Source organism: Bactrocera neohumeralis, unplaced genomic scaffold, assembly GCF_024586455.1.
Source record: "Bactrocera neohumeralis isolate Rockhampton unplaced genomic scaffold, APGP_CSIRO_Bneo_wtdbg2-racon-allhic-juicebox.fasta_v2 cluster10, whole genome shotgun sequence".
Lineage (NCBI taxonomy): Eukaryota > Metazoa > Arthropoda > Insecta > Diptera > Tephritidae > Bactrocera > Bactrocera neohumeralis.
The window spans coordinates 18,416,953-18,489,041 of NW_026089623.1; the positions used below are offsets into that span (position 1 = coordinate 18,416,953).

The 72,089-nt window shown below is 38.6% G+C and overlaps 2 protein-coding genes and 1 long non-coding RNA gene across 3 annotated transcripts; all 3 read right to left on the bottom strand.

The window, feature by feature from the left end:
* Nucleotides 1-31,750: 31,750 nt before the first annotated feature.
* LOC126765567 (uncharacterized) lies at nt 31,751-33,374 on the bottom strand. The gene is made up of 3 exons (XM_050483174.1): nt 33,251-33,374; nt 32,350-33,138; nt 31,751-31,773 (listed from the first exon to the last, which is right to left on the bottom strand). Exons 1-3 carry the CDS (start codon nt 33,372-33,374, stop codon nt 31,751-31,753), a joined length of 936 nt encoding a protein of 311 aa, XP_050339131.1.
* A 1,432-nt stretch (nt 33,375-34,806) lies between these two features.
* Nucleotides 34,807-36,320, bottom strand: LOC126765342 (uncharacterized). The gene is made up of 2 exons (XM_050483068.1): nt 35,459-36,320; nt 34,807-35,379 (listed from the first exon to the last, which is right to left on the bottom strand). The coding sequence occupies exon 1, from the start codon at nt 36,298-36,300 to the stop codon at nt 35,626-35,628; it is 675 nt and encodes a 224-aa protein (XP_050339025.1). The 5' UTR covers nt 36,301-36,320; the 3' UTR covers nt 34,807-35,379; nt 35,459-35,625.
* A 13,414-nt stretch (nt 36,321-49,734) lies between these two features.
* On the bottom strand, nt 49,735-53,987 carry LOC126765482 (uncharacterized). The gene is made up of 2 exons (XR_007668450.1): nt 53,839-53,987; nt 49,735-50,692 (listed from the first exon to the last, which is right to left on the bottom strand). It is a non-coding gene; the product is annotated as an uncharacterized LOC126765482 (long non-coding RNA).
* Between the last annotated feature and the right edge of the window lie 18,102 nt (nt 53,988-72,089).

The window sequence follows — 72,089 nt, forward strand, 5'->3', positions numbered from 1 at the left end:
CTCGTTGCCGTCTCCTTTTGCGCACGCTCCTTGATTCCACTTTCGTGAAACCACCCTCCTCTCCGAAGTCGATCCTGCTCGAGGGGGTTGTGGGGGCGGCGTTCGCGCGGTACCCAGTGGTCGCGATGGACGCACTACGTTGAGTACCGCTGCAAGAGGGCATGTCGTCGTCGTCACGCGCGTGCTCCTCAAAGAGTGCTCGCTCTTCCGGCGACAGAGCATCCAGGAAGCCAAACTTTCGTCTAGCCCCCGGGCCACTCTTGCTTGCGGTGCTTGTGCAGCCGTGCACTGTTGTTGTTGATGCTGCTGATTCGGTTGTTGTCTTTGTTGCTGTTGTTGAGTTTTGTTTGTTGTTGTTGTTTTTATTGTTGTTCGTCTTTTTCGTACGACCGTTTGGCCCGTGGTGTGGGCCCCCCGGTCTATTCTTATTGAAGGGGAAACTAAAAGGTCCGCCGCGCCAGAGCCCCTTGACGCGGTAAGGTCACCGTTACTTCCCAAGGCGGCCCGTGTTGGGAAGGCTCCGTTCGAATACAGCCGAATTTACCTCCTGGCTGCAAATCATCCAATGGGCACGGGAGTCGCATAACACCCTGCAGCCTCTGCCAGCCCCCAGGAGAGATGCTGTGTAGCATCGCCCCTGATGGTTGGGAGATGCCGTACTGTGTTGCAGTTTAAGCCCCTGCACCGCGACAAGGTGCCTACCATTCGCAGATCTTACCTATCTGTCTATGCCTTGCCTACAAGCGTCTTTTGGCGATGATTTCAAACCTTAAATTGAATATATTTCTGAAATGTATGGGAAGGAAAAAGTGACAACCTCGGAAATATAAGTATTAAAAAATATTAGAATAAAATAGACAACATAGTTTATATGTCGAATTTCAAGTCTAGAAATTGTTCAAAGAAAATATTTAATATTCTTCTGATTTTTGTGTACAGTCAATCCCGGTTATGTAGTACTCCGCTTAAATGAAAATCAAATCTCTCCCTTATCACTCTTAACAGCCTGTATTATATCTTGCTGCATCTCACAATTTGTTTTTTTGAAATACCTAGAAATTACTGTTTTAAGTTCGACTCATTCAAGTATCCGCACTCACTTATGTACCATATTATATTTTTATTTTTAACTAACTACAAATATCTGTATCTTTAAATGTGGCACATAACCAGGATTGAGTGTATTTGTCAAAGAATATAAAAAATATTTTGTAATTCTGAAATATTCTTACGCAGCTGCGTCGATATGTATGCAAGCTCACGCACAAACATACATATTTACGCTGGTTTCTTGGTGGAGCTGTACAGCGGCAAGGGAAGCGGTGACAAACGGCGGCCATTCGTTTATTTTTTTGGGCACAGCTCATTGGTTGTCCGTGACAACGGAGTTTTTGTATGAAACAATGGTTGTATATATTTACATACAAAGTTGTGTGTAGACAAAAGTACAAACATTATGCGAATGATTGTTTCAAATTTGTTTACATGAACACAAAATTACATATGTATGTACATATGTGAATATGTGAACTTAATGCGTACGGTTTTTTAAAATCTGTTTACATGCACACATAATTATAGGCATATGACTTTTAGGATTTTATCAAAACGGGATTTTATCAAAAAAATTTTTATCATTACGGGTATCTGTTTATATGTACATATAATTACAACCATATGCGAATGTGTGCATCGGCTTGGTCTTCAAAATGTTATCAAAACCTCTAATGCCCAATAAACATGTATGTATGTGTATATATTTATTTAGGTAATAATGGAAATATGACTTTATTATAAATTCCAACAGATTTAATGGAATTTATCATTAAATAGGTCAAATTTTGTTTGCTAATTTGGCAGTAAATTGTTCACGCGCATATACATATGTACATAGATAAGTATATAAGTACATATGAGCTTTGTTATCAAATATATGGAGAATATCTATAAATGATATCCATAGTCGTTTGCGCATTGCAAATACGCGAATCTGTAGGCGTACATTTGTAAGCATTGGAATTAGCATCACTTTTCTCATTTAACAATGAAAATGCTCAATTCTGCTATTTTCGACCCCTTCATGTTAAATATTGGTGAAATCCGCTAATAATATTTTTGTGGTGAAATTCACCAACCCCTCCAAAAAGAGGAACGTGATGACAATCGGCACACCATGAATCTTCTCTATAAATGTACGTTCTCTGCAACATATACAATGTTTCCGTCCCATGGTCCCAATGCCTAGTGTTTTTATTTTTTAATACGCTTCACTTGCATGTTTTCTTGAAACTTTCTTCAGTGGTACTAAAACTTGAAATACATATTTGTGCGACACTGTAAGAAAGCAATCAAAAGATTTATGAAAAGTTCGAATTTCCGGGTGACTTTGTACCGCAGATATCGGCCAATATGTGGGTTATCCCAATAAAATATATAGTAGCAGTATATTTTTGTGCCCAAGATAAATAAATTTGAGAGAAAACTTGACCTTGCCCCAATATAACCAATATCAGAACTTTGAACATCCGGTTGACTTTACTCTATATGACTGGTTTTACACCTTAAAGTGTTTCCCTGGCTTTGATTCCTGCAAGTTGCAATAGTATAAAATGTTCCGTTACACCCGAACTTATCCCTTCCTTACTTATTTTTTGTGTATTCCGTCATTGTCCATGTTTTGTTTTATAAATAAATACAGAAGTGTAAAAAGCCGATGTCTCTTATACTATGTTCGGAACGACAATGAATATATGTTTTCGAGGGAAAAACTGGTTTTCACCCTAATACTATGTTCGGACCGACATTGAAAACATTTTGAAAACACATTTGTGGGTTGTGGAATCTAAATCGTTCGGACAATGTGTGTTTTCGATGAGTTTTCACTAACAACCATCAATAGGGGGACTCTCTTGCTCTTGCAAAATTGCACGATGACACAAAATGCAAAAATCCTACACCGAAATATGCAAGGTCAAGAGAGCACCCATTGCAGAACCTAGTGATGTATGACGCCACGAAAATAAACATGGGTTTTGGTCTGACATATTTTACAGCCATTGCAAATAATTTTCTGCGTGTCTTTGTTCTGGAAGGGAATCCCCCTAATATGGCAATATCAAGTGACAGCTGTATTTGTATATGGAATGTAAACAAATATCAAGTGACAATTTAGGGCCGGCAAAATATGTCTTCCAATAAAATCGATTAAACTAGAGCAGGCACCGATTATAATGAGTGGAATGTAAGTTTTCAAGTAGTTTTCAGTGAAAACTGGTTTTGATTGATATTGAAAAATGGAAAAGCAAAAATACAAAAAAAAAAAAGAAATTTGTTGATTGATATTGGAGAAGCTCTACTCATTGAATTGTGGCAAAACAAAATTAGTGCTCTTCGCGGGGCCAATATTAAGGAATCCAAAACGTGCCATTCTCGTTGCTGAAAATGTGAACAAACAACTAAATTTGTGAGTTGTTAGTGGAAACTCAACGAAAACACATATTGTAGGTCTGAACGACTTAGATTCTACAACCCACAAATGTGTTTTCAATGTCGGTCCGAACATAGTATTACAGCGAAAAGTAAGTAGATTTCAAAGAGAAAACTATTGACACAAACGATTGTATCTTTTTAAATTCGACTATACGTATATAATTTTATAGCTCTATATGACGTACTTAACCAGTCATTTATCGCACTTTATGTAAGTAGTTTTTAACAAAATCGAAGTATATCGAAGTATGGGGAGTGGGCGGGGCTATCATCCGATTTCACACACGATGTCGTAAGACGTGTCGGAACGATTTGTCATTTGCAAATTTGTATGATACAGCTTGAATAGGTTGAAAGATAAATATTATATATAAAACCTATCATTGTATGTAATATTTATTTAAGGGAGTGTTCAAAAAGGAGCACATCTTTGGTTGATGAAAATTTATTTACTTATCGACATTAACGTTGTTGCCTTGAGAATAGCCGCTACTCGATACTTTTTATTATTATTTTTGGAAACAGGAAGAAGTTAAGTTCATCCATGTATGGCGAATCGTTACAGTATGGTTTTTGGGTAAGAAATCATGAAAAAGCAACGAAGTGTGTGTTTGAAACAAGAGAAAATCGTCAAGCTCATAAAAACACTTCTGCAGAAAGTTTTTTTCAAAGATGAGAATATGTATGTATATTAATTTAATAAAACAACTAACAATCGGTCCCTCCAAGCAGATAAACTTTTTTATTTTAGTGTACAGATTTATGAATTTTCTCTTCATTTTTTGTATATTTGGTCACCACACCGCACAATTTATATATGTACGTGTTTTTTATTTATTTTCTGAGATGCTTTTTTAAGGGCACCCGTTGAGTAGACACTTAAAGCCGAGCGGAAAGCTGATTGATTTTAAGCTCCGCAGAGTGGATCCCTTCAACTTTTCGTCGAATAATTAATGTTTCGAAATATTTTTATACAATCGCAATATGTTTCTACAGAGTATAATAGTTTTATTATCATAATGGTTGTTTCTATCACTTGTAACTAATCGAGATATTCACATATAGAAAACTATCTGTCGATACATGGGATAACTAACTAGAGAGATAGATATAGGATTATGAATATATAATTGATCCGGATGACGAGAAAAGCGATAACTAAGCACTAAATTAAGATTTAAAACTGTAATTTTTGCAGACGATCGCAGTAGCAAAGTGCACCTGGAAATAAAAATTTTTGAAAAAGTTGGCGTGATTCTGCCTTCTAATAAGTTTAATGTACATATCTTGCAAAAAACTAGAGATACAACAACCAAATTCTCTGAGCGCAAATATTGTAAGAACTCCTACCGACAGTATGAAAATGAATGAAATAAGAATATGACGCCACTCACTCCCCATATAACGGTGCTGTTCAAAACTACTAGAAGCTCGATAAAACAATGACTAAAAACGCCAGAGACACTAAAGTTTAGATGGCGAGATGGCTTTATGGTTAGTGTTAGTGTTAAAATTGGACGATGGGTGTGTTACCGGCTACTTTTTAGTGAAATCATATATTTCGGCACTCGCTTGACCGATTTCGATTAAATTTAGTACGTAGCATTCTTTTTATATTCCTATGTCACGATGCGAAAATGGGCGAAATCAGACCACAATCACGCCTTCTTCTGTTTTTCCTTCAGAAACAAAGTGGTGTAGTTCTGAAAAAAATGTTTTTTAGGTAAAAAATGATAGCTTTTTAAAATTGACAATTTTTAACTAATTGTGGGTGTCGGTGAATGAAATAAACACACGTATCCACTAAAACTATTTATTTATTTAAAAATTGTTCAGAAATATTGTACATTATAGGTTATCCGTACAGCAATGGGCACAATTCCGATTTCTTTGGCGCCGCGATTTGAAGGTATCGTTGGAACTACTACTTAAAAAATATGTACTATTATAGGTACCGCAAACGCTTAGTTTACGAGATATTCGACCTTAAAGTTCAAAAATTCCCAAAATTCCAACATTTCAACAAGCTATTTTACCACATTTAACACACTTTACTCACATGTTTCACTTCAAATTAATTTAATTAAACTATAAACTTTTAAATAAATCCATATTTTACACTTTTAACAGTTTTTTTACCTAAGAAATCTTTATTTTAAAAATTACATTTTACACTCGTAGTGAGCATCATGTGTGTGCGAAAAATTACGACGAAATGGAGCGCAGCCATGTGATAATAAGGAAATTTGCTGAAATGTCATTTTTCCCAAAAATTCCTCTATCCATTCATGTGGATATGTTCTTTATTTAATTTAATAAACAAATAAGTTAATAATATTATTAATATTATTATTGTCACCTAATATACAAAACAACGTATTATTAAAAATAAATGGAAAGCGTTGACAGATATAATAACCAAAAATTAACTATTTTATAACGAAAACTCAAATTTTGTTTCAAAATCAGTGCAAGATAACCAAAAAATATAACCACTTTTTAACGAAACTCAATATTTTTTTTGTTTTAACGCAGAAAGGAGTACTATGCGGAAGTACTACGGTCACCCCGGGTATTCGCTCGACCAGGGTTATTTTTTTAAAGCGCGGCCGAAGGCAGAAAGGAGTACTTCGCGAAAGTACTTCAGTCACATAAATCTCATATTACACATATACATATGTAGAAAGTATTTTTTTATAGTTAATATAGAAAAAAGAATCACGCGATAAACCAAACAAAGAAAAATTGTTAAAAATCCTACATATTTGCTGTTTAAGATGTGGCAAGGCTCGTTTTCCTCATAAATGTAAACAATCTAACCTTTTCAACGATGAGTGTGCTAAGTGATTTATAAATTAATAAATTTAGGTAAAATATAGCAAAATAAAAGTGAAATGTGAACTTATTTCAATGTTTAGAGTGTATATTTAAATATACAGAGTGAAAAACGTGAAAAAATTTAGTGAAACATAGAGAAATACCATGTGTTATTAGTGCAAATTTTTGAACTTTTAATCGTGAATATTTTAAAAAATAAAAGTTATTTTTATATTATTTTTGGATATTTCTTCTCTGGAGAAGCTCCCCTATCCGCACATACCCATTTATACGGAAATTCGGTTTTTTTTACCCTTCCGCCAAGGTAATCGGAATCGTGCCCAGCTATGTTTTGCAATCGTTATACCGCGAGTATTTAGAGAAAAGTGTTTTAATAAAAGTAATTTTGGCTTCTGATGCTAAATTCAACTCCTAGAGATGCCATATCAAAAACAAAAAGAAAAAATAAGCAATCGTCTGATTCTATAACGCTGGCGACTTTTATTTTAACCGCGACCCCGAATGGCAATATTTATTGAACGTTTATTATGCAAATTGACGTATTGTGGGTTTTCGATATTGTCGCGAATTGTAAAATTGCAAATGAAATGAAATTAAAATTGCAAAATAAATTTAAATTAAATCTAACCGCCGCACAATCAAAAAGATTGTAGATCAATGTAAATGCAAAGGGTATTCTTGGAACCCAGTTTCAATTTGAAGTCGATCGGTCAATTTCTCGTTGAGTTATGATGGCAGCAATTTTGAAAAATAACATTTCGAGAAAAACGCGTTTAAAGTTTCAATGATCCGATTTATACCTGCAATCGGTCGCTCTTTAGAGTGCTGCCAATCAAAAACTATTCGAGATACAACCTTACCGCTTTCACAAGATATTTTTGAAAAAATTAAAAAAGTAACGAAAAGGCAAAAAAAAAATCGGTTTCGAAGTGGTGTAGATTAGATTAGGTTAGATTAATAAATGAGGAATGCATCGCGACCTTGAGTCCATTGTGCCATCTCCTAAATCACAAGGACTCACATAGCCCCAGTATATTGATAAAGTCCAATATTTTGCTGGGTGCTAGTGAGGCGATGTGATCCCTATTCGGAAACATGAATCCAATGGCCTTAATCCTGCGTTTATAGACTGCTGTGCAGTCGATTAGCAGGTGTTCTGGTGTTCCATGAATAAGCCCATGTTATGTAAATGCTTATTCAGCTTGCAGTGGCCGGGGTGCGACCAGTAGCCTGAGTTTGTCCCTAGGGAGGTTGACTGCAAACTTAAACCTGCTGTGGTTGTAGACATTGCCCACTTGATCGAATCCGCAGTATATAATTTCCTTGAGATTATCCTATCCGAGCGAGATGGCTTGTATTCGACCATCTGTAGACACTGGTCATCCCGAATTGTTTCTGGGAAGTGCGCCCGCAGAAGCGCCGTAGCTCTTTCTTCTGCGCTGGTCGTAAATGTCCCGTCGCTTCTTTTGATTGCTAGTACTGTGTCATTCTTGTCTCTTGCCAGTGCTTTGTGCAGCCTAACTGCTTCTGGTGTGGAGGTGACATTTTCACAGAATCTCCTATCAGCTTGCCTGCCTTGCAGACCTAATCTTTTCATTATATAAGGTTAGGTTGTCCCTATATTCCGCCCAGACCCTCGTTCGTTTCGCTTTTATAAACAGCGTCCGTACCTTTTTCCTGAGATCTATCAGTTTTCTTGACCAACAGGGACAGTTGCGCCTGTCTCGGATAGAGGAGGTTCTCCAGATCAAGAATATACTATATATAGTTATAGCCGCAGTAAACCAATAGTTTTCGAGATATATGCGTTTAAAGTTGAAAATTACCACTATTTGAGTTACGTATTTTTTCGATTAAAAAATAATTTTACACTAATATTTTTAATTTTTATCTTCACTAACACGTAGGTACATAATTCATTTGTACACACTTTTTTTTACATTACATAGTGCAAAAATAGTTTTATTTCAATATTAAACTTTTCGTGCAAATCTATTTATTTAACAACAACTGAACCCTAGGACAGAATTCTAAAGACGACCCATCTACTGTGTCAGAAACTCTGAAATGCGAAAGAAGTCAATATTGTTTCTGACTACTACGCAAGTTCCAGGTCTCTCACTAGAGAGATCCCAGATTACTTTGTTAGAATCTGTCTTGAGGCCTCTAACCTCCCCTCTGTAGACCCAAGGCTCTTAGATCAGCAGGATACCCATTTTATCTGAAGTGAATCTGCTCGCTATGACTGCCGAGGCTGCCGCCGCGTGGTGCAGGTTCACCTGGACAACTTCCACGTTGACGGCCACTAAATTATTGGTTCGATGAGGGGCAAATCCTCATCCCTGCCGTCGTCGGCGATGACATTCATCGAGGTTCCTAGCCCCTCGAGGAGATCCTGCGTGGAGAGTAGCTCCCCTCCTTGAGCGCAAGGTCTCTCGTCGGGGACTTCCGAATCCGCAACAGTCGCAACCTGTTTCGCTTTATTGTCGCTGGGTTGAGTAGTAACCTTATTTACCTGCACCTTATTCGCTTCCTTGCTCCCGGTGGCCGTTGTAGGCTTGTATGTGTATGGCCTCAGGACCACCGTGCTAAGCCTATAGTATAGGCGGAAGCTTGCGGACATGTTTGTACTACTCCAGGCCGAGATACTGAGGCCCAAGAAATTGCTATTCGAACTTCTTAATTGGGAAGAAGTCGCTGCCCAGCTGGTTGATGCTCCCCTAAAAGTGAATGCTGACATCCTCCCCGTCCACGAAATGCAATGGACGCGAAAAGGACTGGGGCGAGTAGGTTCTTGCGGCATTTGTTACAGTGGCCATATAAAGGAGCGCAAATTCGGTATGAGATTCGTGGTGGGAGTGAGATTCCTTCGCCGTGTACCAGAGATAAAGAGATGTCCAACTCCTCTCTCACTGGAACTCTTATAAAAAATGTAAAACAATGAAAATTAAATAAATTTGTGAAATTTAAAGGTATTTGATGAAACGTTTTGTAATTTGTAGCATCATAGTATTATTGTCAATAGAAAATGATTAAAAACATTTAATGATTGAGAGCTAACAAGCTTAAATCGTTTTTTTGGGTATTGAAAGGTCAAAGTCAGTTGTTCTAATATACTTTAAAAATATTAAAATAGTTTCCCCATATAATAAATAACCACTATATAGTAATTTTTATTCGTAATAAATGTTGGGTGTTTTAATTTAAATGCCTAAAAATTATTATTTTGCTCAATCTGGCCATAATGGAAAATGTTATAAAAAACGCTAATTTAGAACGCTTTCACACTGGAATAAGTTGGTTATCCCTTTATTCCTGCCGTAAAGTGGATAAACGTCTAGCCACAATCCACATCAAAGCGAAGTTCTTCAACATATCGCTGATTTGAGTTCACACCTTGTTCGAAGAGAAAGACGATGTGACCAAGGTGCATTTTATGAGCGCTTGGATCACACCTGTGGGAGCTGTCCCCGTGCTTGGCAACTTCAACCCCAGAGTGGAAGATATTTTTGGCAAAACGGTCGGTAAAATCAGACTCCAAGTGGAAAAATCTCCAAATGAGTTGAGGCTGATCAACTTCGCCGTGGCCCGAAATATGGTTATGTGTAGTACAAGATTCCAGCATAGAAAAATTCATCAAGCCGCCTGGCTGTCTCCACCAACCAAAAATCAAATCAATCAAGTTGTGATGGACGGAAGACACGTCTGCAGTGTTTTAGACGTGCGTACTCTCTGAGGTCCTAACATCGACTCGGACAACATTCTTGTTGCAGCCAAGATTCGCACCCGTCTCTGTGCAGCAAAAACGCACGTCAACAAACATAAGGAAGGTTCGCGTCGAGCAGCTGCAATCACAACAAACAAGCGAACGATTTTCTAATCGGCTTGCACTCCTGCTCTCTGAGAGCATTCATCAACAGCTCGGTATAAGGGAACTGTGGGACGGCATTTCAAGCACCTTACGTACAGCTGCAACCGAACTCATTGGTTTTCGGAAAATGCAAAAGGACAGCTGGTACGATGAGGAGTGCCGTGACGCAGCGGAGAGAAAACAGATTGCCTACCTCGCAACATTACGATCGACCACAATACATGCGGAATTGGATAGATACCGAGAGTTGAAGAGGAAAGGGAGACACACATGCAGACAGAAAAATAGAGAAGAAGAAATGTGTGAGTATGAAGAGCTTGAAAACCTCGCCGACAAGGTTAATACTCAAAAATGCTTCAAAAAGAAGCGGCGACTGTAAAAATGGCACTGTTAGCATAACACCAGGTGAAGGCGAACCCGACTATCCAATCGATGACGATGGAGCAGATGTTCCATTGCCCGACCATGAAGAAGTTCGAAGAGCAATTGCCCATCTGAAGAACAACAAAGCGGCGGGCGCCGATGGGTTGCCGGCCGAGCTATTTAAATACGGCGGCGAAAAACTGCATTCCTCAGCTTCTTTGTAAAATATGGTCGAACGAAAGCATGCCCAATGATTGGAACTTAAGTGTGCTCTGTCCAATCCACAGGAAGGGAGACCCCACAATCTGCGCCAACTACCGTGACATAAGTCTTTTAAATACTCCATCGAGCGTAGTGTGCGAAAGAGTAAAGCTCAAGGAGAGCGAAAGAGAATCGACAAGGAGCTGCCTTTATGCCGCGATGTCTGAATTTGGTATCCCCGCAAAACTAATACGGCTGTGTAAACTGACGTTGAGCAATACCAAAAGCTCCGTCAGGATCGGCAAGGACCTCTCCGAGCCGTTCGACACCAAACGTGGTTTCAGATAAGGCGACTCTCTGTCGTGGGACTTCTTCAATCTGCTCTTAGAGAAAATAATTCGAGCTGCAGAACTAAATAGAGAAGTTACCGCCTTTTATAAGAGTGTACAACTGTTGGCGTACGATGATGATATCGATATCATTGAACTCAAACAACAGCGCCGTTAGTTCTTCCTCCAGGTGGGACGAAGAAGCGAAGCAAATGGGTCTCGTAGTGAACGAGTGCAAGACGAAATATCTGGCGTCATCAAACATTGCAACTAGGCTCCCATGTCACTGTTGACAATCATAATTTCGAAGTTGAAGATAATTTTATTTATCTTGGAACCCGCGTCAACACCAATAATAACACCCCGAAATCCAACGCAGACTATCTCTTGCCAACAGGTGCTACTTCGCACTAAGTAGGCAATTGAGAAGAAAAGTCCTCTCTCTAAGAAGAAAAACAATACTGCTGTTCTGCTATATGGTGCATGGTGTATGGAATACACAATTGAAATTCAGAGAGAATCCTCTCTTCTGACAATAATAACTTTTTGTATCCAAAATAGGTTGATGTAGGCCTCCATACATCTTATATAATGACTTTCGAACTTCAAGGTGACTTTATACTGGATTTATCGGCAAATATTTGAGCTATCTCATTAGAGAACGTGTTTTATTCATAACAGCATATCTTTGTACCTTAAATAGATAAAATTGGGCGAAAACTTGACTTGACTTAGCCCTATATAAATATTATCAGTATTTTCGAACTTCCGGCTGACTTTGCTCCATATGATTGGTGATCGTACGTGAGGTACCTCTTGACGACTAAATCGTTGGGTTCAACATTTCGTTGGGGATATTTCCATTTGTATCATTTGCGCAGTTCCTTAAGGTGTTCTTCCTTCCTTCCTTTCCTTTCCTTTCCTTCCTTTCCTTTTAATCGGCACCTTTGCTTTGCGTATCCAAAATTGTGCTCGTTAACGCCGAAGAACTAGCTGATTTCTGCCGTTTAATGTTGCAAAATGTGTGAATTCAGTTATTACGTTTGACATACTACTATAAGGTAGTAAGATAAGGTGAGACTCATTTTATTATAGCGCTGCAGAATTTATTAATCTTTCATCACTACGCATAACTCCTTCAGGGTTAATGAACGTATTGAAAGTCAATAACGAACTTGTGTATTTGATTTTTCCTGGTCAAGGCATCATATTCTTCTCGTGACCCACACCCCAGGGATGTGCGCGATGTTTGTTGCTCGCCACGTAGAAAACATTGTCAATGAAAAGAAAAACCAGCTTCGGTTGAGAGATCCGTCTTTTTATAACGACCACTGCAAACATATTAAAGAGAACGATTTAAGAGCATGCCCCTGTATTGTTCAGTTCCCTAATTGGGAAGGTGCTGGTTGACGTCCTCGTTAACGTAAAGGTTGAATAGATCCTTTTGGAATTTAGTACAGTGGTCGTATAAGGAGCGCGTATTTGGTGGATTAACATCTAGCCCCGTTCCGCAACAAGGCGAGGTTATTTAACATATCGCTGATTTCACGCCCCTACGGAAGAGAAGGACGATGTGATCAAAGACTCCTTCTATAAGCGCTTGGAGTGCACCTATGAGAGCTGCCGCCGCCATGATGCTATATCCTGCTTGGCGACTTTAACGCCAGGATGGACAAAGAAAGTATCTCTGGCACAATGGTCGGTAAATTCAGCTTCCATGATGAAACTTACCCAAATAGATTTAGGCTGATCTCTGATATTTGTAGTACTAGATTCCAGCATAGGATAATTCTTCAAGCTACCTAGCTGTCTCCCGATCGAAAAACCACCAACCAGTTCGATCATGTTGTGATAGACGAAAGACACGTCTCTAGTGTGTGTGATGTGTGTACGCTCCGAGGTTGACTCGGACAATTATTTTGTTGCAGCTAAGATACGTATCAGTCTCTGTGCAGAAAAAAAGCATATCAACAAATACAATGAATTTTACGTCGAGAAGCTGAAATCACAGTAGATAGCCGAACGGTTCTACTCGACTTGCATTTCTGCTTTCTACGGGCACTCATCAGCAACTGGGTATAAGCGAATTGTGGGACGGCATTTTAAGCTCTTTTTGTAATGCAAAAGAACAGCTGGTACGATGGGAAGTGCCGTGTAGCAGTGGAGGGAAAGCAAACTATCTACTTCGCAACGTTTCAATCGACCACAAAATGTAACGGATGAGATAGATACCGTGAGTTAATGTAGGAAACGGGACGAATTTGCAGGCAAAAAATGGAGAGATCAAAATGTGTGAGTACGAAGAGCTTGGCAAGCTGGCCGACAAGGGTATTGCTCGAAAATTCTACCGTACTCTTATATAACCCCTAGAGGTGATCTAGTGACTGATGTTCAGAGCATACTAAAATTACGGCCACTTCTCCCGCCTGCTGAATGGCAGTGAAAGCATAACACCTTGATAAGGTGAACCAGATTCCCCACTCGGTGACGATGGAACTGATTGACTGTAAACTGACTTTGAGCAATACCAAAAGCTCCGACAGGATCGGGAGGACCTTGATATGAAACGAGGTTTCAGACAAGCCGATTCCCTTTCGTGCGACTTCTTCAATTCGAGCTGCAGAACTAAATGGGGAAGTTACCGCCTTTTATAAGAGTGTACAACTGCTGGCGTACGATGATGATATCGATATCATTGACCTCAAACAACAGCGCTCTTAGTTCTTTCTCCAGGTGGGACGAAGAAGCGAAGCAAATGGGTCTCGTAGTGATCGAGGGCAAGACGAAATATCTCGTGTCATCAAACAAAGAGAAAATTTATGGTGCTTTGCGCATTGGCCACGGCGAACACCCCATATGATGGAACGATGAGCTGTATGAATATCGCATTCGATGGAACGATGAACTGTATGTGATATGCGAAGACATTGACATAGTTCAGCGAATTAAGAGACAGCGGCTACGCTGCCTAGGTCATGTCGTCCGAATGGACGAAAACTTTGACTGTTTTCGACGCAGTACATGTCGTGGGAAGCAGAGGAAGAGGAAGACCTCCACTCCGTTGAAAAGAACAGGTGAAGAAGTTCCAAGGTTCGCTTGGAATCTCCAATTGGCGCCACATAGAAAAAAGGAGAAACGACTGGTGCGCTGTTGTTAATTCGGCTATAACCGCGTAAGTGGTGTCTCCGCATTAAAGAAGAAGAAGAGTACCCCAGAGTCGTTAAAATTAAGCACCGATATAGTCCCAAATCCAACAAAATCTGTTCAAGCCCCTAGCTGACAGATATGTGGACCCCAGTGCCTATAATTGACTTTTGACCGAAAATATCGGCCAATGTTTGAGATATATAATTGAAATTCAGGGGAAGAATTTCGGTTTCCTGGGTGACTTAAGCTGCATATATCGTCTAATATAGATACATAGTTATCTCAATACAAATTTTAAATTGTGTTTTACATATAACAGTGCACTTTTGTGCCTAAAATAAATAAATTTGAGCAAAAATTTTAATTGCCTCCCATATAACTATGTATGTATATAGTATATGTGTATATAAAATTGCTTGCATTTCGATTCTCTAGTTTGACACCTTAAAGTATTTCCCTGGCTTTGATTCTTACAAGTTGTAAGAGTGTAAAATGTTCGTTTGCACTCTAACTTAGCCCTTCCCTACTTGTTATGCTCTTGCAACCTGTTGCTGTTGGCATTGAAGAATTTGTTGCCAAATTTAATTGAAGTTACGATCTTAACTGCTTATTCAAAAGGAGAAGTTTTATGATACCGTGTATCCCTATGATTCCAACTGATATGCGATTTCAATTCAAACGATTACAATTAAATTTAAAATTAGCTGATAATTAATAAAATATTTTTTTGTTTAAATAAATGAATTTGATGGTAAAATTTTTATTTATATAAATTTTTATGTAGGGAAGCGTACTGGGCCGCTAGTATAGCTATATATTTTTCATCAACAGGTAAACAATTCCAACCCGTATTTCGACATGATAGCTGCGTATCGAATTGAATTGTGCAAACGATCGTTTGGTAGAAAATTAACTATGGATCAGTTTGCTGAGAAAATCAACGCTGTATCGGTTACAATTTGAATAGTATTTGCAATGATGACAACGCTGAAAGTGTTTAAAAAGTTTTCGTCGAACAATATGCTAAATGTACATATGTATATGAAATAAATGCTGCGTTGCAGTTCTATGGCTCGGACTTGAACTATCGACGTTTGGCCTTGTTATGTGACGTAAAGACAGCTTGCGGCAGTTGCCAGTTGCTTATCGGCACTTAAAACACAAATTAGATTTTCCATCTGAAAGTACTTTGTTACAGACTGGCCCCTTTTCTTAGGTAGCACCCAAAGCAGCATAGAGATTAGAAATAGGGGATCCTTCTCGAACAAAAGTTCGTGTCGGTTTAATGTGATGAAATGGCATTTGCAGTATGATAGGAAATTCGATGGCGTTATAGGTGTTGAGGATGATGGTGATGAAAATCGCACTTAAAGATTAGCGACAATTGCAATGGCCATAATGGTGCAAGGTATAGGTGGAGAGCCTTGATCCTACCTATTAGCTAATTTTTTCGTTAATGGTTCTTGCAAAGGGGATGTCTTCAAGAAATACATTCTTGAAGCTATTACCCAACCCATTTACGTTTTTTTTTAATTTTAATGGCAAGGAAATATATTTTTTTACGATAGCCGACATTTAATAAATAGTAGTCGTAACTGCTTACAAAATTTAAAAAATACGTTTTTCTTTAAAAATTGTCGCATATGTTGGTCGGATATTTTTCACTTTTATAAAACTGTTCCCTTAGTCGAGTTATCGATGTGCGTATAAATTAACCAATGCTCATACTTATCTAAATTCTTCTTCTTTACTGTCGTTGAAACCGCTTACGCGGTTATAGCCAAGTTAACAACAGCGTGCCAGTCGTTTGTTCTTTTCGCAAGGTGGCGCCAATTGGAGATTCCGAGTGAAGCAAGGTCTTTCTTCACTTGGTTCTTCCCCTTCCTCTGCTTCCCCCGCAGGTCCTGTGTCGAATACTTTCAGAGCTGGAGTGTTTTCGTTCATTCGGACGACATGACCTAGCCAGCGTAGCCGCTGTCTTTTAATTTATATCTCATAAAGTTTATCCATAAATCTTTCGCAGAACTTTTCTCTCGAAAAATCGCAACGTCGAATAATCAGATGTTGTCATCGTCCATGCCTCTGCACCATAATGGAAATAAAATGAGTGAATTATAGAGTTTTGTTTTTGTTCGTTGAGAGAGGACTTTACTTCTCAATTGTCTACTTATTCCGAAGTAGCACCTGTTGGCAAGAGATATCCTGCGTTGGATTTCGAGGCTGACGTTATTGCTGGTGTTGATGCTGGTTCCTAAATAGATGAAATTATCTACAAACTTGAAGTTATGACTGTCAACAGTTACGTGGGTGCCTAGGCGCGAGTGCGACGACTGTTCGTTTGATGACAAGAGATACTTCGTTTTGCCCTCGTTCACCACCAGGCCTCTTTACTTCGCTGCCTTATCCATTCTGGAGAAAGCAGAACAAACGGCGCAGTTGATAGGGCCATTGATGTCAATATCATCAGCATACGCCAGCAGCTGTACACTCTTATAGAAGATTGTACCTCCTCGATTCAGTTGTACAGTTCGAATTATTTTCTCCACAAGAAGGTTGAAGAAGTCACACGAAAGAGAGTCGCTTTGTCTGAAACCTCGTTTGGTACCAAACGGCTCGGAGAGAGTTCTTCCCGATCCTGACGGAGATTTTAACCCTTGGCTTTTACAAGAGTGCTCAGGTCTTGAAACCTTCTATTAGTCGCAGTATTTTTTCATAGATTTTTCAAGCATTACCCCTGTCGGCAAGCTTGTTAAGCTCTTCATACGCACGCATTTCGGTCTCTCCTTTTTCTGTCTGCAAATGCGTCTCGCTTCCCTCTTCAACTCTCGGTATCTATCCCATCCGGCACGTGTTGTGGTCGATCGTAAAGTTGCGAGGTAGGCAGTCTGTTTTCTCTCCGCGGAGTGCCGTGACTCTTCATCGTACCAGCTGTTTTTTTGAATTTTCCGAAAACCAATGGTTTTGGTTGCAGCTGTACTCAAGGTGCTTGAAATGACGTCCCACAGTTCCCTTATACCGAGTTGTTGACGAGTGCTCTCAGAGAGCAGGAGACGTTCATCCACCGTAGTAAATGATAGTACTCGGCGACGGAGTCTCTCTTCCACCATGAATCCCACACCAAACTTGCGCTCCTTTATATGGCCACTATAGTAAATGCCACATGGACCATAAAGACGGTAAAGGGACCGGGCATTCCAGGTGCATGCCATTAAATCGTTATCCTTAGTGATCCTTTGCCATGGTCGTCATCAAAAGGGGGGTCTCTTATCCGAGGCTGGTTGTTATTTTTCATTGGGAGTGTTTTTTACGTGGCGGGTCCCAAACCCAGCGCATAACCCTATTCAGGGGATGCTCCGCCTTCAAACGGATGTTCTTTGGCTACCCAGAGGATACTTGGCCAAAGACCGAGAATCGTGAGCTGCTTGAGTCATATGTAAAAGAATCGTTTCTGGCCATTCCCAAGTGAATGGCGATCAGAGAACTTTCCTCACTTGCGTGAACTTCTACACATAACTCCATCCTGAGCTACATCTAGAAATATTGCTGACCAGTACTCCCTGTTCTCGAATGTTTCTTTATTTAATTAGTAACTCTATTTACCAGCTCTATTGTGCCATGTTTCGCAAGAAATCCGAATTGATGCGTTGGTATATTATTATTTTCGTGGAGGAAAGGGGACATTTTAAAAAGACAAGATAAAAGACTGATTGGTATGTATAAAGACGGCTGTATTAATTCTTTCCCAGCTTTATCTATCGAGATAATCTGCGACTTCTTCTATGAAATTGGATAGTATCGAAACCAAGAAATGCATTGAAGAGCAAAGGCAGCACCTCTACAGCAATAATTGGTAACTCAATTAGCATTTTTAGGGTTATATTATCATGTCCCGACAACTTTTTTGAATTAAGCTCCTTTATGATTCCAATAATTTCAGAAGGTGAAGTTTGAAAAGACTCGAGCGACTCTTTAGCTGTGTTGGGAAAGATTGACAGCTTAAAGTTGTTCTTTGGCAAATTTGGTTGAAATACCTCTTTTAGGTTATTTGCAAAACAATTAGCTTTTCCTCATCACTTTGAGCCTAATTTCCAAGTCTCGTATAGCCATGTTTGTGCCAGTTGGTGGCTTCATGAACTTTTGGGCTTTCCAAAGGGAATTTTTGCTTGTTTGAATTTGGACACAGCTTCTTCATATACATTTCGGTGTTGAATTCTTCCTCACGTTTAAGCGCTATTTTTAATTTAAATACGGCAGAATTTAATTGAACCTGAGTGGAAGGGGTCCGATTTATCTGCCAGTCTCGTCTTGCACGCCTTTTTTCATTTACAGCTTTTTCTATTTTTCTATTAGTGATTTTTCTGAGTCAAGCGGCTTATAGTTTTTGCTTGGTGTTGCTAAGACAGCTGAGCTCGTTATTAAATCACTGAGCTTTCTTATGCTTTCGTCAACATTTCTTCCTGCATTTATTTTGTACTTAACACTAATGTGGCTACTCACGTATTTTTTTTTATTTTAACCAATTCGTTTTATAGGATGTTAGACCCACTTTTGGATCAACGAATATGAGTTGTTCACATAACTTTATTAGTACAGTAGAGTGATCAGAAGATAGACCAGTACATGTATCAGCTCTCATGTGCTGTCGTCCTCTCGGATTAATTAGTCGTGAGCCCCAATACATGTGTTTTGCATTGTAATCTCCACCTGCTAGAAATCTATGACCTAGCGTTCCGAAAAACTCTTTAAATTGGTTGTCTGTAATTTTAAACCGAGGTGGACAGTATATAGCCGTCAAGTTTAAGTCCCCGCAGCGATTTTTTATATATATTGTTGTAGCTTGTAACTGCGCTGTACCATGAGATTCTAATGCGTGGTAATTTAATCATTTTTTAACCAACACTGCTGTTCCACCATGTGCCTTTCTATCTGGGTGATTTGTAACATAGATTCTAAATCCCGGTATAAAGAAAGTTTTTATTCGTAAGATGAGTTTCTGACAAAAGCAAAACATCTATATTATTTTCATCAAGAAATCTAATAGGCTCCAATTTATGTTGGTTAACATCGTTAGCATTCCATATAAAAATATTCAATAAACTGATTTTTTACTTAAAAAAGTTTGCAACATTTGATTTTATGATTTAATTATCTCTTGAATCATATTTTGCATTGTAGATATAAATTGTGCCATACATTGGGTAAGGTTGAAAACCATAGTTTCAACGCTTCCATTTGGTTGGTTTTGGGACAATTGCATTTGTGCAGTGTTGCCTTTCACCGCAATTTGCATAGCTCCCTTATGTAGCATTATTTTTAACCCTAGAAGGGTACTGTAAGTAAAATTTACTCACATACGGAATAGATTTATTCGTAAATCAGCAGGTTGGCCACACTGAAAGTCAAGCCACTAGCAGTGCTTGTCCCACGCTGTCATAAGTCGCTGCCGCAAGCATTGAATGGTGTTGTTTGATTTATCGCGCTTGTGGACAATTTAAAAACAAAGTTAGTGAGTAAAATTTACTTATCGGTACCCTTTACGTACTAAATTGTGTGAGTCAAATTTACTCATCAGTACCCTTTACGTGAGTTATATTTACTTATCAGTAACTTTCTAAGTGTATAAAAAATATATTTTGTGCTGCATTGTGACAATTATGTTTTTCTCTTGTAATATATTACCGTAAAGAAAACTATAGAGCATATAAATGGCAGGTCACGGGCTATCAGAAAAAAAATATTTTGGATGCAATACTTGAACTAGAATCTGAGGAAGAAGACAATTTGGAGTTGGAGCTTTGTAACTTTGATGAGGATTCTTGGGACAGTGTTGCAGATCCGGAATATCAACCAGAAACGGAGGAATTAAATGATGTCGAAGAAAATTTGATACACGGAATCATAAATGCAGAAGAAGCTGAAACAGAAGAAAGGGAGGAAACACCTGGAAGCAGCAAACGTAAAAAACAGAAACTTGGTGAAGGGAGAAGAAATTAAAGATCAGCTGCTCAAGAAATTCGTGAAACGGAAGAGGTAATTACAATTATTACACCTAGTCCCAACAATCTGATCGGAAAAGATGGAAATTTTATTTGGAGTAAGGAACCTGTTGCTGCGCTAGGTCAAAAAACTCCCTCCATAAATATTGTTCACATTCGCCCTGGCCCAACAGCAAATGCAAAAAATTTATTGTGTCCTTCCAGCTGCTTCAAACTATTTTTTACCGCAGACATATTGGAAGAGATTTTGGTTTATACAAATAAAGAAATAAACATTGAAAGGAAGGACTATAACGATAAAACTCACGCGGTTTTGTCAAATTTGGAAGTGGACGAACTTGAAGCATTTCTTGGTTTGTTAGTCTTGTCCGCTGCTCTCAAAGATAATCACTTGGCAACACATATGTTTGACACTACCTACTGTGGGGAAAGGTACAAGGCAACCAATGATGAGAGAAGGTTCAAATTTATCCTAAATTGTCTAAGATTCGATGACAAAAAACAAGAACTGCTAGAAGAGAAATGACCAAACTAGCTCCAGTTTCTTCTTTTTGGGACAAACTTCTAAAGAATTGCAGGGCCAACTATAAACCTGGAAGCTATATAACCATTGATGAGCAACTAGTTGGATTTAGAGGCAAATGTCCATTTAGGATGTATATTCCCTCTAAACCGAACAAGTATGGGATCAAAATTGTCATGTCTTGTGATAGCGGAACAGAGTACATATATGTTGGATGCCATTGTTTACCTTGGAAAAGGAAGTGTACCTCCTGCAATGGCTGCAGGTGAATATTATGTTGTTGAACTGCTGAAAAATGTAAAGGGCACCAATCGAAATGTCATGATAGACAATTGGTTTACGAGTGTACCACTCATTCAACGTCTCCGTCATGAATACAAAATAACAACTGTTGGCACAATAAAAAAAATAAACCACAATTGCCTGTTGAAGCTACAGATATAAAGTTTTAAAAACGAACCGCTTCCACTTCATTGTTTATATTTCATGAGGATTTGACAGTTGTATCATACAAGCCCAATAATAATAAACTTGTATTATTGGCGTCTAGTATGCACCGTACGGGTAGTATTCATGAGACCACTGGAAAACCTGAAATGTATGCATGTGTACAACTCAACAAAGGAGGAGTTGACAGTTTTGATCTGATGTGCCAAAACATTAACCATGGCAGGAAAACCTGAAGGTGGCCTCTAGCATTTTTCAAAAATATGATGAACATAGCTGCAATAAACGCATACATCGTTTTGCGCACAACATGTGCCATGGGCAAAAGCCAGAATCCCGACTTAATTTTATGTTATCTCTACACAAGGAGTTAACGGAAGAATTTCAAAGGAAAAGATTAGCTACTAATGCAAACATGAGTCTGGCGTTGAAAAAATCCATTTCAAGTATTGTAGGCACAAGTCAAGAGGCCCATAGTGCCGGAGAAGATGAAAAGGGGCCAAGAAAGTACTGTAATTTTTGTAGTTATACCAAACGTAGATACACCACAACTTACTGCAATTGTGGATTAGCTATTTGCGGTGAACATGCCCAAAAAAAGTGCCCTAAATGTGCTTGAAAAATTTGTATGCATTCATAATCGTCAAAAATTAATAATAAAGTATTATTTTTGCTTACTTTATATATTTTAATAAAAAACTACACTTATATTATATGCTGGCTTTCAATTTTTTTTCATTTATAAAATAAATCAGATAATAACGTAAAAATTTTGAAGTGAGTAAAATTTACTCATCGGTACCTATAAGCGCCTCCAATTTAACCGTACCCTTCTAGGGTTAATAGTACCCGGTTTGGAAACATGGACAGGGATTTCAATATTTTCGCTAGAAGGAATATGTATCATTTGATTACGACGTGCTTGAATTCCGACAGACAATTTCCTTTTTAAGTCTTTATATACAGGGCACCCCCTATACTTTGCAGTGTGATTTCAACACAATTAATACATTTTTTATTTAATTCCCCTTTCTTATGAGTACATTTTGATGTATGTATGATGTAAATCACCACACACTACACAGACATTGCGTGCAATATGATTTCGTGTTTCCATACTCTTGACAGTTTGTGCATTGTACTGGACCATTTCTTTTGTGTGGTTCCTCAACGGAAACTCTGCGATGGAGCTGGATGATTTTGAGCTCTTGAGTTGGTAAGAGTAGGAATTTTTGTTATTGTTTGACATGTATTTTACAACATCCATGAAACTTTTTTAGTGCATGTTTGAATTTTTGCTTCACCTAAGTTACCTTTTTTCAAGGACACAATGTGAAAATTGTTTGTGCATATTATATTGCTTAGTTTTGAGACAAGCGCATTTGAGCTCCGCTCACGCAAATAGATTTTAGGGGGTTTGGCATTCACGACTGTGGTGGTACCCTTTGCATCGTCGTTAGGCTCTCTTCTCAGTAAGGCAAATCTGTTGCCATGTAGGATTTCTGGCTTTTTAACATTTGGCGTGCCTGGTTGAAATTTTTTGGTATTGGCCACTGATTTAACTTGACTTAATTTGCTATTTGCGTTAATGTAGCGATCAATACCAGTCTGAACAGACGGTCCTTTTTTGCTTGGTACATTCTCACTTTGTATTTTGTTTTCCTTCGCTATACGGGTGCTTGCTGGAACCTGCATACCGGTTGTTGTCACCGCATTTGTTGTTGCCCGATTGCTGTTTTCTGCTGCTTCTTCTGACTGCACTTGCCTAGCTTCCCTTTCAGCTGATCGCTTCGATGACTCATCATCGCCGTTATATTTGTTTTTGCCAGGAGTTGCTTTTGTTGGCTCGAAAAAACTGACAAAGCTGCCATTTAAAGAATGCCTACGCCCTTGCTGGTGAGGCTGAGCAGCATACATATTTGTTTGTTTGATTTTTGTTCCTTTTTTGTTTCTTTTTATTAATAATAATTTGTGAGCACTATTTTCTATTTACTTGTTTTCAATTTATTATATTTTTTTCTTTTTGCTTGTTTGCTTTTTCTAAACACAGAATTCACGGAGCGAATTAAAAACAAGTCCGTGCACCTTGAACACTCTCTGGCATTTGCCAATATATAGCGAATTTCTGTTTTTTATCTTTGAAACGAACGGCGATTGGTGCCTGCTTCCCTTGAAAGTTTTTTCTAAAAATCATCATATGTGTATAGTATTTACATATGTATGAGCATATATACTACATATCGACGCAAATTTTTACCAGGCTCGGAAAACATTTTTAAATATTTAAATTAGCATGATTTATGTTGCCACTTTTGTGTGTTTTGTGGGGTTGATATTTTTCGCTTCCAGAAGGAACATCCGGTAATTTTTCGATTTATGATATTTAGCTATTGCCGATGTCGTGAAAAGACACATGTGGCTAATGACATGCTCGGGGAGATGTAATGGTATCTGCTTTTGTGAATGAATTGAATTTTCTTGTTTAAAATGCGCTTGCGTTAGTTAAAGGAATATTTTTTTCTTGCTACGCCGACGTACGTGCTGTTCATTGGTTTTTTTACGACTAACTGCCATTCCCAAATAAAAGCGGCAGCGGCATATTACTGTCAAAAAATCCTCATGCTCATAGATTTTGTATTCCGCATACCAAAATAAATGCTGAGTGTTGTAAAACTTCGTTTTACCAGCGCGTAAAGAAGCAAAGTTGGCTGCAGAAAATGAAGAAATTGTAATATTTCTGAAAAATATTTTAAACATTTCTTAATGCGCGATGTACAGTTGGATACAAGTATGATTAATAAATTAAATTGTTTTGCATTTCATTACTTTTGTGTCAATTTTAGTGAGAATTTTACGTAAAGTTGCCAGCTTTGTTTACGGATATCGCGTCGGCGTTATCGCTGAGCAGTAAAAAATGCGCCTATCATTTTTACTTAAATGTGCATAGTTTTTATACTCGTGCAACCAGTTGCTACATAGTATTATAACGGTTTTACGCATCACATAAAACTAATCGAGATAGATATAGGTCACGATAACGAGAAAAGTTGAAATTCGGTTGGCTGTTTGTCTGTCCGTCCGCGCAAGTTGTAACAAAATTAGATATATTGATGAAATGGTATGTAGGTTCCTTAGTACGAAAAAAATTTCGAGTCCGTAGATAGGTGTAATTGGATCACTGCCACGCACACAAATGAGCATTAACCGGAAACCTATAAAGTGCCATAACTAAGCACTAAATTAAGATATAAAGTTGTAATTTGGCACAGAGGATCACAAGGGTCACCCGCGTGCAAAAATTTCTGAAAAAGTGGGCGTGGCCCCGCCCCTTAACACGTTTAATGTAAATATTTCCTATACCGTTTAAGCTACAACAACACCTCCCATATTACAGACTTGTTAAAAACTGCTAAAAGCGCAATAAATCAATAACTTAATACGTTAAAGATATTAAATTTTACCACCGAGATGGTATGAGAGAGGTTTATGGAAGCTGTTGTCAAAATTGGAAGATAGGCGTGACACCGCCCACTTTTTGGTGTAATCCTATATCTCGGATCTCTGAAACCGACCAACCAATTTCGACAAAATTTAGTACGTGACATTCTCCTTACATTCTTTCATTCATATTGTGAAAATAAAAAAGGAAAGCTGAGCTATTTCCTCAGCTTGTGGTTCCAGCGACATCAAATACTATAAGAGAAGTCGGAAGAAATCAAACAGAAACGAAAATCTCACGACCTCCTCCAATAATGATATTGGGTGATTGTAAATACCAAAAAATATATAAAATTACGAATGATGAGACAAAAAAAGCATTTACCATTAAGCTTTTAAATAATAATACATACAAAATCAATACATCAGACTCTGATGATTATAGAAAGTTAACTTTGCCTACACAGAATTTACCGTGGTTTTCTTATGAAAATAAGCAATCTCGTCCAATTAAGGTAAAGGTTAAAAATTTACATCACTCAAACGAGCCAGAGGCTATAATACCAGACCTCCACAAGAAGGGTTTCAAAGCCATAAACGCAGTCAACAAACTGAAGTGGAAAACGAAAGAGCCGTTAGATATGTTTCTTCTTACTTTCGATGCAAAAGAAAATATAAATAACATATATGCAATAAAAACCATATTGCATTCAGTTGCTGCCATTGAGGCCGTAAAGCAGTCAAAGCTCATACCACAATGCAAATTGTGTCAATCATATTGACATACTCAAAACTATTGTGGTAAGCAAGCAAGATGTGTGAAGTGTGCGGGAAAGCATAAGACTATAGAGTGTCAAAAACCTAATCACAATCGACCAAAATGTTGTAACTGTGGTGAGGCTCATCCTGCTAACTACAGAGGATGCGTAGTTGCGAAAGAACTGCAAAAGATTCGTGACCAAAGAACTGGTACAAAGAAAAACGATCCACGTCCTACAAGAAGGTTTGTAAAAGATACCAAAAGCCTCCCAAAAATCGCAATACGCCAACCAATGGCTGAAAATAAAGTTTCAACAGCAAATGAGCTAACTTATTCGCAAGTTGTAAAAGAGAACACTTGTTCAAATGATGCTAGCATTCTTTAACAAATCTTAGAAAAGCTTACAAAACAAAATGAGTTTACCATTGCACTTGAGAAGAGGCTTCAGAAGCTTGAAAAAGCAGTACAAAAAAATAAATAAATATGAAAAAATTCTTAAAAATTATGCTTTGGAACGCAAACGGCCTTACTAAACACCAAAATGAGCAAGAAACAATACTCACTACTGAAAAAATTGACGTATGCTTAATATCTGAGACTCATTTTAGCAAGCAAACTTACATAAAATTCAGAAACTTCGAAATATATCATGAAATACAACTTACATAAAATTCAGAAACTTCGAAATATATCATGCAATACATCCGAACAATTGTGCACGCGGAGGAGCTGCTATTATAATAAAAAGCAACATAAAACACCACGAAGAAAACAGCATACGAGTATCTACAGATGAATTTCAAGCAATAACGGTCACGATAGATAGTGACAACAACTTGTCCCTTACAGCAGTTTACAGTCCCCCAAAACATCAAATAAAATGTCATAGCTATCTAGAACTGATCAATAGCCATAAAAACCGATTTATAATGGGTGGGATTATAACGCGAAACATACTCACTGGGGCTCGAGGATTATAACCACAAAGGGCAGAGAGTTATTGAAAGCTCTTCAATTGTCTGGGTGCAGTATCATGTCTACTGGAACACCAACTTATTGGCCAACAGATCCACTTAAAACACCAGATCTTATTGATTTTTTTATTACAAAACATATTTCCTCAAATTATATGTGCATAGAAAGCGGTTTAGATATGACCTCTGACCATTCACCAGTATATTTAACACTACATGAAAGTGTTGTTATTAAGGAACCTCCACTTTCGCTAACAAATAAAATTACTGACTGGGAATACTTTAAGCAAATTCTATCCATTGTTGATAGTCACGTAAAAATAAGTTGTAATTCCGAGCTAGATAACGAAATCATGAATTTGACAAATACAATTCAATATGCAGCCTGGAGTAGCACACCAACTAAAAGAAACGTCACAGCAGGTCATAAGTATACCAAAGAAATTAAAGAAATGGTAGCAGAAAAACGCCGATTACGCCGAAAGTGGCAACAAACAAGATCTCCATCCGACAAAAGTTGTCTTAACAAATTGTGTAAAAAATTTACCAATAAGATTAAGGCATTTAAAAATATAACCCTAAGCTATTATCTGAAAAGTTTATCTAACGACCAAAGGAATGATTATTCACTTTGGAAGTGTACAAAAAAATTTCTCGACCCGTAACTCAGCATCATCCAATCAGGAAAGCAGACCAGACATGGGCCAACAGCGATATCGAGAAAGCAAATATTTTTTCGGCATACCTTGAAGGTGTCTTCAAACCATATGACACATCCAATGCAGCAGAAATGGAAACTCATACTTACGAGAATTATACCGAAATTCCTCTAATAACTAACGATGAGGTATGTGAAGAAATAAAAAAAAAACTGAAGTCTAAGAAATCGCCTGGGTTTGATCTTATTACCAGTGAGATATTAAAACAGCTTCCTCACAACGTTATATGTAAAATTACTGCCATAATGAATGCTACCATAAATCTTCAATACGTTTCCATTTATTGGAAAACTGCAGAGGTGATTATGTTCAATAAACCTGGTAAGCCAGCGCATGAAATTACTTCGTATCGGCCCATATCTCTCCTGCCAATACTCTCAAAACTATTGGAAAAACTGCTTGCTGTGCGTATTAACAACATAATTGAAGAGAGGAAGCTGATACCAGCGCATCAGTTTGGCTTTCGAAAAAATCACTCCCCTATTGACCAAGTACATAGAATAACTCGAGTTATTGAAAATGACTTCGAAGACAAAAAAGTTTACTCGGCCGTTTTTCTCGAGGTGTCTAAAGCCTTTGATAAAGTTTGCCATGGCGGGCTCTTAAACAAAATTAAAATGCTTTTACCAAAAACATATTACAATATTTTAAAATCATACCTTTCGGACCGTTTTTTTCGAATTAAACATGAAGATATGTACTCTGATTTAAAGGAAATAAAGGCTGGTGTTCCTAAGGGTAGTGTGTTAGGACCCATCCTTTACCTACTCTTTACGTGTGATCTACCACATGACGACAATTGCAGATGATACTGCGGTTCTGTCTGTCGGCAAAACACAAACTGCATCAATTGCAAGATTGCAAGAACATTGAAACAAAATATTTGAATGGACAGCTAAATGGCGAATAAAATTATACGAGACTAAATCAGTACAGATTGATTTCACATACAACAATACTAGATATATGCCTCTGTACTTAAACGGTGTGCAAATACCATATCATAATACCGCGAAATACATACCAAGGCATGACCCTGGACACAAAACTTAGATGGAGTGCACATGTCAAAAAGAAAAAAGAAGAATTAGAAATAAAATTCAGAAACTTGTATTGGCTATTGGGTAGAAACTCTGCATTATCCACATATAACAAAATTCTAGTCTACAAGCAGGTGTTCAGACCAGTTTGGACTTATGGGGCTGCTCAAGCCCTAGCATTGTTGCACAAATCCAGCGATTTCAAATCAAAGTTTTAAGAGGCGCCGTCAATGCGCCTTGGTATGTTCGCAGTCACGATCTTGAACGCGATCTCGGAATTGACTCAGTTGCGGCATCAATTAAAAAATGTCCAAACTGCCCATGCATCCCGAAAAATGCACTGTTTGGTGTGGTTTGTACGCTGGTGGAATCATTGGACCGTATTTTTTCAAAGATGCTGTTGGACGCAACGTTACGGTGAATGGCGATCGCTATCGTTCGATGCTAACAAACTTTTTGTTGCCAAAAATGGAAGAACTGAACTTGGTTGACATGTGGTTTCAACAAGATGGCGCTACATGCCACACAGCTCGCGATTCTATGGCCATTTTGAGGGAGAACTTCGGAGAACAATTCATCTCAAGAAATGGACCCGTAAGTTGGCCACCAAGATCATGCGATTTAACGCCTTTAGACTATTTTTTGTGGGGCTACGTCAAGTCTAAAGTCTACAGAAATAAGCCAGCAACTATTCCAGCTTTGGAAGACAACATTTCCGAAGAAATTCGGGCTATTCCGGCCGAAATGCTCGAAAAAGTTGCCCAAAATTGGACTTTCCGAATGGACCACCTAAGACGCAGCCGCGGTCAACATTTAAATGAAATTATCTTCAAAAAGTAAATGTCATGAACCAATCTAACGTTTCAAATAAAGAACCGATGATATTTTGCAAATTTTATGCGTTTTTTTTTTAAAAAAAGTTATCAAGCTCTTAAAAAATCACCCGATAGTTACAATGGCATTGAAATAAAAAAAAAAAAATATTGTGAAAATGGATGAAATCGAACAACGGCGTGGTTGTTGTAACTAGTTAACATAAAATAAACTAACGAACAATACTTCCGAACGACGAATACTTCCCATATAGCACAATTTTAAATTTCACTTATTTCGTTCAGTTTCCAGTACACAAATCAAGAAGTAGTTCATATAACGAGATAAAACTTTGCACGAATAATGTCTTAACCCTCATCGAGACCTTCGGGTCTGGCCAGGCATATTTTGTTCTTAAATGTTACTTAAATATATTTACACCCCTATTCTGTGCACTTGACAAATAAGTAAAATATTGAAAATTAACTCAAATATTTATCAAGCACGAAATATTTTGGTATTCTGTGCCAATCTTGATAAAAGTAAAAGCTTCAATTCGCAAAGCTTTTCCCCACACGTGTGGTGAACAAAATAATGTAAATAGAAACAGCTGATTTCTATTCAAATTATATTGATAGCAATTTGCGTGCAGTCAATTGCTCCTATGGTGCTTTTTATTTCAAATTTTCTAAAAAATCTGGAATATATATCAATTAAATTACCTTAAATTAGTATATTATTATTTGTGTTACAATAATACTTTTTTAATACGTTTTTATAAAAGTTTCTTCCTCTTTTGAACTGGGAAACTTTATTTTTCCTCCCTTCACCTTCACAATAAGTTTTGCTATAGCCCGTACACTTCTCGAAAGGTACGACTGACTCATGGGCAAGTTGACGTTGTTACCTACACATTTCCTGATATGAGCCGTGTCCAAAGAAGTTCATAGCTGCTGGAACCATAGCAGTTAAAGGTAGTGACGTTTTCTGATTATCGTGTGGGGCTAGTTCATCAATTTTTTAAATTTTTTTGCCCAAAGGTATTCTCGCTCACAGAAAATGGATCACTATCGATGAGTAAACATTTAAATGCCGCGCGCGATTCCTATTCTCACAATTTTCATCTTCGTTTAACAATAATAACAAAAGTAAAATATCTTCCATTTTCACAATAAGATGCACAAGCAGATATTTAATTCATAACGAACACTGTGAAGAGCATTTGACATCTTAACAACTTATAAAGAAAAGAGCTTTTTATTTCAGACACACAATACCAAATGCTTGATAAATTTAAAATTTTGACAACTTAGAAATATGTTGAATTTGTCAAGTGCACAGAATAGGGGTGTTAGAGTGTAGCAAACGATTCAATTATATCGTATCCAAAAGGACGAAAAAAGGATATTATAATATTACACCTTAGTGCACCAATGGTGCTTGGTTACCCCATATATTTTGTATGAAAATATATGAACTTTGGTATGTTTTTATCACTTCGCACGGTTGATTTATCTGTTTTCATGTTCGTTACATGTCCAAATTGGTTTGTATGTTTATCTAGGCCAAATACTTTAGCCGCTAGAGCGTTTTAAAGGTTAAGAAAAATGTAATTTTTCTCAAAATGTTACATTTTTTGTGAACGCCATTGCCACGCCCCTGGTAGGGATAGAGGGGAGGTTGGTTGAGGCTTTCCTGAAAGCCCCAGAGGTGAACTAACTCGCAAAATGGTTTTGATCCCCCGGCCCCATACCCCTCAATTGTAGTGAAACAAAAGGGGGGACATGGTGAAAACCCACTTTCGCCTATTGCCACGCCCCCGGTAGGGCCTTGGGGCGAATTATACATCTCCTGAAAGCTCTTTAAATTACCTAACCGGGTCCCGGGACCCACCTAGGTCAAATACTTTAGCCGCTAGAGCGGTTAAAAGGTTACGAAAAAATGTAATTTTTCTCAAAATGTTACATTTTTTGTGAACGCTATTGCCACGCCAAGCGTGAACAAGGCAGTCAATTTGATTTCAACCATTTCGAGAGGTAAGAAATTTCAAAAATGTATCTACATATATTGTACATATAGCGTAAATACAACACGTATTTCCATACAAATGTATGTAAACACCACTTGGTCTAGCCAAGAACCTTTGGTCTCGACAAAGTGTATCAGACCGTTGGTCTCGACCAGGGTTAAGTGTGTGTCACCTTATTTCCAAAAATTGTGGGATATAAGTATATGTAAGTTTTAATAGCATTATGGTTTATTGATATAAATGAAATTAATTACACAATAGTTTAAGATTAGATTTCAGAAATGTTAAATACGCCCGACGTTGCTGCTGACTGTTCGCATTCTGTCTCTTCATTTCTTCGTGCCAGGCTGTCCTCTTTTGTCTAGCGTTGCCACCTTACATATGTATATAACTCACATTAAGGGGTAATCCTTTTCTTATAATGACTTTGTACCGCATATATCGACCAATATGTGAGTTATCACAATGAAAATAAGAGAGCGTGGTTTACTCATAACAGTATATCTTCGTGCTTAAAATAGATATATTTGAGAGAAAACTTGGTCTAGATCCTATATAACTAATATCAGGATTTTCGAACATCCGGCTGACTTTGCTCTATATGATTGGTTTTACACCTTAAGGGGGTATTCTCATGTAATCACTTCGAAAAATCGATTTCTTTTTTTATATTTTGACAGGAAAACCTATTCAAAACATTCTGTCAAAAATTCAGACCGAAATTCATATTATTTGATAAGTTACAGCTCATAGTCGCCGATTTGTCGAACTGTCTATCTCTCCTGCATATCGTCACCTGAAATGCAAAATAACGTAACATCACTTTTCAGGTTTAACATTCTGTCATTGTGCCCTCTCCTGTATCACATGACCTCCCAAAGCCCTCATAGCATTTGTCGTAAGGGAAAAACTTTAAACACAGAATCATCTTTCAAATTTGCATATCGTCACCTGAAATGCAAAATAACGTAACATCACTTTTCGTAGGTTTAGATAGATAGATAGATGGATTATTGAGGTTCTGACCTGATCTCCTGTATCACATGACCTCCCAAAGAGTCAGAAAAATTCCAGTCGTTTGCCGGGCGCAGTGTGGTGATGTGCCTGATAAAGATGGAATCCAGGGCCTTAAGCCTTTTTCCACAGATTGCTGTGCAATCTAGGATAAGGTGTGCTGGTGTTTCCTGTTCCAGATCGCAGAGCCGGCAATTAGCACAGGAGATCATGCCCATGTTGGACAGGTGCTTCCTGAGCTTGCAGTGCCCTGTGTAGACTGCGACGAGGATTCGGAATTTCTCACGGGGGAGGTTAATTAATTCCTTAAACCTGGAGAGGTTATATCCTCCTAGGAGTAGCTTGGCGTGGCGCATACTTGCTGCCTGCCGCCAGTGCCGCTCCCTATCCTCTCTCTCCTCCGTGCGGAGCAGCTCCTTAAGAGTGTGGGGTCCTACTGCTACGGACGGCTCTGGTCCCCACATCTTGGACGCTGCCGCCGTGCGGGCCAGCTCGTCTGCCTTCTCGTTTCCTTCTACTCCCTTATGCGCTGGTACCCAAATTAGGTGCACCCGGTTGCACAGGGACAGGCGGTTTAGCCTTCCTATGCATTCTTCTACTAAAAGCGATTTGGTCTCGTACGATGAGATCGCTTTTAGTGCCGCTTGACTATCGCTGAGAATAGCTATGCGCTGGTTGCGATAGTTGCGGCTGAGGTTGATTTCAGCGCATTGACTGATGGCAAGAACTTCAGCCTGGAAAATGCTTGGGAAGCAGCCCATAGGTATGGATAGCTTGGTTCGCGGACCCGCAATACCTGCCCCAATGCCTTCCGGTGTTTTCGAGCCATCTGTGTACCACTGAATGGTACTGTCTTCCAGCAGTCTTTCCAGCGTGGAATCGTTCCACTCCTTCTTACTGCCTAGAGTTACTTTGAAATGCTTTTTGAAGTTTACTTTCCTTGTTGTGCCGTCTCTTGGGAGGAGGGCCAGCGGTGTGCTCTCCGCTAGAGCGTCCATCTGCCTGGAGGACATTATCTTCCCTCTCCCGCAGCCTTCTGCTGACATTAGCAGCATGGTGTGCTTTGCTGCTAGCTTGATCACCTTATGCAGCGGTGTGAGCTCTAATAAGACCTCCAGTGCCACTGTGGGGCATGTGCGCATTGCCCCTGAAGCACAGACACATGCAAGTCTTTGCAGCTTTGACAGTCTCTGAATCACAGAGGACTGTGCTGCTTTGGTGGCCCAGGCAACCGCTCCATAGGTGACGATGGGCCTTACTATCATGGTATACAGCCATCTCATGATGTTTGGCTTGCATCCCCATGATCTGCCGGCTAGGCGTCTGCAAATCATAAGTGCTCTTGTTGCTTTGGACAGCGTTAAGTCCAAATGCCTGCTCCATTTTAGTGTTGAGTCTAGGGTGACGCCAAGGAATTTGACCTCCCTAGACATTTCCACCTCTGCGCCTCCAATTGTTAGGGTCCTCAGGCCCGGAAGAGATCTCCGCCTAGTGAATGGGATCACGGTGGTTTTTGCTGGGTTGATGTTTAACCCTACCGTGTTACACCATTCCTTCGCCAATTTTAAGCCCCTTTGAACAATGTCACAGAGAGTGTTCTCAAATCTACCTCTCGCCATTATGACAATGTCGTCCGCGTACCCTTGACAGCGGATTCCATTGCTGGTGAGCAGCTCGAGTAGTTCGTCTACTATCAGGCTCCAAAGCAGAGGGGACAGTACTCCACCCTGTGGGCAGCCCCTCGTGGTGCCAAGACGAATTTTACTTCCTCCAACTGTTGTTTCTGCAACCCTAGTGCGCAGAAGGGCTTCCGTCCATCTGCGTATCGAGGGATTTACGTTCCTTCTCTCGAGTGCCTTGATGACGCTAGTGTGAGACGCGTTATCAAAGGCCCCTTCGATATCAAGGAAGGCGCAGATCGCAACCTCGCCATTATCCAGCGAATCCTGTAGCTCAGACGCGAGTTGGTACAGAGCGGTATTTGTAGATCTACCTGCCCTGTACGCGTGTTGTCCGGCATGTAGGGGTGCAATCTTCAGCGCTTCCGATCTAATATGGTTGTCTATTACTTTTTCCATCCCCTTCAGCATAAAGGACGTGAGACTAATAGGCCGGAACGATTTGGCTAACGAATAGTCTCTCCTCCCTATCTTGGGGATGAAAATCACTTTTGCTATTCTCCACGGTTCGGGGATATACGACATCGCCAGGCTGTCTCTCATCAGCCCCAGCAGGTGTGGTAGGAGGATATCCATACCTTGCTGCAATAGGGCCGGGAAGACGCCGTCCACTCCCGGTGATTTGTAGCTCGAGAAGGAGGCCAGTGCCCACCTGACTGAGTCAGCAGTGAACAGAGTCCTTGCCGTCAGCCAGTCTGAGCGATCCGGCCTGCGTGTGACCAAGGTTGGGGTTAGGTCAGCTTGAGCCGTCTCCGGGAAGTGCGTTTGTAGGAGCGTTTCTGCCCTCTGCTCCGCGCTTGTCGTATATGTCCCGTCCTGTCTCTTTAGGGATAATACTGTGTCCGTCCTACCCTTCGACAACGCCTTGTGCAGTCGAGCTGCCTCCGGGGTCGAGGAGACGCTATCACAGAATTTCCTGAAACTGTTTGACTTGGCAAGCCTAATCTCCTTGTTGTAGGCTGTTAGGTGCCATTTGTAGTCCTCCCAACTGTCTGTGCGCTTGGCCTTGTTGAACAACCTACGCACCTTCAGTCTGAGGGCTGAGAGTTTACTGGACCACCATGGGCAGCCTTGTTTGCTGGTGGTCGCTTTCAGTGGACAGGCACAATGATAGGCGTCCATGATGGACTGGGTTATGGCACTCAGTCTGCTCTCCAGTCCATCTGTGGTGGACCTAACATCCGCCTGCTCCACTACACTTATGCTTCTACTTAGGGTCTCTTTGAAAGTGCCCCAATTTGTATTTCTGGGGGTACGAGTTGGAGGTCGGTCCCCGACTACCACCCTCAGAGCAAAACGAATGATTCTGTGATCTGACAGTGAGGGCTCTTTTGATACCCTCCACTGCGAGATCAACCCGATCATGTTGTCATTGCTTAGGGTAATGTCTAGGACTTCCCTGCGGACACTTGTTACGAAGGTTGGCTCGCAGCCCACATTCTCTATGTTAATATTATTACTAAGTATAAATTCAAGCAGTGACTCACCCCTCATGTTGCAGTTCGTGCTACCCCATTCCGTGTGATGAGCATTTGCGTCACATCCTATGGTCAGGGGGAGATTGTTGGATTTACAATACTCCACCAGACCAAGTATCGATGGGGGGGGTGCTGTGGCTGACTCTCCCGGAAAGTATGCGGATGCAAGGACGAAGTCCGATCCTTCCTTGTCCTTCACTTGCACCGCCACCAGGTCTTGCGTTAGAAACTCTGAAATACAGAAAAAGTCTATATCGGCTCTAACGACTACACAAGATCGGGGTCTCTCGCTAGAGAGATCCCAGATTACCTTGCTCCTTCTCATGTTGAGGCCTCTTACCTCTCCTTTGAACACCCAAGGTTCCTGGATTAGAAGGATGCCCAGGTTATCCGAGATGAACCTCTTCACGATGACTGCCGAGGCTGCCGATGCGTGATGTAGGTTCACCTGGGCCACTTCTATGCCGGTGCTGGAGCCTACAGAATCGGTTCTAAGAGAGACAGGTCCCCGTCTTCGTCCCCTTCATCGACCTGCATCTCCAACCCTTCCAGAAGCTCCTGGGTGGATGGCATCTTTTCTTCTTGCCCGTTACTCTCGTCTGCATCCGCGGCGGTGGTCGCAGCCTGCCCAGCCGAGATGAGTCCGCTGGGGGATTCGCTATCCTCCCCCGAAACCACAGATGCAGTCGCCTCCTGCTCCTGGGTGAATGACATCTTTCCTTCCTGCCCGTTGCTCTCATCTGCATCCGCGGCGGCGGTCGCAACCTGCCCAGCCGAGATGGGTTCGCTGGGGGATTCGCTGTCCTTACCCGAAGCCACAGCTGCAGTCGCCTCATGCGCCGCTGGGCGGGCTACGGGAGGAGCTGGTGCTACGTTCATCCCCGTCTTGGCCTCTTGGCTCGTGGACGCAGCCTTGGGCCTCCATGGCCGCATCATAATCTTGCCGAAGCGGAAATTCAGTTTGAATCCCTTCAGCCTTATAAACTTGTAGGACTCGTCGTCCATCGTGATGTTGAGGTTCCACCCGGAACCCACAACACTGCTTGCTACGACTTTCCACGCCGAGGTACTTAAACCTTCGTTCTGGTTCCTCACCAGACTAAGCACGAAGTCGTAGCTATCCTCTGCACTTCTCGGAAAGAACGCTACCATGCTGTGTGTTCGCGGTATTTCCTCCCTCTCTTTACACACAGGGCCGGGCCCTTCCAACCCTCGAGCCTTGGCGTGATCTCCTTCAGCCAGGTGGCCGACTTCTCTTCCTGGCAGTCGACCAGCAGCATGCCGCCCTTAAAGAATATGCCGTTAAAGGCACCGGTGAACTTATTGCCGATGGATAGGGCCTTTACCAGGCAGTTCTGTAGGGCTGTAAGTTGCTCAGGCTCTAGGGCCTCCGCCGGGTAATTGCGGGGCACCACTGCCATACGGATGCTACTTACAGCCTCCGAGTATTTGCGGCTTTCGGTACTTATTGGCTGCTGGTTGGGGTAGGAGCGCCTACCACTGGCCTCTTGTGGTTTATCTTCCCGTATTCTCTTGGGCTTAGGTGGCACCTGAGGCGTTATTTGGCCACCCTTCCTCTTCTCCGATCGACTAGGTGCCTCCTGGGTCGCCGGCCTTGCTGCGCTCTGTCCCTCCGACGAGGCTGCTTTAGCACGACGACGCCTTCGGTTCCTGCGTTTTGTCGCGGCCGATCCACCGTTGGTACCTGCGTGTTGTACATTGTTAGGAGAGGGGTCTTTCCCACTGCTCCTACCCAGAGCCCGCCTTTCGGCTGACTCCGGGGTCATGCCGTCCTCAAGGAATCTTAGGTACCACTTAAGAGTGGCTCCACTCATTCCCAATCTACGTGGGTCGTCATGACCTCCTGGCTGTCCTGGCTCCGGGGTACATGGAATGTTCCCTCGTTGCCGTCTTCTTTTACGTTCACCCCTTGATTCCACTTTCGTGAAACCACCCTCCTCTCCGCAGTCGATCCTGCTCGAGGGGGTTGCGGGGGTAGCGTTTGCGCGAATTGCGGTTGACGCGCTGCGTTGAGTGCCGCTGCAAGAGGGCACATCGTCGTCGTCGTCACGAGCGTGCTCTTCAAAGAGTGCACGTTCTTCCGGCGACAGGGCGTCCAAGAAGCTAAACTTACGCTTAGCCCCTGGGCCACTCTTGCCTGCGGTACTGTTGCTGCTGCTGTCCATGTTCACCGTTTTGATTGTCGTTGCTTTGGTCGTTGCCGTTGTTGTTGTTTGTTGTTGTTGTTTTTGTGGTTGTTGTTGTTGTTGTTCTTTCATCTTGTTCTTACGACCGTTCGGCTCGTGTTGTAAGCCTCCCGGTCTAGTCTTAAAGAAGGGGAGTCTAAAAGTCCACTGCGCCAGAGCCCCTTGACGCAGTAAGGCCACCGTTACTTCCCAAGGCGGCCCGGTGTTGGGAAGGCTCCGTACGAATACAGCCGAATTTACCTCCTGGCTGCAAATCATCCAATGGGCACGGGTCGCATAACACCCTGGATTAGGAGGTGGTAGCTCTTGGTCACCGTGCACATGCAGCCTCCGACAGCCACCGGGGGCGATGCTCTGCAGCAACATCTCCGGTAGCTGAGAGATGCTGTGCTGTGCTGCGGTTTAAGCCCCTGCACCACGACAAGGTGCCTACCATTCGCAGAGGTTTACAGGAGAAGCAAAAAACCGTATAAAAGGAAACCACTTGAGATATTGAAACAAAATTTTCAAATCTGAATTAACAAGAAACTATAAGTATATTTTAGAAAAAAAATAAAGAAAAAATTAAGCAAATTTTATAGTAGGTGTCTTACGATATTTTGAATTTTCATTTCTGAAACAAAATAACGTATGATCAATCTAAATTTGTATAAAAATTAAAAATTTGAAAATTAATGCTTTTTTTTTAATTTTCAGTTGCAAGTTTTTTATATTTCATGTTATTTTTATTATTAATATGTACATAAGTAATAGGAAAAATTTAAATATTTCAAGCTAAAAAATGAGGATAATGTTTAATTATTATATATTAAATAACTAATTATTCAAAAGGTATATTATCATAAAAGTAATAACAGTCTGCTGGAATTAAAGTTTCTAGGTCCTGCAGATGTTGCCATTTCTTCTTAGTTATTGTTAAACTTTGCAAAAGAATAAGCTGCTGAATTTCTAAAAAGCACGGGTCTGATCACTTGGATCATGAAGTCGCCAAACCGAACTCTGGTGGCTCCTTCTGTATCCATATACCGAGGGAGTTGTGGGTGGGAAGAAACCGTTGGAGAAAAGGGAGCTTCTTCACGCATGGGTCAAAGGTAGAGGGGTCTACTGTCAGGAGCTCTCTATCAACTCCAATTTCTCCAACTTCCTAAGTATTGCAGTGTCTTCCAGGCCGAGGTTGGAGCCATTAAGGTAGCAGTAGATTTACTACTCCGGAGTGCAGCCTCCTTCAGAGGAGTGACCATCGACTCAGATAGCAGAGCGGCGATTCCTGCCTTGAACTCATTAAGAATGAGAGAACTCAGAGCTGATTGAAGACCTAACTTCGCTATCAATAGCATCGAGTGTCTTTGTGATAAGAATGATATGAGTGCCAGACCACAGCGGAATCGCAGGAAACATGAGCTAGCAAGAAGAGGCACCCTAGAACCGCTATCGGTAGAATGGGAGCGGATCTGTGCTCCCGTATCCTATTCTATTACTGCTGGGCCACAATTTTTACACACGCTGTCGAAAAAGTCTTTTGTCCCAAGATCGTTCGCATGAAATCTAGTGATATCTTTGTCCTCAGTACGGCAACCTTTCCCTACTTTAGGGGCTTGTAACACGCCATTGTCCCATTGGCTTCCACGCAGTAAGGCTGGGAGTCCTAGCAGACGCCATTTGCAGAAGCTGTATGGAAGAAGATTAGGTGTAAAGAACTCAACACTTCCTTCTTGGCTGTCTTGCGTCAGGGAAGTCAAGACTTAATCACTTCGCGGCGCATACCTTCAGGCATCCCACCGAATTGGCGGGAAGCGTTTCGTTAATTTATAAGTTTGAACACAGGGGTTCTTGTTTTCTATGGCCTCACAAAGGACTACATATATGTACATATATAGTAGTCCACGTTCGATCAACCATGTAGCCTAAACTAACCAAAGCACATTGAACTTAATCACTAAAAATTAACATAAACAATAAATGAAGGCTAACTTCGATATAAAACAAAAAAACACTCTGTTATATCGGGTGATTTTTTAAGAGCTTGATAACTTTTTTTAAAAAAAAAACGCATAAAATTTGCAAAATCTCATCGGTTCTTTATTTGAAACGTTAGATTGGTTCATGACATTTACTTTTTGAAGATAATTTCATTTAAATGTTGACCGCGGCTGCGTCTTAGGTGGTCCATTCGGAAAGTCCAATTTTGGGCAACTTTTTCGAGCATTTCGGCCGGAATAGCCCGAATTTCTTCGGAAATGTTGTCTTCCAAAGCTGGAATAGTTGCTGGCTTATTTCTGTAGACTTTAGACTTGACGTAGCCCCACAAAAAATAGTCTAAAGGCGTTAAATCGCATGATCTTGGTGGCCAACTGCCCATGCATCCCGAAAAATGCACTGTTTGGTGTGGTTTGTACGCTGGTGGAATCATTGGACCGTATTTTTTCAAAGATGCTGTTGGACGCAACGTTACGGTGAATGGCGATCGCTATCGTTCGATGCTAACAAACTTTTTGTTGCCAAAAATGGAAGAACTGAACTTGGTTGACATGTGGTTTCAACAAGATGGCGCTACATGCCACACAGCTCGCGATTCTATGGCCATTTTGAGGGAAAACTTCGGAGAACAATTCATCTCAAGAAATGGACCCGTAAGTTGGCCACCAAGATCATGCGATTTAACGCCTTTAGACTATTTTTTGTGGGGCTACGTCAAGTCTAAAGTCTACAGAAATAAGCCAGCAACTATTCCAGCTTTGGAAGACAACATTTCCGAAGAAATTCGGGCTATTCCGGCCGAAATGCTCGAAAAAGTTGCCCAAAATTGGACTTTCCGAATGGACCACCTAAGACGCAGCCGCGGTCAACATTTAAATGAAATTATCTTCAAAAAGTAAATGTCATGAACCAATCTAACGTTTCAAATAAAGAACCGATGAGATTTTGCAAATTTTATGCGTTTTTTTTTTTTAAAAAAGTTATCAAGCTCTTAAAAAATCACCCGATATTTACATACTTGAGTGATGATACTTTATTTTGTTTAACGAAATCAAGCACTTTTTAATATAGATTGGGTATTTTTGATCCCAGAAGCTTAAAATTTTCGACACATATGTAATATGATGTGGTGAATCGTAATCAGTAAAAACTCAATTTTGAATTTTTTGATGATACGTTATTTTGCTTTTCAGGTGACGATATGTTCTTTCTATACTCATTTATAGTTATCGTCCCTACCAGAATTGTTTATTTTCGAAAATATTTTCATATTTTTTTAAAACGATTTTTAACGAAAAAAAACAAGATTTTCGTGACTTTTTTTCGAAGTTCGACATTTTTTTGTTTTTAATGAAATTGATTATATTTGGTAGGGACGATAGCCGCAGAACTACTGAAGAATAATTCATTCGATTTTTTTATTTCAGACAACATGAATAGCCGCTATCACCATGACCAGTGAACTACTTTTTTTGTTGGGGACTACTTAGATTTAAAAAAAAAATATTAAAAATGTAAAAAACGAAAAACAAATTTTTTTTTGCACATTTCAAAATACAAATATGAATGTATTAAAAAATTTAAATGACTGAATTTTGTTGTCGCATAAAAAAAATTTTTCCTAAAAAGTTCTAAAATGTATGCGTTCACATGAGAGAACCCCCTTAAAGTATTTCCCTGGTTTTGATTCTTGCAAGTTGCAAGAGTATAAAATGTTCGGTTGCACCCGAACTTAGCCCTTATCCTTAAGATCTTATTACATATGTTCTCATCCACAAATTGGATAGAGCATATACATATGTATGGATATTGTTTCAGTGTTCATTCGTTGGGGTTCTTGATAATGCATGTAGTTGTATCATATGTACATATGTATGCTGCTTATCTACTGATGGTAAATACTCGTATATACAAGGCGCGTTCCAAAGTAGACTTTTTTAATGTAGCGCCCCTGGTGGCGCCATCTATACGTTGATTAGTGCGTTAGAATCTGCTATCTTTATCGATTGTCCAGTAAGAATTTCATGACATTTGGACTGGAAGTGAAATTATTGCGTTTTAAGTGTGAGTATGTTTGTCTTATCGGTGCGAAAATGAGCTTCGAACGAAGAGCCAACATTAAATTTTGTTTTAAAATTGGTAAAACTTTTACCGAAGCGTTTCAATTGATGAAAGAAGTTTATGATGATTGCCTATCGCGTAGCAGAGAGCACGAGTGTTTTCAACGTTTTCAAAGTGGTCGTGAGGACATAAATGACGATCAACATGTGGGTCAATCAAAATACGTGAATCACCATCGAAACAGTGCGTGAATTCATTAAAAATTAGCCGAAATCATCATTGGGTTAATGAAAATGGAATTGAACATCTCCAAAACATCGATTTATCGCATTTTCCGATCAAAAATTGCTCAGAATCCAACATTTGAAGGACGATTATTTGACCAAAGATCACATTTTAATCATTAACCACTCCACGTATTCACCTGGTATGGCACCGTATGACTTCTTCCTTTTCGGAAAAATGCATTTGCCCGTGAACGGAAAGCGTTATGCAGACGTAGAGGCAATTCAAAAGTCTTGCACCGGCATACTGGGGGCCATACCGGCCAACGAGCTAAAACACTCTTTCGATATGCTTTTGGACCATGCAAAAGCAAAAGGAGACTATTTTGAATAATATAAATTGATTTTGCCGAAAAAACCATTTGTTCTATTTTTTTTTAAGTCCTGTTTAGTTTGGAACTCACCTTGTACAATGTTAGATGTGTTTTCGCTGCGATGGATATAGGTTGTTTTCAATGTATGTTGTTGAAAAATTAAGATTTTGTGTGAAAATAGTTTTAGTTAAAACAAGAAACATAATTAATTAATGAATGTTTTGTGCGTAAAATACATATTTTTATTACTTTCCAATAGATTACGAAATTGCGTTCATAAATTTGGTTTTGAATATATTATTAGCTCGTATTTAATATATTGTGATGGAGTAGGAGAATCCCTATATAAGTTTTGCCTTGGACATATTTTTAGGGGGTTTACTAAATATTGTTATATGCAACATGCTAGTCGGCGGCGAAAAATGCTTTAAAACTAGTTTCGCGCATTGATCAGCTCGGTTTCGGCTCCAGCCAGCGTCCAGCGATATCGGTGCAATTTCGTATAATAATGTACGCGCATAGTTTTGAAGCTGATTTGTCGCTTTCGTCAGCTGTGCGCTTGGCTCGGCTTTGATCGTCCACTCTGCAGGCATGCATGCAGGCAATTTCTAGTGCCATTATTATTATATTTATTTTATACACTCATATATCTCTAGTATTATTAACTACTGTATTTTGTTTAAATCATTTTTTATTACAAATTTTTTTTCCTCATAATATCATTATTAATTTTTCATATTATATAGGTAATTATTTTTGTGTGATTTTCTTTTTACCTAATGAATTAATTTTCCAATGTTTCAGGATCTTTTGCGAATTTATTAAAAGTATTTTTGATAGATTTGATATGTGATACAGAAAAGCTGTATCTCGACATATTTCTTGTTGGTTAAATGTATTATATTGTCGAATGCGATACATGCCCTAACTCTGATAATATCTTTATGAATAACGAGTCTTTTTTTGTTCGTTATGATTTTCCGTTATCTTTTCTGGCTATGTGTTTCGCGTATTTTTTTAAGATTTTTGTTTCGTCTGTGCGTTTTGGTGTATATTACATTTCCTTATTTATAATTCAGTTGTTTGGAATTGCTGTTATGGTATTGCAGGGTTCTGTCCTGGTTTTTTTTGGAGGCTTTCCTTGTATTGTCGGACTACTTCGAATATTAAATTTTGATGTATCAAAACTTTCGCGAGTTCAATTAATTTGCTATGCGTCCGGAGGTTTTGCCCCTTTGTTGTTGAATGGAAAGCTGGAGTTTTGGTATGTGTCATTCGTATTCGTTTGTACCTGTATATTTATTTTGCACTTATACCAGTAAATGTATGTAAGCCTCTTCGACTAAACAACTCAACACTAAAATTATGCCAGAAAATGGTCATTACAAACTTTGCGTTTGGGTATATTTGTGATAATATCTCGTCAACGTATTTGTATGTGTCTTTTTTTCGCGATATTTATCTCAATTAGTAGAGTTTTGAATATTTGTCTGTTGAGCTTATATACATCTTATTGCTCATATAAAATGGGTATAAGTGTATGTATTCGCCTACTTTGTTCGGTATTGGTGCTGAACCTCTTGGTTGTTCATTTGGTAAGCGTTCGTACTTGCTGTTAGGACATGTTTCGCAGCTTTCTACTTCTACTTCTACCAGTAATGTCTTAGCGGAATTTCCTGGGCAATCGTAGTTTCTGGGAGCACGTCTGTTTGAGTTTTGTATGATTTGTTCTTGTCGTTTTTTATTTTGTCTAGCAATGCGGTTGTGGTGTTAAAAAAAAGCGTATGTCGGCTATTAGAAAATATGTTTTTTGAAGTTATTTCGACGAGGTTCTCATCTGACTTTTTTATAATAATTTGAGTTTCAAAGTAGTTTAATGGTTGCTTCTCTGTTGAATTTTTGCATTGTGAGTTATTCTCCCATGAAATTTTTCAACTTTTTATACTCTGGCTATAGAGTATTGTAGTTTTGTTCTTCGAACGGTTGTACGTATTACCTAAAACTAATCGTGATAGATATAGGGTTATATATATATAAAGTTTATCTTGATGATACTTGGTATGCGAGATCCCCAGTACAAAGAAAATTACGAGTGCGTATATGGGCGTAATCGAACCACTTCCACGCCCACAAATCGCAATAAATAAAATTGGACAAAAACTTGACATAGCTCCCATATAACTAACATAAAGATTTTCAAACATATGGCTAACTTTACTCTATATAATTAGTTTTTTAGTATGTAGCACGTTAATAATATGTGGTATTGGGACAAATAGATGAAATTGGGTCGATACTACCTCAACTCCCATATACTACATATAATGATTTTCGATTTTGGTTGACGTTTTACACCTTTAAGTATTTCCCTGGCTTTGATTCTTGCAAGTTGCACCCGAACTTAGCCCTTCCTTGCTTGTTAATATTTTATTAGGGTTTTTTCTGATATGGAGAACATTTAAGATTGGTGCTCAGTATAAATTGTAAGATTTGCTATACCATATAATTAGTTTCTGTAATCACCAAATCAATTCCGAGTAACTCTTCCTCATTCGTAAAGTAGTTTTGTTCGGTTTGACAGAGTGTTAGTGAAATAAATGATTGGGTTTTGCGATAATACGACTCCTATAGCGAAATTGCTAACATCTGTGGTTAATTCGAAAAGTTGTATTCGTTATATTCTTCAGGAGTAAAGTAAATAAGAATATAGGTTACATAGACGTAAGGAAATTTACCGATATATGGTATCAGGATATCCTCTATACATCTATGAAAAATTTATGATGCATTTTTCAGACCGGAATTCGTATTTAATTCTATTTACACTAAAAAGTGTTGTCCTCTGTCATATCCTTTAATAAGGATCGTGTAGAAGCCAAACTATAAATCTAAAGTTGTAACTACTTTTGCATCTATTAGATTCTGTATCGGGTTCTCGACCATTTTGCGCTTGAGTTTCCCTTGTACCTTGGTACCTTTTTAAGCGTCTGTCCAATGAGTGAGTTTTTGATTGGATTATATTATATATCCGACATAGGGTACGGAGATTGTTTGGTCCTATATTTTTCATTATTAGTAGTATAATTTATCCTGTGTACATATTCACTTTCTTTCTTGGCCCTAAATTTATAACTGGGCTTCTACTCGAAAAGATTGACCTCTGTATTGAGCTTTCTAAGTCCATGTTTACCCAGAAGCATTAAAAATTCTTCTGGTGCATCTATTTCAAAAAATGTGAGGTGATGTTCTAACAGTGTTATCCTTTTTAGGCTCTTGCAACCAGTGGCTATAGTGAATTATAGTTTTGTTCACCTAACGATTGTACGCATTTCTAAACCTAAACGAATTAGATTTAGTGTTATACATGTATATATATATTAGGTTGTGAAATATCTCTCTTTATATCTTTTGAATTTCGCGGCTATGTACGAGCGCTACAGAGCTCGAGAGCTTTGAAAGATCTTGACATAACCTACAAAACCACGCTATGCATGATTAGTTTGGATATTGCATTCAACAATTATAAAAGTGTAAACATGCCGAATTTCGCGCTATTTTAAAGTTTTCCTTCGTTAAAGCAAATCCGCTAGAGAAACGTTCCTTGAGATTAATAGTGTATTGGGGGGAACTGCGGAGGAATGATTTCGACGATTCAGACCGGGTGGATGACCATGGATAAGCTAGCCGGCGGAAGACCTGTGACCACATATACTGATCAAATCATGAAAAACATCCAGTTAGACCCGCAAGTGGCATCTCTGGACATCGCCCAGAAGATGGGAGTTACTCACCAAACCATTTTAAGCCATCTACAGAAGGCTTGATACTTGAGTGCCGCATGATTTGACCCAAAAAATCTTCTGGACCGAATCAACTTGAACTAAATCCGATCACTGTAACACTTTTTATAAAGCATTGAATAAAGAGGAAAAAAGCGGAAGGGAGATACTTTTTTAATTGATCAGGATGATGAGAAAAGTTGAAATACGGTTGACTATATGTCTCTCCATCCATGTTTGCATGCTGCATCTTAAGTAAAAATTGGGATATCTTGATGAAACGTGGTATGCGGGTTCCTTAATACATTAAAATTACGAGTTCGTAGATGGGTGTAATCGGAACACTGCCACACCCACAAACCGCTAGAAACCGCTCCTAAAACTGCCGTACCTAAGCAGTTAAAAAAATATAAATCTTTGGCACAGGGGATCGCAGTAGCAAGGGTCACCTGTGGGTAAAAATTTTTGATAAAAGAAAAGTGTGAAAATCCAATAGAAACTGTTCAAGCCCCTATGTACCGAATATTTCGACTCCGGTACTTATAGTTTAAAACAATTTTAGAGCTTCGGAATGACTTTGTACCGCATATAACTCCCATATGTAGGTTACTTCAATGAATATAAGAGAGCGTGTTTTACTCATAGCAGTGTAGCTTTGTGTCTAAAATAGAAAAATTTGATAACTAATATCATGATTTTCGAACATCCGGCTGACTTTACTCTGTATGATTGGTTTTACACCTTAAAGTATTTCCCTGGCTTTGATTTTTGCAAGTTGCAAGAGTATAAAATGTTCGATCCAAACTTCGCCCTTCCTTACTTGTTTCTTTTTTTTTGTGTAATTGAGTGACCATGAGCAGTTTTTATTTAATTGGAATACGCTTACCGATATTACACTTAATATACGCACTTATTTTAATGTTTGTTACTCTCTAGTTACTGTTCATTGGGGTATGCATTTTACGTGGCGGGTCCCAAACCCAGCGCACAACCCTATGCAGGGGATGTTTCGCCTTCTCACTTTAGCTCACCTTCGAACGGATGTTCTTAGGCTAACCAGAGGATACTTGGTCAAAGACCGGAAGTCGTGAGCTGCTTGAGTCATATGTAAAAGAATCGTTTCTGGCCACTCCCAAGTGAATGGCGATCAGAGAACTTTCCTCACTTGCGTGAACTTCTACACATGACCCCATCCCCTAAATTGAGTCCTCTCTCGACGAACAAAAGCCAAACTCTATAAGTCGCTCATAATTCCCGTCCTGCTATATGGTGCAGAGGCTTGGGCGATGACAGCAACCGATGAGTCGACTTTACGAGTTTCCGAGAGAAAAATTCTGCGAAAGATTTATGGTCCTTTGCGCATTGGCCACGGCGAATATCGCATTCGATGGAACGATGAGCTGTACGAGATATACGACGACATTGACATAGTTCAGCGAATTAAAAGACAGCGGCTACGCTGGCTAGGTCATGTTGTCCGAATGGACGAAAACACTCCAGCTCTGAAAGTATTCGACGCTGTACCCGCCGGGGGAAGCAGAGGAAGAGGAAGACCTCTACTCCGTTGGAAGGACCAAGTGGAGAAGGACCTGGCTACGCTTGGAATATCCAATTGGCGCCACGTAGCGAAAAGGAGAAACGACTGGCGCGCTGTTGTTAACTCGGCTATAATCGCGTAAGCGGTGTCTACGCCAATTAAGAAGAAGAAGCTCTAGTATACATATATCAAATTATTTATAAGTTTGCCTGTATCCCTGCACTGACGTTGCAGACACGGCAAATCGTTCATACGCTTAAAAACGCACTGCCTGTCTCTGCAAGCGATTGTAATTTGGCTAACACGTTGTACCTTTTGTTTTACCTTGAAGTTGCGAAATGAAGGATTTCGGTCTTTCTTTTCTGGATCTCCACAAAATGAATAATTTGGTGGTAACTCTTGCATTTGTGGGTATATCTTTTTTGTTGTGATGCGGAATGAATCCTGTTGTAATTTGTAGATCTCATCTACTGATGTAATTCGAGCATATTGCATTTTTACTTTAGATCTATAAGATTGTGGTTGCTCTTAATATCTTATGTTTGATGGAGGTTGATGTTGCGATATATTGTATTGTCGTTGGTGATTGTATTACGGGGCATCGAATGATGATTTCACGTTGCCATAGTATATCGTGCTTACTATAGCGTAGGCGTTTTCTATGTCTTTTGGATTGTGGCTATAGAGGGTATATATATTTGATGCTTAGAACGAGAATGAATGTCCTGGATCGTATACTCTTGCACAGCTGACGGATTTCTTTAGGTTTCCATTTCGACTTTAGCGTGTGCAAGATTTAGTGACTTGCCGAATTCATAATGTACTTTTACTCTGTTTTCTTCTTATTATTTTTTCGAGCAACATAAATAGAGCTCTCTGAGCCGCATAAGTGTAATCGAGACTGTTAAGGAGTTGCATGAGTTTCCTTTTTCAACAATTGTTTTCTCATATAAAAAATTATACCTTTTCTTAAATTTTTTATTGTTGCTAACATATGCTATTAAAAAAGAAATTCTGAAATTTTTAGAAAAAATATTTTAAACTCAGACATTGTGACGCCATTCCGGTGAACCCAGCGCCCGCGTTGAAAGTGAGAAAATACTTGTTTTAGTTAAAACCTTAACCTGGAAAAAGTTCTTCGTCCAATTCTTTAAGAATTGTATTTCGAAGACCTGTGTAAAATTTCATGAAGAACAGTTGAATAGTTCGAGAAATCTTGCCAACCGACTTCAAACACACAGTTTCGAGAAAAACGCGTTTAAAGACAGTGCACTTAGCCTAGCTAGCCTTAAGCGCACAAGTTCTCAAAGCTGCATCTCCGCTATAATTACTAATTTAATAAGGCAATAAAGGAAATTCCATTTTTTGAATCCCGTAAACCCATGTAACCCCTGAATTATTGAGTAAAAAGTGAACTTAGTGTCGTAGTTGATTAAAATATCATCTGTCTCTCCTTGAGTTTTGAAATGCATAATTGAGTGACACTTAGTATGTAGGTGTTGTGGAGAAACTTTTGATATCCTTCAGGTGTGCTCAATCACGTATTATTCATTACCTGCTGTTGCTTTTATCGCCTGTGTTGTGAATATTTCCTGGTTTATTTGCGATTCGTCTCTCATGTTCGGTGTACAGTCTCTATATTGGACCATGGCTGTGACTTTTATTCTTATGTTGTTCTGTAGGGAATTCACCCTTTGTTGGTTGTTTAGTGTTGCTGTTGGAGCAGCAATATGTGCTTTAAGATTTACGAGTGATTTTAAGATTTGTGAGTCTGCAACATCTTTTTATGCTACTTAAATATGTGTGTGTGTACTTATTAAGATCACATTAGAGTTTATTTAATACTTTAAAAACCACAATTGTCACAATGTTTAAGAAGATTTGAGATTGAGTGATTTTGGAACCAATAGTACTTTCACTTTTCTTAGGCCCACATGATCTTTCAAAATGGTTTTCACTGATCCTGCCGATATTTCAACGATGCCAGTAAGATCTCTGATTGTTAATCGTCGATTTTCAAGCACCAATTCCTTTATTTTATAGGCGCGCTGGTCATCAGTTGATGTTGATGGCCATCCTGAACGTGATTCCGAAAAACAATTGTCACCGAAGGTCTTTTCCAACACTGAATATTTCGGTACCAGAAAGAAAATATGCACCGTTATAGAAAAAACACATTCTCTCAATTTATTAAGATAACTCACATATTGGCCGACATTAGCGGTATAAACTCATCTGGAACCTCGAAAATCTTTATAAAAGGAATATGGCCCGTTTTCACACTGCCACAGAAAATGTCAAAGGAATGCCAAATATCAAATTTGGTTGGAATCAGTCGAGTGGGTCTCGGTATATGTGGTTTCACCTAGAAGTGAGCGGTGGCATGTCCACTTATTACCCCGGCTCCATTAACGCCTTATCATTTCATCGCGCGAGTTATGTGTATTAAAACAACCGATTCCGATGAGTGATCAAAACTTAATGATTTATTGTAATTTTAGTTCGAGAGAATCGTAACAGTTATTGTAATAAGAATAAAAAGCTTAAAGAAAATAGGAAAATGTTGTCGGCAACTTAAGTGAAACATAATATACAATGTTTATAAACATAATTTTTGTAGACATGTTTACATACATAATTTCTCCATCGCCTAAATTTAAAACTCTCCTGAGTTTAATACTTATTTTAAATAAATTAAATGAGATTTTGATGTTTTCCTTCAAATTTCAGTTGTCTTTTTATGTTTGAACTATGAACATTTTGTAAATTATTAAATCTAAACTTAGGTTCATTTTTATGTCGTAAAGATTTATAGTTTTTGATATATTCTTCTTTCCTATTATCCATAAATATTTCTCTATTTTTTTTCTTTTTTTAAGATAATTTGTTTTAAATTTTAAAATATTTTCATAAATAAATTTTTTATTACAATTCCCATATTCAACATCGATTGGTTTATATCTTGTAACAGAATGACAGCTATTATTATAAAATTCTACAGCCTTACTCATTTTATCTTTTATGCTTAATTCTTTGTTTTCAATATACAAAATTCTTATTTTTTCCGTTAATATACTATGGAGTCGCACAATGTCACTATTGCCTGTGTGGTTATTTGGCTTAACAAAATGTAAATCTATGTTTTCGGTTTTAAGAAAATCTTTTATATTAACGCTTTTGAACTCATTATCAGTTATAATTTTATAAAAATTTCCTCTTTGGGATTTGTAATGTCGTAATTTTTCGATTATCGTTTGATTATTACGATCTTCCAGATAAAAAGCTGTTGCAAATTTCGAAAAACGGTCTATAAAGGTTAAGAAATTTCATTTGGAATTTGTATACACATCCATATGTACTATTTGCTTTGTGTCCGTCGGAATATCTGTAAATGTAAAGTTTTCTTTAATAGGGTTGCGATCGTATTTACATCTGCTATAAATATCGCAATCATTCATAAACTTCTGTATGCATTCTTTGAGTTTAGGGAAATATATCAGCCGTTTTAAACCTTCATAATTTTCGTTTATGCCTGCATGTCCTGTTTCATTCTTATGGTATCTTTGGATCTCTCTATAAACTTGGTCTTCACTTTCTATTTCTTTTGCATTGTACGAACAAGTCTATTATTTTTTGTTGTAAAATATTGTATATATGATCGTTTAATGCAGTAAATATACCTACTTTTCCAGTATGTATGTTCTGTTAATAAATGTTCGAAATTTGTTTCTAAGTCAGCTGAATTAATAAATATTTTCTTTTTGTTATGTTTATATTCAAAGTCTTTGATTTTATCATCTGTGAGAATTATTTGCGTTTTAAAACGATTAACAACTGTGTTAAGAATGCCAATATGATTATGAGTATCTTCTTCCTGGGAATGTCTCGCCTCATGATCATCGGTATTATTATATAGAGAATCAGCTTGTTCAGTTGATGAGTTAAGTGTATGTATTTCATCGCATCTAATTCTACTCAAAAAGTCTGCAACATGATTATCTTGACCCTTTATGTAGTTAATATTAAATTCGCTAAGTTTAATGAGCCATCTATACAATCTCGTATTTAGATCTTTTACATGTGATTTGACAAAACGCCATCGCAGTGGTTGATGGTCAGAAAGAATGTCAAATTTAACACCAAATAAATAAGGTCGAAAGTAACCAGTAGCCCAAACAATTGCTAATAACTCTTTTACAGTGGCAGAATAATTTTTTTCATGGTTATTTAGGGTTCTACTAGCGAAGCAAATTGGATTGTCTTGCTACAAAACTGCACCCAGGGCATAGTTGCTAGCGTCTGTTATCAGTTGAAAACGTTTTTTAAAGTCGGGGTACTTGAATACGGGAGCTTCAGTTATTATTGTTTTAAGTTTTTTGAAAGCAGTGATGAAACTGGGATCATTAGGATTGACTTTAGCATCCTTTTTTAAAAATTTTATTAGTAGGTAAGCTACCTTTGAGTAGTCGCGAATAAATTTTCTGTAATATCCGGTAACACTCAGAAACGATTTGATCTGCTTCACATTTTTTGGTAGTTGCAGCTTTAAAATGCAATCAACTTTTGCCGGATTGGGTTTCACTCCTTCTGGGGTGAGTATGTGGCCTAAGAAAGGAGTTTCTTTTGCGAAAAATTTGCACTTATTAATTTGAATTTTTAAGTTTGAATATCTTAATTTGTTAAGAATATGCTTAATGTCGACGACATGCTCTTGTAAACTTGTGGAGAAAATTAAAATATCGTCAAGGTAAACGACGCACCTTTTATTAATATCGTTTTTCAAAACTGTATCAATTAGACGCTGAAATGTGGCCGGTGCATTTTTGAGCCCAAAAGGCATTCGCGTAAATTCGTAGTGACCATGTGGGGTGGAAAATGCCGTTTTCGACCGGTCTTCCTCTTTAACGAGGATTTGGTGAAAATCCTTTGCCAAATCTATCGTGGAGAAATATTGAGCTCGGCCTAGTTTATCTAATATACTTTCAATATTAGGAATAGGGAATTTGTCTTCTACTGTTATTTGATTTAACTTTCGGTAATCTATTACTATTCTCCACTTATCCACCCCTGAACTATCCTTTTTTTTGGGCACTATCCACAAAGGTGCATTATAAGGTGATACACTTTCCCTAATGGTGCCTTGACGTAGCATGTCGTCTATCTGTCTATAAATTTCCTTCTCATGTACATGGGGGTATCTGTACATTTTACAGTAAACTGGTTTTTCAGACACGGTTTTAATTTCGTGCTCTACACAATTAGTATTACTTAATATTTCACCCTCTATAAATATTAAATCTTGGAAATCGTTAAGAATGGTCTTTAGTGCAGCTGACTTATCGATATTTAGGTCACTAAACAGGTTATCCATTACATTTTTCCCTAGGCTTGTTGGCTCTAATTGGTAAATTTCGTGCCTATTGTATGGAAAATTAGGAAGAAATTTTAATACACTATGGTTAATAATAACTACTTCTTTACTCATATCAATTACGGCTTGAAGAGGTTTTAATATATTTTGCCCTATTATTGCGTCGAATTGTTTATCTCTAAAATCTGTTAATTTCCATGACATAGTGGCATTTTCGTTGAACTCAGTTGGTAAGTCGGTTATGATTTCATGATAAATATTTGATTTTGAATTAAGAGAAGAAAATAAAATTGGGTTATGTAAAGGTATTCTTTCATATTGCAACAATTTGTCTTTGTTTAAAAGAGAAGTTGTGGATCCGGTATCAACTAAAGCAATTAATTTATCATGCTTAATTGTAATCTCAATTAAGGGAAGTGTCGTTTTGAGGCAATTGTATGAAAATTTATTTCGTGATCATTTTCGTTATATTGAAAGTTGCTATGATTAGAATATTGTTGATAATTGTTGAAACGTTCAAATCCTTCTACATTTGTTCCTTGATGAAAATTAGCATCTGCGGTATTTACCTGTACGTGATCTACATCCATTTTCGATAGCGTACTACTTTGTGGTAACGCAAAGTTACGGTTTCTAAAACTATTGTTATAACTTCTGTTTGCTTCAATTATATTTGAATTTGGTTGCTCAAATTTATTTTGTCTTACAAATTGTTTCGTTTGGTTGTGATTACGATTAAAACTTCCATTTCTACTATAGTTCGCGAAGTTGTTGTTATTTTGGTAAGTATGATATGGTCTTTCGTTTCTATTATATGTAGGCTTATTTTCTATGATATGATTTCTAATAAGTCCTTCTGTTTCTAATAAATTATAAGCATCTCTTAAAGAGTTAATACCTTTATTAATGATGACTGAAGCCAAATTAACATCAATATTGTTTAAAAATGTTCTTAATATAGTTTTTTCAACATTTTTTGAGCTAAATTCAATAGGCTTTTCGTCATCGTACTCAAATTTCTCATTTATTTTGCATAAAATATCTCTTAGAGCTAAATAATAATTAACAATATCATTTTTATTTACTAGAATAAATGCCTTTTGATACAACTGGTTATAAGATTTTTTTATACCAAAGTTTCGTATAAGAATATCTCTTACTTCTATCCATGTTGGTGAGGGGCCAAGAGTTCGAACGACGTGCAAAGCTTCACCTTGAATCTTATTGATTATAATACGATGAAACACGTAGGTTTTCTCTGGCGAATCCGTTGGAAAAAACATTAAGACCATGTCCACTTCTCTTAAGAACGAAGTAAGTGCGCATGAGTTGTCTCCTTTATACTCGCGAATGCAATGCGCATCTTTAATTATCTCATTTAGTGTAAATGTTAAAGCACCGTTGCTCGTTGCCATGGTAAATCTTGTCAGTTCAATTGTTCTTTATATATTATTTTACGCTTTGTTCGCTCTCCAATGTTTTTTTCCTTGCGCCCACAAAACCGGTATTTGTGTACATAGGTTTGACAAAAATAAGTTTTGGCGAGAAATCGGTGGCTTCTTTTGCTGGTTTTACCGATACTTGATTACGGGACTCTTTTAGTTTAATTTATTCTATTGTATTTTTATTATTATTTTAATTTTTATTTTTATTTTAATTTTATATTTATTTTATTTCATTTTGTTTTCCTTTTTTATTTCTCTGTTTTCACATTTTCACACTTATAACTGATGGAAATCACCAAAAAAGTCACGTTCTAGTGTTTTTCTTTCTGAGCGATAAAATGCAATAGTTTTTCTTTACTTTTAAATCCACACACTTTATTGTTTTTTCTTTAATAGCTAGTCTCACTGTATATATAACAATTAGTCATACACTTGTAAATATATTTAAATATATTTTTGTGATTATTTTCTTTTTCGGTTCTTTTTTTTTTCGACTGCGCCAGTTATGTGTATTAAAACAACCGATTCCGATGAGTGATCAAAACTTAATGATTTATTGTAATTTTAGTTCGAGAGAATCGTAACAGTTATTGTAATAAGAATAAAAAGCTTAAAGAAAATAGGAAAATGTTGTCGGCAACTTAAGTGTAACATAATATACAATGTTTATAAACATAATTTTTGTAGACATGTTTACATACATAATTCGCGAGTAAAATTGAATGTTTCTGGCCTTTTCATTCTCTGTCACAGAGTATTATAGTTTTGTTCACCTAACGGTGATACGTCACCTAAAACTAATCGAAAAAGATATTTAGCGTTAAAAGCCTTTATTACTCCAGTGGTACCCAATGACTCTTATACGAAGCAGCTGTAATTGTAATTGTTCAATGGCATAAGACTCGTAGCTGCAATTGAGCTCAGCAGCTGTAATTTTGCTGTGGTGGAATTTGCTGCAAGCGGAGTTGCCACAGATATATAATTGCATATATATAAAAGATCAGGATGGCGAGAGAAGTTGAAATCCGGGAGACTGTCTGTCTGTCCGTCCGTCCATACAAGCTTGAATAAAAATTGGTATGCGGGTTCCTTCTTAAAAAAAATCTCGAGTTCGTAGATGGGCGTAATCGGACCACTGCCACGCCCACAAACCGCCATAAACCGAAAAACTATAAACTGCCGTAACTAGGCAGCTAAAAAAGAAATAAAACTGTAATTTGGCACAGGGGATCGTAGCAGAAAGGGGCACCTGTTAGTAAACAATTTTTAAAAAGTGGGCGTGGCCCCGCCGTCTAATATGTTTAATACTCGTATACATACCTCCTAAACTACAAAAGCTACAATAACCAAATTCACTAAGCTCGAATAATATAAGAACTCCTACCGACAGTCAATAACTAAATACGACGGAAATATTAAATTTTACCTCTGAGATGGAACGAGAGGGCTTTATAAGAGCCGGTGTGAAAATTGGCCGATGAGCGGGACTCGACCAACCGATTTCAACTAAATTTATTATGTAGCATTATTCTGATGACTATATCACGTTGTGAAAATGGGCTAAATTAGACAACAATCACGCCTACTTCCCATATAACACAGTTTTAAATTCCACTTGATTCTTTCACTTTCCAGTACAAATAAGTAATATAACGGGATACAATTTTGCACTAATATTTTCTCTAAAGTATGCCATCTTATGACCAAAAATTTTCCAAATGCAGCCAAAATTGTACAAGCCCCTATGTACCGAATATGTGGACCCCAGTATCTATAGTTGACTTTTGACCGAAAATATCGGTCAATGTCAATTCAGACAGAAACCTTTTCTGAGGATGGTTATTCAGTGTATCAAAAATGGATTGAATCGGGTCAATTCTTCCCTTAGCTCCTATATCTATAGGTACTAATATTATAAAGAGGAAAGATTTGTACCTATTTTTGTATGTTTGTAATGAATAGGCTCAAAAAGTACTGGGGCGATTTAAAAAATTCTTTCACCAATAGAATGCTACATTCTTCCAATTTGACATAGGCTACATTTCATTTTGAAAAATTGGGGATTCTTGGTAAAATTTGAACAATGTAACCGAAGGTGTAGAAAAATGAGTCCTAAAATGTCTTTCGTCGAATGCGCTGCCGAAACTATTAGCGATAGAACAAAATAATGTACAACAATATTGAAGAACATCATAATGTCTACAAAAAACTCCGCGGTAGCATATGTCCAAGTATTGTAGTTATGTCACTACAACAACTTTTTTCATTTTAAACATTAATAAAAATGCATGAATCGCCAAACTGTAAGTACGCTCATAACTTTCATACGACTGAACCAAATTTGATAATTTTTTTTTAATGTTCGTTGAAGTTCAAGGATGGTTTTTACGGAGAGAAAAATTCGAATAATTGGCTGAACCAATCTTTATGAAATTTTCAGAGGTTGTTCGTTGGGGATTAAGGAAGGTTTAGAAATAAAAATACCTTATACTTTTTATAAAGAAAAGTCGGAAAATTGGATAATTCCAAAAAGTAACTTTCTTCCATACAAAATTTTTTTTTCAATTTTCGTTTGTTTCGTCTTTCAATATTTTGATTTGTAAATTATTTGAATCGTTCAATTTCGGTCGCTTGCTTTTTTATTCCGGCTATTCAAAAGAAAAATTATTGAAAATTATTCAGTCAACACTTTACGTGTGTTTCACACAAAGAGGTCAATTGCGGATTTAAATTTGTTACGAAGCCAAGAAGAGATCGCCCTAATATCGGTCGGCGTTTTTTTTGCCATCAACGTATGGCAGCCCAAGGCAAGGCAAGGCAAGAAGTACTTCCAGGATGCGGTGGCAAACTTGCTGAATTATGGATTGCGGTCAATCAGCAAGCGATCGTCACGATGTCACAGCATGACTTTTCAAACAACATTTACGAGGTTTGATTGACTTTATCTTGAAGCAACGTATATGTGGTGCTGTTGGATGCTAGATGTACTTTGTTGAGTGGCAAAAGAGAAGTTTTCCGCATTCTTCTTTGGATGATGGTTACACCGGATAAAATTGATGAAATCATTTCTGCGGAAATTCTTGATGTAGAGAAAGATCCAGTATTATACGAAGTGGTGGAAACCAATATGGTTCATCTTTTCGGTTTGTATGTCTGACAATAAATGCATGAAACACTATCCACCTGCTTTTCTTTCGGAAAAACAAACTGAAAATGATGGATATCAACTCTATCGGCGTCGCTCACCAGATAACAGAACATTCAGCAATCAACTTACAAGAGTGAATATCGAAGTTGACAACACATGGATCGTACTATATTCACCATTATTGTCTAATTCGCATTCAAAACTCATATCAATGTTTAATATTGCAGTTTGGTGAAATCGATAAAATACGTTTGTAAGTACGTCACCAAATGAAGCAACATGGCGATTATTGGTCTTGAACGATACGGTCGATACGTGAACTGCAATAAAGCGCTTTGTAGGATATTTACTTTTGCAATTCATGAACGTTTTCCGATTGTTGTGCGTCTCACAGTTAATTTGGAGAATGGCCAAAGTGTGTATTTCAACCCAAAGAATACAGTACAGCCAGTGGAACCACCGCCAGCAACAAAATTAACATTGACGAGTTTTTTCTCAACTTTCGTCAGTGATCCGTTTGCGAGAACATTGCTTTATTCGGAAATACCCTGATATTATACATGGAATGTATCGTCGAAAAAATAGTTGCGCAGAAAGCAAGGCCAACCAGTAGATTGACATCCAGATGTGTTCTCAACTAACGCATTAGGACGAATTTACACAATCCACCCGAAAAACAACGATTGCTTCTACCTTCGGTTGCTATTGATTAATGCACGCGGTTCAACTTTATTTGAGTCATTGCTTACTTTGAATGGTACGGTGTGTGCAAGTTTTGGAGAAGTAAGCCAGCAATTAAAATTGCTGGAACACGTTAATCACTGGAATGAAAATGAAGTTCGCACTCTTTTCGCGATAATCATTTCGATATATCAGCCTTCAAATCCGCGTCAATAGTGGGATACGAACAAAAATGACATTGCGGAAGACATTTTACATCGCTTTCGCTGAAAATTGGAAATGGTACAATTTCGGTTGATACTTCCGGTGCTTCGATATCAATTCCATCTTCCCTTTATCAATTGACGAAAGATGAACTCATCACAAATGTTCGGACATTGGCCAAATATCGTAACTACGATTCCTTAAGTGCACGCGCAATGTTAGCTGCCAAAAATACCGATGTTGTTGACTTAAACTGGAAGATTCAAAGTCAATTTCAGGGAGACTTGCGCTCATACAAATCGATCGATCGTCTTGACAATGAAGACGGCGCCGTGAATTATCCAGTGGTATTTCTAAATTCTTTGGACAGGCTTGGCATGCCACCGCATCATTTGCGTCTCAAAGTTGTATCTGTCCTTATTATGTTTTGCAATCATCATGCCACGAAACTGTGTAATGGAACCCGACTGATTGTGACGCACCTATCGAATACAAGGAGCAGAATGCTTGATTCTACGAACTCCTCTGAGTTCTAACGATTTCCCATTTCAGTTCAAACGTTGTTCAAAACACATAATTTCACGCAGGGCAACGGCTGCGGGGTCAGCTAGTATCTTATATAAAGATTTCCGAATTTCCAGGTTACCTTATGCTGGATATATCGGCCAATATGTGAGTTCTCTCAATGAAAATTACGTAATATGTTTTACTCATAAAAGTATATTTTTGTGCCTAAAATAGATACAGTTGGGCGAAAAGTTGCTCAGCACCCCCAAAAACAATTACCAGGATTTTTGATCATCCGACTGACTTTACTCCATATGATTGTCTTAGTGAAACCCAGAGAACATTTTGTTAGTATGTGGCATGTTAATAGTATGTGGTATTGGCAAAAATATATAAAATCGCGATAATAGTATCCCAAACTCTCATATATTGCACATAATGATTTTCGTTTTTCTAACAAACCTTACGTCGAATATCTCGGTTAGTGTATGAGGTTTATACATATAGTATATGTGCATATAAAATTGTTTGAATTCCGATCCTCAGGTTGACGTATTACACCTTAAAATACTTGACTCCTGCTAGTGCAAGAGTATGAAATGTTGGGTTGCACCGGAACTTAGCCCTTTCTTACTTGTTTGTCATTGATTTATCGCGCTTTCAGTAGTTTTTAATGATAACCTCACTTGGGTAGTGAGCTAGATTATGATCCGATTTCATTCATTTTCACACTGTCGGCAGGAGCTCCTATGGTATTTACCTTGAGCGAATTCGGTTTGAGAGATATGTACATTAATCCCACCAGCCCACCTACCCATTTTTTCCAACCGTTTAGCCCACAGGTGCCTCTTGCTACTGCGATCCCTTGTGCCAAAGTACAGTTCTATATCTTAATTTAGTTCTTTGTTATGGCACTATATAAGTTTTTTCTTAATGGCGTTTTGTGAGTGTGGCAGTGACCCGTTTACGACATCGTAATTTTTGCCAAGGATCGCACATACCAAATTTCGTTTCGTCACCTTGATCATTTATATATGTATGTATATATACTGAACTGCATCAATAAAAACATAATGCGCGTATTTTATTAAATAAATCCGTAATCACCAATCACCATTTACAAATCATCATTATAAAATTCTTTCTAAATGAACTTAGATTCAAAAGAAAGAAATATTTGCAAATACCAAAAAGAATTTCAGACGATAAAAGTCCATGTTCACCTGCAGAAGCTTCAAAACCGAGGAGGTTTATTGTTGAGAGTGGCAATTTAATAAGATACTGCACTCGATGATAAGACACTTCGGAATTGGTGTTAGAAATCAAAAAAATAAAATCGGCTTACCAACAATACACAGACTGTTTAGACCAGCTAGAGGAAACAACGAAGAGGTAAGTTTAAGCACCCATCTCAAGGTGCCCGCACATGACTCAGAAGTTTTTCATGTCGATTATGAATAACTGCCGTCCTTTCGAGTCACGTTTACAGCCGTATACATAAACCACCCAAAATTTTTAAATGCTGAAAAATTGTAACACCTGCAATTCAAAACAAAAAGTGAAGCAGGCGTCATAGTCAAACAGTTCGCACTTAATGACCATAATTTCCATTTTGCTTGGGAGGTTCTAAAATCAAGATATGAAAATGGAAGAATTGGTCGATAATCAAATAAGAGTATTAATGAACTTGCCAAAAACTCCAAAAGAAACTAGTAAGGAATATATCAAACTTCATTTCAATGTTTCCAATTGTTTGTCGGTTTTATCGACACAAAACATTGCCATAGACAGCTGGGACCCAATACTGGGAAATATATGCACTGCAGCATTTTCAGAAAAATCATAAAAATGCCCATTGTGGCAACAAATGAAAGACTTTCCAACTACAAAGGACGAAAATGCGGAAAAGGTAGACAAAAAATAACTAAACTAAAGGTAAAGAATCGTGAGGGAAATTAAAAAAAAAATTATAATTTCCGGTCAAAACAGTTTTGTAAGAACCATAAGACTTTCCACAAATTGATTATCATATGCGCATTCTCTCAATTATTCACCCGATTGCGAAAAAAAAATTCAGCTTTGTCTAATGTCACAAAAGGCACAATTCAATGATACCTATTAACAATTTTTCTCAAAATAGAGATAGTATTAAAAGAGCTAAAGGATTAATTGCGACAGAAATTCTCGAAATACAAAACCATGAAGTATCATGCTGCTCAAAGACATGAAGAACTGAAACGCTCAACAGAGAAAGCCAAAGCAGGGTGCTACTACCGACTGCAGTCATCAAGAAATGAAATTTTCTTCCAAGCGCATTCTAGCTGAAACTATAATCTTACCGCTTCCTAGCTATCACGCAAGCATTGACAAAAGTTTACACATCTAAAGCTAACAGATCCCAACTACAACACTCTCATTCCAATAGATATACTCCTAGACAGCCTTATGCCACGATTCTTGATAAAATTGCAACCCCCTTCAAGCCTAAAATACCATATTCGGTTGCATACATACTAACTCGACTAGTTACAAAACCAGTTACCAAAATTACAACACAAGTTGAGGAAATCTCAAACGGTTACCCCAGTGCACAATTGAGCACATTTTGGGAGTTAGAGGAACTCCCCCTATATCAATCACAATCCCAGACTGAACGTATTCTGACGACTTTTACAAAGTCACAAGTACTATATCAGATATTGGTCGGTACGTCGTACGACTACTACTAAAAAAACAATTCCCCAAACCCCCAAAAAAAACATAAATCTTCCGAAAAACCTTTTTTTCGAGCACTCCTAAGGCCGACTCATCAGATGTATTGATAAGGGACTTGTAGAGTTTAGTCCTTGTTCGTCGATAGACAAACCTTTAATTGCCTACTCAGTCCAAAGTAACACATGTTGGCATGAGTGATTATGCGTTGCATTTCAAAGCTGATATTGTTGTTAATGTTGATGCTGGTTCCAATATAATATACAAGTATATACCTTTTTACGTTTTTGCAAAATCTAGCCGTTTATTTCTATTGATGTCACTGACAAAGGGCTTTTTCCTAGCAATGCCTGACTTAAATACATTTCTATTTATTGATCTGCGCACTGTATCCGATGAAACAATGGTATTTAAAGATGTTTCCAATACAGTTGCTATATTTGGAGCACTTTCGAATGGACTTTTCTCCACTGTTCTCTTGATAAATCGTTCATCTCTCTCATTAAGCTTCCTGGGCGTCCTGATCTGTGCTTATTTTCGACCCTTTTCTCCTTTTTGAAACGTTGTATTACTTTTTGAACCGTTGCCTTACTTCTGCCGATGTATTTTCCGATTTTGGCATATGATTTTCCATCTTTATGCTTACGTACCACAATTTGTCTCTCTTCTCTTTCGAACATGATTGTACACGGATAATATTTGACTTCGATGAGAATAAATGAACGTATAAAGTTATACTGAATATGATCTGCAAACAATATGTTTTTCCCACACATCAAAAGTCAAATACACCGTTATTCTGCGCGCTAGCTACATCGGGGCTCGAGCGTATCAATACTTTTACCGTATCAATTTATTACTTCTTCTTCTTCTTAATTGGCGTTGACACCGCTTACGCGATTATAGCCGAGTTAACAACAGCGCGCCAGTCGTTTCTTCTTTTCGCTACGTGGCGCCAATTGGATATTCCAAGCGAAGCCAGGTCCTTCTCCACTTGGTCCTTCCAACGGAGTGGAGGTCTTCCTCTTCCTCTGCTTCCCCCGGCGGGTACTGCGTCGAATACTTTCAGAGCTGGAGTGTTTTCATCGATCCGGACAACATGACCTAGCCAGCGTAGCCGCTGTCTTTTAATTCGCTGAACTATGTCAATGTAGTCGTATATCTCGTACAGCTCATCGTTCCATCGAATGCGATATTCGCCGTGGCCAATGCGCAAAGGACCATAAATCTTTCGCAGAATTTTTCTCTCGGAAACTCGTAAAGTCGACTCATCGGTTGCTGTCATCGCCCAAGCCTCTGCACCATATAGCAGGACGGGAATTATGAGCGACTTATAGAGTTTAGCTTTTGTTCGTCGAGAGAGGACTTTACTTTTCAATTGCCTACTCAGTCCAAAGTAGCAGCTGTTGGCAAGAGCAATCCTGCCTTGGATTTCCAGGCTGACATTGTTGGTGGTGTTTACGCTGGTTCCAAGATAGACGAAATTATCTACAACTTCAAAGTTATGACTGTCAACAGTGACGTGAGAGCCAAGTCGCGAGTGCGACGACTGTTTGTTTGATGACACGAGATATTTCGTTTTGACCTCGTTCACTGCAAGACCCATTTTCTGTGCTTCCTTGTCCAGCCTGGAGAAAGCAGAACTAACGGCGCGGGTGTTGAGATATCAATATAATCAGCATACGCCAGCAGCTGTACACTCTTATAGAAGATGGTACCTTCTCTATTTAGTTCTGCAGCTCGAACTATTTTCTTCAGAAGCAGGTTGAAGAAGTCGCACGATAGGGAGTCGCCTTGTCTGAAACCTCGTTTGGTATCGAACGGCTCGGAGAGGTCCTTCCCGATTCTGACGGAGCTTTTGGTGTTACTCAACGTCAGTTTACACAGCCGTATTAGTTTTGCGGGGATACCAAATTCAGACATCGCGGCATAAAGGCAGCTCCTTTTCGTGCTGTCGAAAGCAGCTTTGAAATCGACGAAGAGGTGGTGTGTGTCGATTTTTCTTTCACGGGTCTTTTCCAAGATTTGGCGCATGGTGAATATCTGGTCGGTTGTTGATTTTCCAGGTCTGAAACCACACTGATAAGGTCCAATCAGTTTGTTGACGGTGGGCTTTAATCTTTCTCACAATACGCTCGATAGAACCTTATATGCGATGTTGAGGAGGCTAATCCCACGGTAGTTGGCGCAGATTGTGGGGTCTCCTTTTTTATGGATTGGGCATAGCACACTTAAATTCCAATCGTTGGGCATGCTTTCGTCCGACCATATTTTACAAAGAAGCAGATGCATGCTCCCTATTAGTTCTTCGCCGCCGTGTTTGAATAGCTCGGCCGGCAATCCATCGGCCCCCGCCGCTTTGTTGTTCTTCAGGCGGGTAATTGCTATTCGAACTTCTTCAAGGTCGGGCAATGGAATGTCTGCTCCATCGTCATCGATTTTGGATTGGGTTCGCCTTCTCCTGGCGTTGTGCATTCATTGCCATTCAACAGGCTGGAGAAGTGTTCCCTCCATAATTTAAGTATGCTCTGGGCATCGGTCACTAGATCACCTTTGGGGGTTCTACAAGAGTATGCTCCGGTCTTGAAACCTTCTGTAAGCCGCCACATTTTTTCGTAGAATTTTCGAGCATTACCCCAGCTTATCAAACTCTTCATACTCACGAATTTCGACCTCTTTCTTTTTCTGTCTGCAAATGCGTCTCGCTTCCCTATTCAACTCTCGGTATCTATCCCATCCCGCACGTGTTGTGGCCGATCGTAACGTTGCGAGATAGGCAGCCTGTTTTCTCTCCGCTGCGACACGGCACTCCTCGTCGTACCAGCTGTTCTTTTGCACTTTCCGAAAACCAATGGTTTCGGTTGCAGCTGTACGTAAGGGGTTTGAAATGCCGTCCCACAGTTCCCTTATACCGAGTTGTTGACGAGTGCTCTCAGAGAGCAGAAGTGCAAGCCGAGTACCAAATCGTTCGGCTGTCTGTTGTGATTGCAGCTTCTCGATGTCGAACCTTCCTTGTGTTTGTTGGCGTGCGTTTTTTGCTGCACAGAGGCGGGTGCGAATCTTGGCTGCAACAAGATGGTAGTCCGAGTCGATGTTAGGACCTCGGAGCGCACGCACATCTAAAACACTGGAGACGTGTCTTCCGTCTATCAAAACATGATCGATCTGGTTGGTAGTTTTTCGATCCGGAGATAGCCAGCTGGATGAATCTTTTTATGCTGGAATCTAGTACTACAGATAACCATATTTCGTGCCCCGGCGAAGTCGATCAGCCTCAACCCATTTGGGGATGTTTCGTCGTGTAGGCTGAATGCACCGACCGTAGTGCCAAAGATACCTTCTTTACCCACCCTGGCGTTGAAGTCGCCAAGCACGACTTTGACATTGTAGCGGGGCAGCTCTCATAAGTGCGCTCCAAGCACTCATAAAAGACATCTTTGGTCACATCGTCCTTCTCTTCCGTCAGGGCGTGGGCGCAAATCAGCGATATGTTGAAGAACCTCGCTTTGATGCGGATTATGGCTAGACGTTCATTCACCGGAGTGAATGATAGTACTCGGCGACGGAGTCTCTCTCCCACCACGAATCCAACACCAAACTTGCGCTCCTTTATATGGCCACTGTAGTAAATGTCACAAGGACCTACTCGTCTCTGTCCTTGTCCCGTCCATCGCATTTCTTGGACGGCGGTGATGTCAGCCTTTATTTTTGCGAGGACATCAACCAGCTGGGTAGCGGCACCTTCCCAATTAAGGGTCCGGACATTCCAGGAGCATGCCCTCAAATCGTAGTCCTTATTTCGTTTGCCATGGTCGTCATCAAAAAGGGGGTCTCTCATCCGAGGCTGTCGCTTACTTTTCATTGGTATTGTTTTTTACGTGGCGGGTCCCAAACCCAATGCACAACCCTATGTAGGGGATGTTTCGCCTTCTCACATTAGCTCGCCTTCGAACGGATGTTCTTAGGGTACCCAGAGGATACTTGGTCAAAGACCAGAAGTAGTGAGCTGCTTGAGCCATGTGTAAAAGAATCGTTTCTGGCCACTCCCAAGTGAATGGCGATCAGAGAACTTTCCTCACTTGCGTGAACTTTTACACATGACTCCATCCTCCATTTATTACTTACAGTTACATTTTTGACTTCCGTTATTGATGCAGCAGCCAAATTTTGCTGTTTCCTTTCGATTATGAATGAGTACAATGTGGATTATTAAATTATTGCCAAAGTTGCCCAAACCATTTAAACATGTTTGAAATATCTTAATAATAAACTGAGAAATGGAAGGGTATCAAGACTTATGCTCTACACTGTATATATAAGAGCAAAATTATAGCCAGGACAATGACAATGGCAGAGCGAAAAGGGGAACGACAAGCATGCAGAGGAATGGCAAGATCGATTGGAACACAACAACGAAGGGGAGATGAACGCACCGATTAATCGCAAATATACCAGAATGAGTGGAACGAAAGCATGGCGAGATAGACTTTTACATGACACAGTTTTTGTCAGGAGACGGATGTTTCAGAGAATACCTGCATAGGTATGGTCATGACAATGGATCATTTTGAGGTTTCGATGAAATTACTTACATATGTCCGATATGAGTTTTGTAGACATACGTTCAAAGTTTGGTGCTTGATGGATTCCAAGTGTTCTGTGTTGGATCTGTGATAGGACTGAACATTCACAGAGAAAGTAGAAAATTGTTTCCTTGTTCCCTGCTATTTCGTAGCCTCGACAGATGTTGTTTTGGGGCATTTTGGACGCATGTTCTCCAAATGGCCAGTGCCCTGTTATGGTAGCTGTTACTCTCTAGATACTATTCTTAGACCTACTTAATAAGTCGTTAGTTCTTTTCTTGTCATATGTTGGCCATAATTGTTTAGTTATATTACATTTTGCTATGTTTTTCCATCTATTATTTGAAACTTGTTGAAATTGTCTATTGATCTCACTTTTGATCGCTCTGCCTCGGATTCGTTAAGGCATACACATTTTGGACGCATGCTCTCCAAATGGCCAGTGCCCTGTTATGGTAGCTGTTACTCTGTAGATACTATTCTTAGACCTACTTAATAAGTCGTTAGTTCTTTTCTTGTCATATGTTGGCCATAATTGTTTAGTTATATTACATTTTGTTATGTTTTTCCATCTATTATTTGAAACTTGTTGAAATTGCCACAACTTCAGCGTACGTTAAGCTGATATTCACGTGGGGGTCGGATGAAAAACCACCCACACCAACATACCTCCCACATCAATGACACACAAAATATATCACACTCACCACTTCACCTCACGCTGCATTCATCACATCACCTCAAGCAATATACACCACATATGACGTCATCAGCATCCAGGATAACACAATACACCTGCATATCAGTCCACAACAACGTCAACAAAACCATCGCTCAAACGTCCGCCCTTTCTTTACAAACCGATCCCGCCTCGAACACAACTTCGTCTTTTGCCTAACATCATTTTGATTCAATCCTCATTTAATGTAACTGAATTTATTTAAATAATAGTTATTGGCGCTACATCGCATGTTTTTTGTATTAATAAAATTGTAATACATTTATAGAACAGTGGTGAGTGATTCCGGAAAAAAGTTAAGTAAAACTTTCAACCGAGACTCCATCTGATATAATCAATTCCAATTATCTGGTTAACATTTCCCACATCAATTTAATATATAAAATTTAGCTTCTTAAGTTGAGATCATGCCACTTATATCTCATTTGAATATGATTTTAAAATAATTTTCGCTAGACATCAGAGTAGCAATAGTGGTCCGGTACACATAAAGGTTGATCCTTCTTTTTAACGGTACCTTCAACTCACTCTATCCCCAGCCCACGTATAGGAAATATGCCGCACCTGTCCGCACAGGCGGACGGAAAGAGTATGGCAACGCGGCCTATATCGCACGGATGCAGATTGTAGACAGCGTTAGCTCTGATGTCGGCATAAATGTAAAAAGGTTTGTCTCAATTGAACTTGAAAGTAAGATTTTTTCTTTTCGTCGGAATTGTGAACGTGCGATTGAATTATAATTTTTGTTAAGGCAGGCAAAGGTATAACTATGCTTAGCCTCAGGGCAGCTCGAATGGGTTACGGAAGTTGAACAAATTTGCCTCGATACTTGCAAAGATGTCAGTTTCACTAACGTTAATTGCACAGTTAATCGTAACATGCGTCTAGTCATGAACTATCGTTAGCGTAATGATGGGTTCACGTCCGACAAGTACCTCATGCCTAATATTTTTATGATATTGGAAAACTTAGGTAAAGCGAGGTACTTCTCAATGCTAGACCTCAAATCCTGGTATCACCAAATAATGCTTGCCTTTCGGTCTGAAGAATGCTGCAAGTATCTTCCGGAGGGCCATAGATGCTTACGTTCTTCTCAGAACTCTCACGTGAACTGAGTTTTAAAAAATCTGGGTAATGCAAACATAAGAGTAGATGTGGTAAAATAGCGTTTTTAAGAAGAGCGAGAACTTTCTTGATTTCATAATATTCAGTAATATCACAGACCCGGAGAAAGTAAAAGCCATTCAAAAATTTCTAGAGCACAAAACAAGGATCTAGCAAGTTACTATAGGTGTTGCATCAGGACTTCATTGCATAATGAGGCCTATTTGGCAAATATAAAGCCGTTGTGGTGGCACTGGTCGAATTGCGGCACTATCTATAAGAATTAAAAATCATCTTTAACTCTTGTAGGATCACAATCTAACCATAACGCGAAGGTTGAAAGCACACTTTAACGATTCCCATGCTCGAGCATTCTATAAGCCTGGAAAAGAGAACCTAGTTGCCGACTTAACTATAACTTCAAATTAATTATTGTGACCTATATATGTATATTAACGGAGAATTCTAAACGAAACTTTTACTATAACCAGAAACTTGAAACCTAAGCGCAGTAGGTAACATACAACGGCGCTTAGGTCTCAAGTTAACTCTTACGGGCTCCACCTGCCAATAAGAATGATTATTGAAACACAACTTTATAGTATTAAAACAGAAAATATTTTTTAAAAATAAAACTAAAATAATCGATCCATTTATAAAAACTAATGTGAAGGATGAATCTGATGCTGTTTAATAAGTTTGTTAATATCAGGTTCCAATTTTCTCAAGAACAGTCGCAAGTCGCCACGTTCGGCAACAAGCAAATGATTTCTATTTTCAGTAAGCAGTGTTGTCACAGCACTAAATCCACGTTCGCACAAATATGACGATGGGAATGCTATCAAGAATCGTTGAACGATTGACCACAAGCCAGGGTACAATTGCGAGATCGATTTTTGTAGCCAAAATTCTTGGTAACAATTTTTGAACTTGATTTTTATTTCCTCGTTTGTTGTCAATTCTATAAGTTCTTCTTCCAGCTGAGGTGACATTGCTGTGTTGACATTTGAAAATGGATCCAACACCCAGTCTGGTATTTTCAAGTTCAAAATGTCCTGGTATCGTTCGGTGAAGTCAATGTGGAGGTTTTCCAAATGTTGGCAGTAGGCAAATAATTCGTCGTTACTGCATGATACTGAAAAATTCGGAAAATTATGAAACTCACGTCTGCCCAGATTCTTTTTGTGTAGAAGCAGTTTGGCAGCGAAAGCCGCAACGACGTTTTTTGTTTTAATTAAATTTAGTTTATCGCCCTGCAGTTGGAGATTCATGTCGTTGAACAATTTATTCAGGTCTGTCATGTAAGCTATATCACTCTTTGATGTTATGTGCTTGTCTTGAAATTCTGTATCTTTAGTTTCCAAGAACTCTATAACAGAGTCAAACAGGTTGTAGAATCGAGTCAGACAATTGCCTCTTGATAGCCAACGAACTTCAGTATGAAACAACAAACGATTGAAATCCTCGTCATTAGTAACACAAAGCTGATGAAATAATCTATCATTCAAAGAGCTGTTGCGGATTTTATTGACTGCTTTGATGACATATTGCAGTGATTGAAATAGTTTTTCACTTAAGTTTCTAGCAACTAAATGTTGTCGGATAATATCTGCGGCCGGCTTATGAAGCACGGTAGTTATTACTTCATTTATTGCTGGCAATATTTACTCTTCTCCGATGTAATGTGGTTTGCCTTTTTGAGCAAGCAACAAAGAGATAATGTACGAAGCTCGAAGTCCGTCGTCATCTTGCCTAGCAGCCGCCGAAAATAGTTTTGCTACACTTGGCTGAGTATTATGCTTCTTCTCTAGGTCTTGAACATATGCTACATTCTTGTCTCTCTTATCTGGATGCGTTTTATTCAAATGATCTTGCAGTCTTGAAGGCTTCATTGCTTCATTCGAAAATGTTTTTAGACATAGAACACACAAAGGCGAGGATGGGTTTGTGGGATTTTCAATGAATCCGAATTTAATGAATTCCGCACAGTATTGCCGTCTCTTCTTTTTTACTTCCGACATTGTTTTGCTTTGAGAAATACGTTTAACTTCGCGAGTAGTGTAAAGTAGGCGTAAGTAATGCTCATCTATTGCGCGCAAAACCACAAATGAATATAAAATAAATATTACATTGTTTATATAGGAAAGCTTAAGAACAATTATTATATAGTAGTCCAAAAATTTGAATTCTCATTTTTCCTAGAAATACATTTGTAAAAAAGGATATTTCTCCTTTTTGTATTATCTTATTTTTTCCAGAAATATATTTGTAAAAAAGAATCTTTCTCATTTTCTTATTATCTTATTTTCCCAGAAATACATTTGTAAGAAATGATAAAGATCCTTTTTTTATTTTCCACATAAAAGATTTAAGGAGTTCAAAAGCTCAAAACGTGCGTTACATCAGCTACCTACCCGACGTCATTTCGCAAGTGATAAAATAAATTATTCAAGAGCTCAAAGCATTCGCTACATCAGCTCGAACCTACCTACCCTACACCTTTGCGCAAATGATTATATTATGATAGCAAATGCCCACATACAGATTTGGAAATGGCAATAGCAATACGTTTGACAGTTAGTATTCTATAAATTCTATCCTGTCGAGATGCCCGTTATAAAACGGAGCGACCGGTTGACATGATTTTCATTTTTTCTATATTCAATAAAATAGGACAGATATATGAACTACGCGGAGAGAAATATAGAACCGAGTTTGAGCAATCTTTTAATTCATATTAGTTGATGTTCACAAGTTGTTGTTGAGAGTCGAGAGCTCATGTAGGCGTTGTCTAAGAGGCCTCCTAGCTAAATAAAATTACAAATAACCCCCCAGGCCTCTACACAACGCCCCCATTTTCTTTCTGGGTCTCTCCCCACATGATACCTGTAACGCCCACGAGGGCCCACTTGCCTAACGCTTCAGACTTAACAGACTTCACTAAACTGGTTTTCCAAAATGATTCGTATACACTTGCAATGATACAACATGAAGTGATTCGAAGATTCCCGGCCAAAAAGTTTTGGCACTGCAAAACTCGTGTACTCAAAATATCCAGGGAGATAAGAGAAATCATAATCATTGAATCATAGATCAGCTTAGGAATATGTGAATCAGGCTGTCCGAGTACTACTTCGAATACTAGGCAATGATATTGTACATTACTGCAAAATCTGTGTTATGGATAGATACGATAGGAAACAGGAATTTGGTGACATCTTCTATACGGACAAAAAAATATTCCTCACTTGCATTAACAAGTTCTCCAAGTTTGCTGTTATACAGCCTAATCCCTAGAACTAAACTTGAACTCACAGATGATCCCAACGATGCCAGCCGATAATTTTGAAGTTAATATTTCAAGTGCGCTATCTTTACTTAGTATATCGTATGAATAAGTAGAGTGTTTTCAAATCACCTTGGGTGAACTCGCCTCGTGTTAAAATATTGAAAAGCGTATAAGTAAATAAATCATTATGTTGGCAGCAACTGAATACAAGAAATAAGTCTTGAATCCACCCTGTTATCAACAGGAAACCGGTTTATATTGTTCAGTAACACCCGGATGAACCACAGAGGATAATACGGAATAAAATCAGAGATTTATTAAATGGAGAGTGCGAAGTTCTTGCATTTTAAAAGCCGAACTTTTTATGTTATTTTAATAGGGTCTTACATTTATTCAGCCACTTTGCATACTTTTAAGTAATGTGCTAGTGGTGTAGGAAACGATCAATTCAATTGGCACGCTTCCTTGAACGTAACAACGCATCTCCGAGATCACCAGCAGTTTAGTGATAATTTACATAAATGCAGTTGCTAATTCAGAAAAAAACAAATAAACATTAATAAAAAATCAGATTAATTAACTAACATTTTACTGTCAATCGAGTTTTCAAATCAGTTATAGAATATTGATGATGGAGTTGCAAAATTTAATACAATATTTTGGATAACGCAGGTTTGAAATCAGTATGGACATTTTTTAAACCTCTCAATGTTAGGGTATTCAAAATTCACTTACACCCGCGATTAAGATTGCAAACGAAAATGCGAGGGTAATTTGGTGTACAATTACTTTAATTTTTTGTATATTTAAAATACAATGAAATTTTAAATATATACAATCCAATTTTAAATATAAGTATATATACTTACTAGCTGACTCGGCAAACGTTGCCATGTATATTATTTCGAGGAAACATATTTTTTAGTTCAATAAAAATAACTATCTACTACTAAGTATGCGGGGATGTACTTATAATCGAAAGCATTATAAACAACGAAA

Coding starts and splice junctions, on each gene's coding strand:
- LOC126765342 (XM_050483068.1), bottom strand. CDS start 36,300: ATGGTAGCGTTCTTTCCGAGAAGTGCAGAGGATAGCTACGACTTCGTG.
- LOC126765567 (XM_050483174.1), bottom strand. CDS start 33,374: ATGGAGCAGGCATTTGGACTTAACGCTGTCCAAAGCAACAAGAGCACT. Junction 33,139..33,250: donor GATGGCTGTATACCATGATA/GTAAGGCCCATC, acceptor TCTGTGCTTCAG/GGGCAATGCGCACATGCCCC. Junction 31,774..32,349: donor GCACTGGCGGCAGGCAGCAA/GTATGCGCCACG, acceptor TTTGCATTTCAG/GTGACGATATGCAGGAGAGA.